Consider the following 64,697-nt stretch of genomic DNA (forward strand, 5'->3'; position numbering starts at 1 on the left):
CTTGACACGTCTTATAGCAATGCGAATTCACACTCAAATATAAGAGGAAACAAACGACACAACAGAAACACAACGTTAAAATGTAACACAAACAGAAACAAACTATAATATAACAATGGCCATATACCCGACTTGGTACAGGACATTTTTTATGGTGGGTTGAACTTGGTTTTGTGGCATGCCAAACCTCCCGCTTAAATGGCAATGTTAAATAATACATTAAAATGACAACATAACATTACAGGACTGCAATACAAATAAATAGGAGAACATATTGGACAAACAAAAACTGCGGGTTTAAACGGTTTATGATACATTTATATATTTGAAGGCCAATTGTATCATGCTTTAAAACAATTTCCAAAAAGTTATTTTCATCGTATTTCATAGTTTTTAACAGCGCAGTATATTGTTGTGACTTCGAAATTTTCAATACATCAATTCAATACACATGTTCTTCCGTTGTTATGTAGTTATTACGTAAGAGATTTATCATCTGTCAATTATGAAGTGATTGTTATTCTCGAAAAGTAATTAAAAGAATATATGTAACACGAACATAAATTTAACAACGTTTGCTTATTTAGCAGAATCTGTTCACTAAGTATCTAAAACTACAGAACCATTTCTCATTTGTTTTCATTAGTATGTATTGAGAACGGAATTGCATAACATCATGCATGTACTATACTATTTCATAAACTGCGTTCTTTACTTCATTCGTTTTTCATCCATCTTGATTTACTACCATGAACTTTTGTTTTTGTCACAATTTATCATGAGGTTTTAAAATGTCTTGTATATATTGAATTGTCTAATCAAAAGCAATATACTTTCGATTCATAAATATTTGTTCATTTTGGTCCGCTTTAAGTCATAGAGTTGTCTCATTGGCACACATACCACATCTATAGACACATCTAGAATTATAATTTATTGTTTCGCTTGAAATTACAAATTTGAATTACAAAGCTGACAGTACTAAATGGAAAATTAAAATGTTGGATTATCAACTGAGGCATCACAGAACGAATAGATTAACATACGATAAAACATATCACATATAAAAAAGAAGATGTGGTATGATTGCCAAAGAGACAACTCTCCACATGAGACTAAAGTGACACATAAATTAACAACTGTAGGTCATGGTACGGCCTTCAACAATGAGAAAAGCCAAAACCGCATAGTCATGTTCAGATTGAATCATATAAGCAGGAAACAATGGGAAATTGCATTCAGAATGAAGAAAATAAAAAAAATTGTCAAAACGATTGTAAACGCAAATAGGGGAAGGAGACATAGAAAATATGTGTAATGTGTAATGTTAACCACTTGTAATCTAATCTGCATCGTCCATTCTTAAAATATAGTTTCTAGAAGTTTTGTAATTTTTGTTCTTTCGTTCCTTTGTCTTCATGATCTCAATAATACAATGTCTGTGTCATGTGAGAAAGGTGGTAGTTTCTGAACGATTACAGCTTCCTGGCCGTTCAATTGTATGATTGTTGTTATCCTATTAATGACCATTATGAAAACAATAACTACTACCTTTTAGTCGGCGTCTCCCTTTTGACATTTTAACCTATAATGTCAGATTGTTGTTTTCACATATCGTTGTCAATACAATTAAAATGTACTATAAAACCCGGTTCAATCCGCAATTTTTCTGCATAAATTGTTTTATATGTTTGCCAAATACAGCTACGGTAATCTATTCATGAGGTAGAAAAGCCTTTAAGTTAGTATTTCAAAAATTCTGATGTTTTTGTAAACAGTTTATTTATAATTATGACTATTTCAATGATAATTCATGTCAACACAGAAGTTCCAAGTGTTATCCAGTCTACGTGACCTGTGAATACTGTGTAAAGATTCAAACCTCATCTTTGAAATTTTGGCTGAGTGTGATCCAGTATACGTGCACTGTACAGATTGTGTAAAGATACAAATCTTATCTTTATAACCGTGTATCATTTTGTGTGTTGAACGTTCGTGATCTTTTTTAACACTTTAAAAACGTCTAATGATCTATTTTCTGGATCTCTTGTTATAACATTAAATATATAATCTAAAACGATGTAAGTAGATTATTCGCTAGACCTAGCAATAAGTCGACACTTACGTAACAGATATTTATTAAGTACATTATTCGCTAGACCTAGCAATACGTTGACACTTACGTAACATATATTTATTAAGGTATTATAGTATCGTTCTTTAGGGAATATATTATTTAATACTGATGAAGTTGTAACTTGTAATTATGAATGGTTGAATAAAGCATTTTACATTCATTTTGTATTAAATAACATTCCCTAGAAATGCTATTCAAGACGTTGATGAATTACCTAATGTTTTAAATAGATACACAGCTAGACTCTTAGCACTGTTTATTCTTTTGTGTATTCCGCGTTATTGTCTCACAATAGGATGTACGGTGACCTATTGTTGATTAATTTCTGTATCATTCGGTCTCTTGGGAATTGTTTTCTCATTGCCAATCATGCCACGTCATCTATTTAATATCAAAATATTTAACGACATAAGGTTAAATACTTGATGATATGTAATGACATAACTATGACCTACCTTTTGAATTCCCCTGTTGGTGTTTGTTTTATGTTTATATATTTTTTCGATTGCGTAATTTTTATCCTCAAACTGACATAAAACGTTTGTTATTATTCGCTTAAGATATGAAGTTTGTAAAAATCAAGCAATAAACAAAGTCATTTGGCAAATATAATTGGTCATGGTGATGTTTCAGTGAAGACTTAATCTGGTCATATATTGTAAACATTTTGTGAATATATAAATTTATTTACCTATTTCAAAGACTTGCATAAGTCAAGTAATAACACAAAAAACAAATTGTTTAGTACCCAAGCAAACTTCTAAGATTTTCGCTGCTTTTTTTTGTTTGCTTCATAGGTGCAATTTTGGTACCGTGACTATAAATACATAAAATGTATAAAGTCAACTGAAGTATACCGGTGTACATAAGTCTTTAATTGATTGAGAGCAAAAACAAAGCCGGTTACACACTTCATTGAATATCACATTCTTTGGTTATAAATAGCTGTTATGACACAATAGTCTATTGCCACGAACAAAAGTGTGACTGCCACTTTCACTTTCCTTCTTTTTAACAGTGTTTGTAATTTATCATGCGTTTAAACCCGCCGCATATGTTTGCACCTGTCCTTAGTCAGGAACCTAGTGATAAATAGTTGTGGTACATGAGTGTGTCTCGTTTCTCATCTTTATATATATCAGACCGTTGGTTTTCCTGTTTTAATCTTTTTACACCAGTCATTTTGTTATCTTTAAAGATTGCTCTTCGGTGTGAGCCAAGAATGAGTTTGAAGGCCGTACTTTTACCTATAATGGTTTACTTTTATTCATATTATGACTTGAATGGAGAGTTCGCTCATTAGCACTAATACCTTGCGAAGATGCAACAAAAGGAAGTACATACAACCTGACAAAATAACACTTATCCAACAACATAATTATGGAGAGTATGATTAGGTCTGCATAGACGAATTCTGATAGTTATGTCGTAAATGTAGGCAGAACTGACTTTAATTGATCTTTAGAAGCCCACATAATTGCTTTTCTTTACAATGAATAGTTTTATTATAGTATCAAAACGTCCTTTGCAAGTCATTTATTTAAGTATATACCGTACATATCTTGCATCAAAATTTCCGTTTGTAGCTGTTTTATTTCATAAATTTCGTACTTTATGAGAAAAATGTAGACATTGGGTAAGCTCGGTGTGCGCTTGATGGTTTGATGTCAATCACCTGATTTAAAGTACACAAAACTGTGTTATTGGGTATCGAACTTATCGACTATGAAAATCTACGAACAATAATGCCTTGTTTATTTCTGTATTGTAATTTCGAACTAATTTTTTTACTTTATTTTTAAATTTTTTATTTCTTAGACAATACGGTCGTACTAAACATTACTCCTGTCATCTATGATGACTTAATCTTTTTTTAATATTTTGTTTTGTGTTTGTTTCCTGATTTTGTATAGTATCCTGCAATGACATTTTTATTTTTAAGCACAACATAATTAAATACTCAATTTGAGTATGTCGTCATTTATTTCTTTATTACATGTACTAGTAGTTTACCAGATAGTCAATCAGCTAGTTTTCAAAAGCGCTCTAGTTAAGGAGTTTGTGTTACACCCCAGGGTACCGCGATTTTTTTTGATAGAATTCAAATTCATTATTTTATTGATAAAATACAAGGTGTTATACCAAAACAAAAGTGTCCAAAAGAGGTTTAAAAACGTCCCTTTCAATGGTCCCCTTATTTAGTAATCACAACTAAATCTTTTTTTATTTAAACATTTTAATATAAAGCGATTAAAAAATATAAGTATAGGTATAAACAACCAAAACAGATATAAAACTATCATATTAGATGCTACACTGAAGATATTTTGTTTATAGTGTGTGATAACATTGTGTGAGGGAATTCGACGTTTGCTGTACCACTGTTCACTCCAGCGCAATTTATGACAATACCACTGTATCAATCAGAATGATTTTTTTTGCAGTGTTTTAAGAAATGATTTTACTTTGTTGTCGCGTATTATTCGTGATACATTCAATGTTTTAAAAAGGCGAATTTTCTGTATAAAGTCAATGATTATGTTGACTTTTGAAGGCCAAACTTTTTACAGCCTTAAATAAGCAAATAAAAGATCCAAAAAACTATACCAATACAGAATGACATGTTTATGAAATTATAGCAAATCTATTGGTTAACAAATTTTTATTCGCTGTTGCAAAATAATGAACTTAAAATATCTGACATTTTCTCCCTACCCAGTTTACCCCTATACATTTTTATGATGTGGACTGGTCATTGTTATTGAATCGTAGGCAATTTGATTGGATTAAGTTGTTATTAGTTTACCTACAAACTTGTTTATGCTTTTCATACATGACTATTGATTAATTAGAACGTGCATGAATGTGTACGGTAACTAATATGACCTTCAAACTGGACACTGGACGAGTCAATATTATGTTTTATCAATGAAAGTTAAGGTATGAAAGGTAAGAATTGCCACTTCTTCTATTTTCACAAAATTTTCTGAATACACAGTTGAAAGATTATTTTTTAAAACCCTATTGTGGAGATAAAAGAGAAAGTTTACAAATAAGACGTTTTGTTGCATTAAACAAGTCATTTCTTAAGAGAAATGCCGAAATATATTTTACGCACGACTACGGCAGGTAAAATTATTATTTATCATAACAAAAAAAAGCATTTTTCAGTCTCTTTGGAACATGTTAATTACAATTAATCACAAACTTAAGAAGTAAGTAAATAAAGTCAAAATATGTCCGATCTGCCTATTTCTGGACATCAAAAGTCAATACGATCGTCTTAAAGTCAATTTCGTCTACCTCACAAAATCTTGTTAGGCACTATAAAAAAAAAGTTTATTTACATTACAAACAATCCGATTGATTTGATAATAAATAAGGCATATTTTCTCATTTCATAAAGGAGTTCTTACTACAATTACCCGTATTTGTGAATTAAACTTCAGAATTGACAAGTATGCAATGTTTAAACTTTTTGCAGTATTTACATATCGTCTAAAATATGAATTATTCAACAGAACATATGTACGTGCAAATACTAATGAAGTACCGGAAATCATCACAATTCCATATTCGATTGGTAACGTTGGTAGTTAAATGCACATGAAAGAGCCTAATATCATCAAAATGTCGAGATTTGACAGAAATGGTTAACCCTGAAACATCGGCACAATAAGAACTTGGGAAAACTCGAATGAAGCGAGATGAAACTGACGTTTTAAAATTGGTTCAGACACTGCAAATTTGGACAGTTCCATGTGAAACATCTGAGCAGTTGTCTGGCTTACATTTTCAACAAAGGAAATAAAAAGTTAGCAGTTAATGGTTGATAAGAACAACAAAAATGAAAGCAGATAGAAATCGTTTTGGTCGCCTGTTTGTCATAGACCAGACAAGACAGCTAGATATGCGAGATGTACTCCAGTTTGAATTAGGTCCTCTCCCATGGTTCTTTCAAACCGGTTGATGGTACACCCATAAAGACAAATAAATCTGTCCTGGGTAGCTTTTTAGAAAAGGACTTTGAACAGATGCAAGCCATTCCTGATGGAAACATGTGGATATTTGATGGCATGGCAGTCATTCAATCCATTAATAGGATTCCAAGTACTTTTTTCTGATTTGGCAAATATTGTTTTAAAAACCATTCTTTTAGTTTCAAAAAGAGCTCCCAGCATAGATTTTGTCACTGATCTGTATCCCATAATATCATTAAAAAATTTACAACGGTATTGCAGGTTCTTGGGAGGGCAAATCATTACGATTATTTCTAGCTTTCGCAATCGTGTCCTTGGCAATGGAAGACATTTTTGTCAGTTGGTAGAAACAAAGATGCTCTTGTTGAATTCTTTGTTTCGGAATTGAGGAAAAAAATCCTATAAATTTACACTTGAAGGTATTGATTTATTTGTATCTCATGGAAGTATGTGCCACAAAATATATGTTAAACATGAAATAGTGACAAGTAAAAAATGCACTGAGCTTCTAAGCAAACAGGAAGAAGCCGACCCAAAAATGTTTCTTCATGCAAAACCCGCAGCTGACAATTGTTACAATTCAATTTCCATAAAATCTTCTGACACTGATGTTGAAGTACTGGCCTGCTATTTCATAATATTTTTATTCTGGCAGGTGCGTCTTCCAAATGCAGATTATTGAATGTGCAATCAATGTGTGCAAAATTGGGGAGGGGGGTTGTAGACCACTGCCAGGATTTCACGCCTTTACTTGTTGTGATTCAGTGCGTGCTTTGTCTGGTAAAGGAAAAGGCAAAACATTCGGCGTTTTGTCAAGTTCTGTTCAGAAGGTATCTCCCGTCTTGGTGAAACCTTTTGTAGTGGTAGGCGAAGAGTTGTCAAAAACACTCGAGAGGTTTTTGTGTGTTATATATGGTTACGAAATTAATAACATCGATGAATTAAGATTCAGATTTTTTGCAATGCGAAAAACATTCATTGTCATCTACTGCCCCCAATCAAAGATGTTAAGAACGATTTGATCAGTATCAATTGGTTAGACCAACCACCAGCGGTATATGCTTTATTAATTCTGATAAGCTGTTCACGTAAAGCTGGTTGTGCCAACAAATGATGTTGATGTGTTCGACAAGGTTACTCCTGTACAGATGGCTGTACATATTCGAATGCTTAGAGCAATAAAGATTATCAAATTGTTGATATTGCTAACGATGACGATGAAGATGATAGAGATGATGATAACGATAGTTCAGTAGATGCAGGTGACGAAAGTGCTGATGATTCTATAGATTGAACTCCTTCGTTACCTCAAAAAGTTGTGATTCTGTTTTTGTTTTTTTTTAATTAATATAGATCTAGAAACCCTTACCTATATCATAAGATAGTGTCAAAAGATAAATAATTTTCATGATTAAATACACAGATAATTGTGAAAATATGTGAAAAGTACCCATTTTTTCCGTTGCCATGGTATAAGAGACCCCACCTCAAAAATCATAAAACTTGTAGTTCACATGTATGTCTTTATAGAAATATTTAAAATATTTAAAAAATCATAGCACTTTAAGAGATTTGATGTCCTTTTGTTGATCTTTTTACCAAGCATCCAAAATATGCCCAAATGCCCTTTTTAGACCGGTCAGTCCCAAAATTTAGCTATACTCAAGCGTTAACATTATGTCAACATTCGAAGAAGTAATGATGCTTGTTATAAAAATCAATTCAAATACCAGTGAAACATAACTTTATCTAGCATATACATAGTAAAAAAGTTGTGATATTTTTGTAGAGATTTTGGGACATTGAACCTTTTCAAGTAGATGGCGCTGTAAAATCTAAAAATTGCGTAAAATAAAATTTGAGAGTTAGATTTTTTTTTCTCTTGACTATCATAACATGTGTGTAAAATTTCATGTCATTTAGTTGACATGTCATGTGAACCCCCTTATAAGCATTTTGCATGGTTCTATCAAAGACTGGATGTTAAAAATACATCACAGACATGCATACTGCACAACTGAAAAATAATTTCCAACAAACAATCACATCAAACTATTGAGTCGCCAACAAAAAATGGTATTTCAGTTGATAGTAGATATAACAAAGCAGCAACAAATATTTTGAAATTAATATTACACACAGCAAAAGGGTACAAATTAAGTAAAATATAAATACATGTGCAATTTTATTTAAAACAATTCTGGAGTACACGAACCAGAAATGGTCCATATAAAACTGGCATTTTCTATCATAATTGCCTTGATAGAAGTTTTGCTGCTTTCAATGACATTGGTAAACCAAAATTCAGTGGTGAAGATAATATCCATTCACAAATGTACGGATGCTATCACCAGTTGTTGTTTAACGATTATAGATTTTCAGCATGGCATATGAAAACGAATATGTTCTAATTCTCGAATGTGACATACCTAATTACTTATTATGATTTAAGCAACTTAACGGGTGCAACTTTTGGAGTGGCACAGTATCTTCTCACCCATCGACAGCACCTTACAGTACCCCCCCCCCCTGTTTTGGTTTGTTAGTGCTAATCAGTCTTCCGTTTTATATGTTATCTACACTTTGGTCGGGTTGTTGTCTCTTTAACATAATCCCCATTTTCATTCTCAATCGTATTACTACATTTACGCTCCTAGCCAAATGTTTGTAAGAAATTATTTTGAATTCACACAATTTTTTTAAAATAATTCCTACAAGAATCGTTCATATTTATTTAAAATTTATATGGCTAACTAAACATTTCACTTGATTAATAGTTGTTTATATTTCCGATGTTTAACTATAAATTAAAACATTTAAAAGTCATTTTTTTCAGCTTTTACAAGTGTTTTCAGTATAGGTATTTCAATCATATTTTAATATTTACAATTATATTAAAATATTGTAGCGTCTTTGAATGTTTCAATTTGTTCAAAATGTAGGTTAACTCCTTATACATGAGCCCCACTTGTATTGAAAATGCTTACGTAATAGATTTATCATTTGTAGGTTGTGTAGTGATTGCTAATCTAGAAAAGTACGATCATAGTGTTTAACAACGTTTGCTTTTTGACAGAGTATTTGCACTTAGAATTAATAAACTATCATAGAATCAATTCTCATTTGATCTGATAAGCATCTTTTCAGGACAAAATTGCATAACAGTATGTATATTCTGTTAATAGCGTATATGTCATCAACTGCGTTTTTTACTTCATCATTTTTTCATCAAACATGATTTACTACCATGAATTTTTGCTTTCGTCTCAATTTATGGATTGAACATTTTCATCAGATGATATCTAGAATTGTCTCATCAAACACAATATACTTTCGAATCAAAACTATTAGTGATTTTTAGTACTGCTTAAAGGCATAGACAAAATCAAAAATGATATTTTATTGTTTCGCTTAAAGGTACAAATTCGACAAACCGCAGTGACTGTACTAACGGGAAATTGAAATGTTTGAAAATCAACTGATAGATCACAGACCAAAACAGATTAACATACTATCACAGGTTTTAGATTGGAGCAAATAGGCAGCACAGTGCACTCAGAATGAAGAATATACCAAACTGACAAAAACGAAGTGTAAACACTCGTGTAATAATCGTATAGATTTTTAATGAATCAAAAAAGATAAAAAGAAAAAAAAATCAGAAAGTATGTGTCCAGTACTGAACACGTCAAAGATGTACAGTTTAAAAGTTTGATTTTTTTCAATTCATATTCATATTAAAAATCTCAAAAATACCGTTTTTGCGTTCGGTGAGATAAGTCGTAGGTTTTCATCTAGATCTTGTCGATCAAAAAACTTTACAACTCCCTGTGGTAAAATATGGCTGATTAATTTTATAATGTCTGATACCCTTTAAAGGTACATATCACCTTGAAAACATTGGTCTCATTACTTTGTGTTTTGAGCAATCCTGAATGTTTTTTAAACATCCAAAACTTCACCGACTTTGTTATGTGTTCTTTTTCTGGATCTCTGGTTATTACATAAGACATAACACATTACAAGGATGAATGGATTACTTGAAAGACTTCTGCTGTTACGTAATAGATATTCATTAAGGCTCAATAGTACCGTCCTCTAGGGAACAATTGGTATTATACTGATGTATTTGTAACTTGTAATTAGAAAACGTTGAATTCAGAATCTTACATTCGTTTTGTATACAATTTTAAAATTCCCTAGAAATGCAATGCAAGGCATTGATCAATTACGTAATGTTTTAAATAGATACATTACCAGATTTTTAAAACTTTTTTTTTTGTCTATACATATAAACTGACACAAAATGTTTGCAATTATTCGAAGAAGATATTTTAGAGTTAAAACATTAGTTTAAAGACCAGAAAAGCTATACTATCTGCACATTGTACAGCTTTTGTACAAATCAAGCAACAAACAACGTCAGGTTGCACATCAATTTTTAATAAAAAATCAACCTTTAAAACTAAAACTAACAGTTATTATTGTACCAATGTGTTAGATTTCTGTGAATTCTGAAACATTATTCAAACTTTTGTTACCGTTATTCAATGCAAAATAAACTCTCTTCAGTTGTCTATGGTGTGTTTAGTTTTTAATTGTGAGATAAAATGTCCATATATTCGTCACTCTTTTATGCATCGTCGTGTCCTATTTAAATGTGTGTTTGCTGAGTTGCAGTACTTTCGTTCATTTTGATTAATTTAAAACACGGGAATAAGTGAGTAATTTAACTGGTAATTTTATTTTTAGTACGCATGGAAACTTTAATTGAAGAGCAGTAAGCAATTGAGCTAGATTGTATTTCTTTAGTTAACTGACATCGAACACAGGGAAATTAATTTGCAAGACAAAACCGGTTACGTTTTGTATACAATTTTGTAGCAATATCAAAATTTTTTTGATGTTGCTACAAAATTTTAAAATTTTGTAGCAACATGCAAAAAAGAGAGGAACGAAATGCAAACGCTTTCAACCAACGTAACAGGTTCAACCCACCACTTTTATTCCCCTTTAAAAGTGTCCTGTACCAAGTCAGGAAGATGGCCATTGTTATATTATTATTCGTTTCTGTGTGTGTTGCATTTTAACGTTGAGTCGTTTGTGTTTTCTCTTATTTTTGAGAAATTGAGATAAGACGTGGCACGGTACTTGTCTATCCCAAATTCATGTATTTGGTTTTCATGTTATATTTGTTATTCTCGTGGTGTTTTGTCTGATGCTTGGTCCGTTTCTGTGTGTGTTACGTTTCGGTGTTATGTCGTTGTTCTCTTATATTTAATGCGTTTCCCTCGGTTTTAGTTTGTTACCCCGATTTTGTTTTTTGTCCATGGATTTATGAGTTTTGAACAGCGGTATACTACTGTTGCCTTTATTTACATATATGAAACAATTTTTAATTTTTTTTTCTTCATAATACCATTATACTATGTATACATTTATTGTCAAATCTCCTTATCTTTGCTATATAATAGTTCTACATTGAACGATACAACATTCAACCTACAACCAGTACGGGTTATTGAATTCAAGACCAACTCACCGAAAGAAAAGCTAAAAACATAGAGTAAGAATCATAATGCCAAATAATGAAACTGCCTAGAATAACCATAATCACTTCAGCTAAAAACAAAATATCTTTAAGCCTAATATCATTAATTTGTCTAAAGGGTCTTAAAATGAGGAGCTATTTGAATTTTTCTTATTGATGTTGCTACAAATTTTTAATATATATGCATTTTTTATCAATCAAAACAATCAATTTTCTAAGCGGCGAAGGAGGGAAATTCATAGATCCGTTGCGGCTTCAACCGTATTTTTTCTTCTTTTTATCAGCTTTATTGAACATGACTGTGTATCATTAAAATAAGTATAGCAAACAAAGGAAATATTGGGGCTAATGCAAAAAAGAAAGGAACGAAATGCAAACGCTTTCAACCAACGTAACAAATAAAAACAACTGCCATATTCCTAAATTTGTAGAGACATTTTTCAGAATAAAAATGTTGTATAAAATCTTGTTTTATAGCTAGCGGAACCTCTAACTTGTCTGACAGTTGTTTGTAGTTCTGTTATTGCATGCATTGCGTCAGCAGCCCACACAGACACAATAGTTGAATTTGAAATTGATCGATAATTAGTGTTTAAGTATTACCATCGGTAAAATCTTAAAAATAAAAAATAAGTATTAGTTGATAACATTAACACTCAAATACGAATGTTTATTTGTTCATACATAAGTCTTTTGTAGATCAAAAGCGTGTCTGGCGCAAACAAAAAAATAAATCCTGGTATCTGTGATGAGTTTATTTAATGAACATAGAGTTGTTAATGTCTGTGTCATTTTGGTCTTTTGTGGATAGTTGTCTCATTGGCAATCATACCACATCTTTTTTTTTTATATATTAATAAAAAATAAGTATTAGTTGATAACATTAACACTCAAATACGAATGTTTATTTGTTCATACATAAGTCTTTTGTAGATCAAAAGCGTGTCTGGCGCAAACAAAAAAATAAATCCTGGTATCTGTGATGAGTTTATTTAATGAACATAGAGTTGTTAATGTCTGTGTCATTTTGGTCTTTTGTGGATAGTTGTCTCATTGGCAATCATACCACATCTTTTTTTATATATATTGGAGTTATGCATTCGGTGAATCCAAGATTTTGACATTTAACGCAAAAGCTGTAAAACTCCAGCGTATTTTACAAACAAATTTTGATGACAAATATACTGAACTCAAAGAATCATTCATTGCCATTATCAATCTATACATTTAACTAAACATTGCACTTGAATGACAGTTGTTTAATATTATAGATATAAGAAGATGTGGAATGAGTGCCAATGAAACAACTCTCCATCACAGTAACTATTTGTAAAAGTAGGCCATTTAAGGTCTAAGTATGGTGTTCAAAACACCGCATTGGAGTACAACAAACAGCGAGTACTAAAGCGTCCCAACATTTACTAGTGTAAAACCTTTCAAACTTTAAAACTAACGGTCTAATCTGAATAGAAAAAGAGAAACGAGAAAGACTTACGAACCACATCATCAAACTGCAACTTCTGAACAACTAATTCCTGACTTAGGAATCGCCAAGCCAGTACTCAGCACTTCGGTGTTGATATACATATCAATTATATGGCCATTTTCATAAATTTCCAGTTATGAAACATTAATTTTTAAGAATTTTCTTTTCCCAGGAATTCTAGATTACCTTAGCCGTATTTGGCACAATTTTGTTGAAATTTTGGGTCCTCAATTCTCTTCAACTTTGTACTTGTTTGGCTTATAACTATTTTGATCTGGGCGTCACTGATAAGTCTTATGTAGACGAAACGCGCGTCTGGCGTATTAAATTATAATTATGTTACCTTTGATAACTATTTTACCCACTGGGTCGATGCCACTGCTGATGGACGTTTCGTCACCAGCACAGTAGTATGCACCTCGGTGTTGACATGAATATCAATTATATGTTCATTTTAATAAATTTCCATTTGACAAAACTTTTTTTTTTGAAAAACTAAGGATTTTCTTTTCCAAGGAATAATAGATTACCTTAGCCGTATCTGTCACAACTTTTTGGGTTTTGAGTCCTCAATGCTCTTTACCTTTGTAATAGTTTGTCTTATAACTATTTTGATCTGAGCGTCACTGATAAGTCTTATGTAGACGAAACGCGCGTCTGGCGTATTAAATTATAATTCTGTTACCTTTGATAACAATTAGGACAAATGCAAACAAATGCAGTGGGTTTAAATGGTTAATTATACATTTGTATATTTGAAGGACAATTGTATCATGCTTTAAACAAAATTCCAAAAAGTTATTTCCATCAGATTCATAGTTATTAGCGGCACAGTATGTTGTTGTGTCTTCGAATTTTTCAAAACATCAATATAATACAAATGTTCTTGTGTTGTAATGCAAATAATTACGTAAAAGATTTATTATCTGTAAATTATGAAGTGGTTGTTATTCTCGAAAAGTAATTAAAAGAATATATGTAACACGAACATAAATTTAACAACAAAAATTGCTTTTTAGAAGAGTATTTTCACTCAGTATCAATAAATAACTACAGAACCATTTCTCATTTGTTTTCATTAGTATTGAGGACAGAATTGCATAACATCACTCATCTACTATTAATAACGTCTATTTCATAAACAGCGTTCTTTACTTCATTTGTTTTTCATCCATCTTGATCTATCACAATTTATCATATTTGCTTTTGTATGAGAGGTTTTAAAATATCTTTTATATCTTTAATTGTCTGATTAAAAGTATTATACTTTCGAATCAAATATATTTGTTCATTTGGTTTGCTTTAATGCATAGATAGTTGTCTCATTGGCACTGATACCTTATCTTCTACATCTATAGACGCAATAAACTCACGAATCTAGTATTATAATTTCTTGTTTCGCTTAAAAGTAAAAATTTGAAACACAAAATTGATAGTACTAAATGGAAAATTGAAATGTTGGATTAACAACTGTAGCATCACAGAACAGGGTACAGATTGAATAATATAAGCAGCAAATCAGAATGACGAAAATTAAGAAAAATTATCAAAACGAACTGAATACACAGAGGGGGTGTGAGAAATAGAAAATATGTGTATAGCACAGAACACTTCTCCGTGTAATGTTAACCACTAGTAATTTAATATTCATAGTTCATACTGAAGATTTTTACTTGTTCAACGATATAGTTTCTAGACGATTTGTATTTTTTGTTCTGTCGTTCCTTTTGTCTTTATGATCTCAAAAATATAATGTCTGTGTCAAGTGAGAAAGGTCGTAGTTTCTTAACGATTACCGCTTCCTGACCGTTAAATTGTATGATTTATGTTATCCTATTAATTGTCATTATGAAAAACTAATTACTACTTCTCTGTCGTCGTCTCCCTTTTGACATTTTTGCCTATTATGTCTAATTGTTGTTTTCACATATCGTTGTCAATACAAGGAAATTGTATGCGACTGTTATACAATCTATGAGTTTGACTGTCCCTCTAAGATCTTTCGCCCCTCTTTCATACTAGTTTTAGCTAGCTATAAAACCCGGTTTAATCCGCCATTTTCTGCATAAATTGTTTTATAATATATATTTGCCAAATACAGCTACGGTAATCTATTCCTGAGGAAGAAAAGCATTAGTATTTCAAAAATTCTGATGTTTTTGTAAATAATTAATTTATAATTATGACTATATAAATGATAATTCATGTCAACACAGAAGTGCCAAGCGTTTTCAAGTATACGTGGCCTGTGAATACTGTGTAAAGATTCAAATCTCAACTTTGAACTTTTGGCTAAGTGTGATCTTGTATACGTGCACTGTACAGATTATGTAAAGATACAAATGTTTTCTTCATAACCTTGTATCATTTTGTGTTTTGAACTTTCGTGATTTTTTTAAACAATTTAAAAACGCCTACTTTGTAAATTTTTATTTTCTGGAGCTCTTGTTATAACATTAGACTTACACTCTGAGACGATGTAAGTAGATTACTCGCTAGACCTAGAAATAAGTCGACACTTACGTAACATATATTTATTAAGGCATGATATTATCGTTCTCTAGGGAGCATATTATTTAATACTGATGAAGTTGGAACTTGTAATTATGAATGGTTGAATAAAGCATTTTACATTCATTTTGTATTCAATATAATTCCATAGAAATGTTTTGCAAGACATTGATAAATTGCTTAATGTTTGAAATAGATACACAGCTAGACTCTAAGCACTGTTTAGTTTTTGTCTATACCGAGTTATTGTCTCCAAATAAGCCGTACGGTTCCTAATGTTGAATAATTTCTGTATCATGCGGTCTCTTGGGATTTGTTTTGTCATTGCCAATCATGCCACGTCTTCTGTTTTATATCAAAATAGTTAACGGCATAAGATTATATACTTGATGATATGTAATGACATAACTGTGTTCTACTTTTTGAATTCCCCTGTTGGTTTTTGTTTTATGTTTATTTTTTTCCGATTGCGTAATTTTTACCCTCAGATTGACACAAAACGTTTGTTATTATCCGCCGGAGACATTAATTTTTTACAACCAAGAAATAAACAAAGTCATGTGTCATACAATTGCTAATCATTTCGGTCAAAACCTTAAAAACAAAAAGTCTGAAAAATTTAACTTCAGAGTCCCCGAGGGTATCACCAGCCCAGTAGTCAACACTTAAGCGTATAAGTGTTGACATGAATATCATCAATGTGGTCATTTTTTCTAAATTTCCTGTTTACAAAATTTAGAATTTTTCGAAAAAATAAGGATTTCCTTATCCCAGGCATAGATTACGTTAGCCGTATTTGGCACAATTTTTTGGAATTTTTGATCCTCAATGCTCTTAAACTTTGTATTTGTTTGGCTTTATAAATATTTTGATATGAACGTCACTAATGAGTCTTATGTAGACGAAACGCGCGTCTGGCGTACTAAGTTATAATCCTGGTAACTTTAATAACGTTTTACACCACTGGGTTGACGCTACTGCTGGTGGACGTTTCGTTCCCGAAGGTATCAACAGCCCAGTAGTCGACACTTAAGCGTATAAGTGTTGACATAAATATCAATAATGTGGTAATTTTCAAAAATTTACTGTTTACAAAAATTTGAATTCTTCGAAAAACTAAGGATTTTTTTATCCCAGGCATAGATTACCTTAGCCGTATTTGGCACACTTTTTTTGAATTTTGGATCCTCAATGCTCTTCAACTTTGTTCTTGTTAGGCTTTATAAATATTTTGATATGAGCGTCATTGATGAGTCGTATGTAGATGAATCGCGCGTCTTGCGTACTAAATTATAATCCTGGTACTTTTGATAACTAATTATAATTATAATTATGTGAATTCCTTCATATTAATCAAATGCAAATTTCCGTTTATCAATGCAAAAAACAAATCAACTTACAGTCTTTTTTTTTCTTTGATGTGTTTTGTTTTATTATCTCTTTGATATTTTTCGCTTTTCTTTTACTCACTAGCATGTCTCAGTTTAATGTGTATCTGCTGAGTTGCAATATTTTTCGTTCTATCTATTTATTTATTTAACAAGAAGGGATTAGTGAGTTATTCTACTGCTAACTTAATTGTTAGTTCGTTTGCCTAGTTCCCTTAACAAGCATATGCATGATATACTTGTTCACACATAGGCGATTGAACATGTACTTATTTAACTAAAATGTCATTTCGTGCACTCTGGTTACATTTGTGAGACAAACTTTCCCTTCGAGGGACACCATTTAACTAATGTATATACTAATTGTCAAAACTACTTATCGTTGTTATATTATAGTTCTACGTTGGACGATAAAACATTCAACCTACAACAATATTGTGACGAGGCATGGTGAAAACTTATTCTGGTTATATATTTTGAATTTTTTGTGAATATATTGATTTATTTACGCATTACAAAAACGTGAATAATTCAAATAATAACATAATAAACTGTTTAGTCCCTAAGCTAACTTTTCAGATTTTTGCTGCTATCTTTGATTCATAGGTGAAATTTGGGTACTGTGACTATATATTTTGTATATACATAAAATGTATAGATAAAAGCTAAAGTAGTATACCGGTGTCATTAGTCGATTCACAAAAACAAATCTGAATTTAAAATCTAATTGTCCATAATTTTTGGGAACTTTTATAGTTTCGGTCTGCGCCAAAGCTGCATGTTGAAGGCCGTACTTTGACCTATAATGGTTTACCTTTTTCCAAATTATGACTTGAATAGAGAGTTGTCTCGTTGGTACTCATAAAATTAAAATTGAGAATGGAAATGGGATATTTGTCAAAGAGACAATAACCCGACCATAGAACAGACAGCAGCAGAAGGTCAACAATGGGTTTTCAATGCAGCGAGAAATTCCCGCACCGAGAGGCTTCCTTCAGCTGGCCCCTAAACAAATATATATACTAGTTCAATGATAATGAACACCATATTAAACTCCAGATTATACACATGAAGCTAAAATTAAAAATAATACAAAACTAACAAAGTCCAGAGGATCCTGACTTGGGACAGGCGCAAACATGAGAGCCCAACCCTCCCACTATATATCTAGCCAATGTAGAAAAGCAAACGAATAACAATACGCACATAAAAATTCAGTTCAAGAGAACTCCGAGTCTGATGTCAGAAGATGTACAAAACAAAATAAATAAAATGACATATAATACCTCTTCTTTTTATATCTTTGAGTATCATTAAAAATATATAATAAAATGCTAAAAAGGAAGTACATACAATCTGACAAAATCAAACCCATCAAACAACGGAACAAAAATAACTGCCATATTTTTACTTGGTACAGGGATTTTCCAAGGAATTGCTGCGTGAATTATTGTTCTGTCGCTAGCTGAACCCCTCCCCCAAGGTGTGTGACAGCTGTTTGTAGTTTCGTTAGATTGTCACAATTGGGGGAGCAAACCAAAACAAACATAATAGTTAAATGAGATACTTATCGATAATATGTGTCTAAGTAATACTGTTGGAAAAATCTGTGTTATCCCCCTCTTTAACTATCATTATTGCATTCGTCTTTTCTCTAATGACACGTTCCTCGACCTGCAGAAATGGGCGGAGTCTCCCTTTGAATAAGTCATTAAATAACCTGTGTAATATCCAAGTGAATTCATATTTTACCTAAAAGGTATACTGACCGGCTTAAGAAACGCAACACTAGATTATCCTTTTTTTAATTCCCATTTTCAAATAAGCATTTTTTTTGTAAACAAACTCATGAACAGAAAGTTTTTTCATTACCTCAATGTTTAAAAAAGAAATGCCAGTACGAAGGATGAATTGATTATATCATTTTCATCGTTCACATATTGTGGTATGCACTGAAACCCTGATTTCCCCTTTCAAATGAATGTGTTACCGTCAAAAGCAATGACTGCCTGTAACAAACGCAAAAATGATTGTCGGAAAGGTCAACAAATTCTGTTCGGCATGTTTTGAGTTCTGTTTTGCACCTTCTGATTTTGCCGTTGTTCCAACCATTACAATGGGTTTTGGCAATTATGCGGTTGACACTTTAAGGCTTTAAATGTTTTTTTGCAGTCAATTCTTTGGCAGTTCAGTAATTGGGAATCATTTATGGCATAAATTTGTGCAAAATGGCATTCAGCAATTTGATTAGCAGTTGACGTTGCGGTCGTAGACCTGTCTCGTAAGTGACGTTCCGTATTCAAATTGTATAGACGTTACATTGTCGATACATGTTGATCTGGTCATTGATGGTCTTCAACGACTTCCGTCAACTGGCATCATTGTCGACAAGACAGTGAGACGAGTTTCTGATGTCAAATTGACTGGTTGCAACACGTTCACGTTTTCCTGTTTGCAGTATTCTAATGGGTTGATTCGGTTTTTTATTCCTCAGTCTTTGCAATATGGAGATGTAACATGTTTTAACTGATTTAAGTGTGGCCAAGGATTGAAAGAACTGTTTCACAAAGACAAAAAATGAAAAAATCTGTTATTGGTTCGAAATTTCGCTTTTTGAAATTTTTCGAAAGACAAAGAAGTATGGTTAGCATGAATAGAAGTTGTATGAGGATCGAACATGATTTGGTAAAATCTACAAAATGAGTGTTGCGTTTTTAAAGTCAGTCAGTATACTAGTACAAGTTGGTTACCCTTAAACACAAATAAAACTTTAATTTTTCAAATTCTTTGGACATTATTTCACACCATTCACTCATTCTATATTGGTTGTCCCCATCTCTATTTACAAGATTTAAATATCCTATAAGTTATTCCTTGAAAATACCTTTTTTCCAAACTGAGGTGTACTTTAAAACAACATTTTTTACAGCCTCATTGTTTTAATCAAGATTTTTACGATTCAGGATGTATTCTTATAACGTTCAGTCTCGTTGAAATCTCGTTCTGGAATTATTTCCAAAACATTCGATGCAAGTGAAAAATATCAATACATTTTTAAAATACTATAATCTAAACGTAACAAATGCAAGAGTCCCTGGGCCCCTTTTGTAGAATAAATACAAAATGTTAAATAATTTTGATTGAAACGCCACTTATAGATATTGCAAGAACAAATAATATTCTAATGTTATAAGATAATTATTCATTTTTAACCTATTGTTGCTCCATCATATATATTCAATTGTTGTCTTATTATGTAATACTTCCTTTGTGTGAATGTGCCATTCCGTATACCTTTGTTCATACATGTTGTGCTAGACTATTTGTTACAATAAAGAAAATTCATTTAAAAAAAAAATATATTCTGAACGTAACTCTGCGAAAATTTTGTGTATTTAAAATAAGCACTTGTTTAGTAATATTTTTATATAATATTATTACCAATCAAGTCAGTCTTTTTTGCCAAAATTTGGACAAAATGTGTGAGTGGTACAAGAAATGATTAAACCATAAACATGTATATCCCATATGTATTTTTCTTTCCAAATTTCTAATGTATTTTGCAATCATGTATCACAAAAAAATTTTAATAATACGCATTTTGTTCTCAAAATAGAGAATAATCACAAATTTACAAAATTGACAGCATGGTAAATTTTACACTTAAAAGCATCAAAATATGATAAAACTTGCTGATATCAACACCTTCCAATAGATTGTTTAAGATAAATTTATTAAGATTGGTCCACTTCATCCTTATTGAAGGTATAAAAAAAAGTTTAATTCTGGAACTATTATTTTTTCACGATAACACCACAAAAATGGGTAAAATTGATGAAAAATGAGAAAATCATCAAAATTGAGTACTTTCAAAGGGCCATAGCAAAACAAACAGTACACCACCATATGCTTTTTCTTCACCACTTATCTATTTACAGTCATATAAACCTAAAATTCAGGCTGGGAAAAAGTTTAATTCTAGAAATGATTGGCTCCTGAGAGGTCTACATCCTTAATGCAGATATTTTTTTAATAAAAAAAAAAACCGTGTAAGGTCATAAAAACTAAAAAACCAAACGACGGGTTATATGAAACTAACATAACTACAAAACGGTCCATATAAACAGTGAGCACTTTTTTTATATATATATTCTTAACGAGATAAAACTGTATATTTGAATATATGTATAAACACCTTGCTAACATCTTTAAACTAAAGATTTGAAAAAGCATTGAAACATTTTGATATGTACATATTGTACATGATCGTACATATTCAGTTGTTAATAGAGATGAATTTGAATATGTATCAGACCGTGTCATTATGATGGAGAGTATGATTATGTCTGCATAGACGATTTCATATAATTATGTCGTACATGTAAGCAGAACTAATTTTTATTAATCTTTGGAAGCCTAAGAAATTGCTTTCATTTACGATGAACAGTTTTATTATAGTATGAAAACGTCCTTTAGAAGTCATTTATTTAAGTATATACCGCACATATCTCGCAGCAAAATTTCCGTTTGTAGCTGATTATTTCATAAATTTCGTACTTTATGAGAAAAATGTAGACATTTGGTAAACTTGGTGCGCGTTTGATGGTTGGGTGTCAATCACCTGATTTAAAGTACACTAAATTGTGCTATTTGGGTATAGAATTTTTTGACTATGAAAATTTGCTTTAAAACAATTAACTTGTTTTATTTCTGTATTGCAATTCCGAAAGTATTTAATCCTTTTAAACATTTTTATTTGAATTTCACTTGAATGGCATTTATAATGAACTTATCTATTTTTGATATTTTGTTTTATGTATGTTTTCTGATTTTTTATTGTATCATGCAATGACATTTTTATTTTAAAGCATCAACATAACTAACTGTTCAATTGGAGAAGGTCTTCATTTTTTCCTTGTTAGCCAGAATACCTCTATGGACTTTTGACATATCCGAATCGGAAGGGGTTGAGTTAAATACCTGGTAAGCTTTGATTACATCTTATAAGCCTGGACGTTTTGAAAAATACAGATTATTTTGTAATAGCTTTTGTTGGCTTTAAACTAGCTGTCAGTAACTGTGAGTACTCTCAGATGTGACTTATTGCATTTTCATGTGGGGATGTATAAGTACCCCGCCACTTCCTTTTGTATGTTTGTTAGATGTTTTTTCTGCTCTTTATCTATCTGACGAGTTTAGCCATTTTCAACTAATTTGTGTTAGTATGTTGTACCATTTCATCACTTTTCTATGTTTGGGAGGGTTGCCGCCTTCAAACTAATTTAATCCCACCACATTTAGCATGTGCCTATCCCAAGTCAGTAGTCTACAATTCAGGGGTTGTCGTTTGCTGCTGTATATCACCTGTGTTTTGTTTTTGTTCTTTTTTGTACATACATCGATATCAGGTCGTTAGGTTTTGTTTTACATTGTCATTGTTGTGCCTTTTTTGTCATACTTTGTTGACATATTTGTTTGTTTTGAAGTGATTAAGATTTTTACACAGTGATGACCTCTGTATCTATTCGGACATTTTTACCCATGATGTCTGTTCGTTTTGTTCACATATCATTGTCAAATTTATGGACTTTTATGCGACTGTCATACAAGTTAGAGGTTAAGCTAGCTATACAACCATGATTAATCAATCATTTGCTATTTCTATTTTACTTTTTATAGCTGACTATGCAGTACGGGTTTAACTCCTTATTCATGGCCGTACAATACCTAGAGTTGTTCATGTTTATGTCATTTGTTGTCTTGTGGAGAGTTGTCTCGTTGGCAATCTTACCACGTCTTCTTATTTTCATATTATTTCAATAATAAATAATTATGAATTATTTTGTGTACTTTAAAACTAAATGAATATATTTGTTATTGAAAACGTGTTTGTAAAACTTTGTAACTGTGATGTATGGCCTACATTGGTTGCTTTAAACGATTACAAATTTCTGATTTATTTGCAAAAATAACCGACAAAAGAGAGGATTTTCCGTACCTTTTGAAAAAAAAATTTTCGGGCGCAGGTGTGTCTTTGGTCCCTTCTAACTGCGTATCTATTTGTCTACTTGCTCTTGTCTGAAGTACTGATTTAGATTTCAACCAATTTTTGTTAAATTATTAAGTCAGACATTTCGTATCACAAACCAATTAAAACCCCGTATAATTCTTCATAGATACGATGATTTCGAGAGGACGTTTGGCTACAAGTTTAAATATATCATTTATATCATTGTAAACAAACTCATGAACAGAAACTTCGGATGCGACCTAAATAAACTGATATTTTCTTTGTTTTTACTTATTATGATAGGTAATCATTTAAAAACACTGCTGGCAATTTATGAATATTGTATGTATCGGTACTAAAATGTTATTCAGGTTTTTGTTTTATGAGGTTGAAACTAGTTATTAGTTTCTAAATATGAACAGTTATGAGCACTCGTTATCCTACATACTGTCGATGATGTATATTTAAATCATTGCACACGGTCATGCGTTCAACAACCAATGTGTACTTATATCTTTTGGATTTGTAATGTTTGATGATTTAGTATGAAAAAAACTTTAATATTTTTTTTATTTGTAATTGTAAATGTGTATAGTCACGTTGTGATGTAAACACGGGTGTCATTCGGTTTAACGAGAGAAATAATCGTGAAAGAATATCTAATGTTGATCAAGTATTGAGAGACTATCGTGAAAGTTCTGGTAACGGATCGTGAAAGACATTTAATGTAAATTCTAGTTCAGAATCTTTGAAAAATCGTTTAATTTTCAAAATGTGGAACAAATCCGAACAAAAATATATGTCTGTCAAAATGGTTTAACTTCCTCAACATAACTGTGAAATAAGATACAGAAAATATGCAGTACTTTATGAAAAAACACAAAAGGCGCAATGCATGTCTAAGAAATTAATTACAAATAACACGCTTTTTATACCTATTATGGTCATATTTCAGTTTATCATGATATATTTGAAATTTTATCTTTGGTGTATCTGATAGTACAGTAAAATTAAAGTATGTTCTTTCCTTATAAGCATTTACTTGTATATGAAAACCTTAAAATTTGTTGAATTTTCATCAAACTTGATCGTGAAAGATCAGGCAACGCATTATTTTTATCGTGAAAGATAATGCGTGACCAGACTTAATACTAGTAATTAGACATCAGTATTTATTTTACCATTTGATAAACCTGCAACTGGTTGAAGCCTGTAACTATTTTGATAAGGATGAACATTAAAGCTATTGTGTTTTTTTTATTCAACACTTTACCTCGAAAGTTTAAAAAAACAACAACTAAAAACGTGTCTAAATAAGTGTGAAAGATTCAGCTCTGATAATTGGTCTAGTGCAGAAAGACCGACACTATTTAGCCAATAATATGGATATGCAACGTTTAAACCAAAATGATATCCATCAAACAAAAAATTACAGCAAAACAGCATCTTTCATGAGTAATTTGAGATTGAACGATAACCAACATTTTGTGCAACAGTACTTTCTTAAGTTCTTTTTACACAACGCAGATGTGGGTTGATTTAACTATATACTACATACTATAGAATACCAGATCACAAATGCTGTAATGTCTCGACTTCTTTTCATATGATAGTATATTTTTTGAACGTCTATAATATCAAGGGTTTTCCTAGAAGTGTCAAATGCACTTAAGAATGTCAATGGTTCATAAAAAAAGAGTTCAAGGTTAGATGAACCATGCCATACAGATCTCTACAAATATCCCGTACACCAAATAAATGTGTTCCGATCTTTACAGTGCCTTAGAAACTGACAAATGTAAAAATTATGCTTGGCCAATTAATTCGGAACATAAGGTCAAAGTATATGAACCCTGACCGACAGCCAGACATAGACATCTTACTATCATTCAATATATCAAATACAATTGACGTCATCATGGTCATATATGAAATATGCAGACAGACATGTACACCATACACGAATTACCTTGGCGCTATAGCATACAGGTATATATCTAAAAGGCTAAACAACATAAAACAAACATTGCCTAATGATGCATTATAATGAGTTCGTTGTTCTTTAAAACCTTGCAGAAGTCGATAATCTACACCTTACAATCATAACAACAGACAGTTATCCTTTTTGAACTTTCCTCGGAGTTCAGTATTTTTGTGATTTTACTTATCCTTAAGCTTAACGAATCCACAATACGGACTTGACCACAACAATGACATCTTCATCCATGAAATTAGGCAAATTCAGGGTCAGCTGAATCCTGTCTGACTTATATGTAGTTTATAGGATCCAATATACAAAATGTGGGTATCCTATAACTCGTGATGAGTGAGTACTTCACATGACAATAAAAAGCTTCATTCTACAATCATCCAACTATTTTTACATTTCATGTTCTGAAAATATTAATACTTTGAAATGCTTAAACCTATTGAGGATGTTGACCTATCTAGCTTTTCTCAATACCAATAACAAATATTAACTAGAATTGCCATTGCAAGCAATAGCGGATGTCATCCTCCCCCATTGCCACTAAGCGACAGCCATTTCAAACCAATTAAACAATGAATACAGATCTATGAATTATATATCTTTACATTTCTGCTGTTTCCATGGGAACGGCAGCCATTTTGAAAATTCCAAAGTCAAAAGTCTCATGTATACATGCCAGTTAACAATAAAATCAAGTTTCATTAAATATGGAGCATTTTGAAAATATTTGACATTTTTGCAGTTTCCATGGCAACGGTGGCCATTTCGGAAATTCCAACTTCAAAAGTCTAATGCAGACTTGACAGTCAACAAACCTATTAAGTTTCATCAATTTTGGAACATTTTGAAATTTTTGAAATTTTTGACATTTTGGCTGCTTTCTATGGTAACAGAAACCATTCCAAAATTTTAATGACAGATTGGTACATGGGAGAGAACATACCATTAAAGTTCCAATGGATTTGACCTACCATTTTAAGAAAGTAAATGCTACTTTTATGTTTTTTGAGTATCTTGACCTGTTTTTCATTGTTTCCATGGTAACGTCAGGCATTTTCGAAATTCCATCGCCAAATTCAACATTTACTCATGTTGCTCATCGTTACTGTGAAGTTTCATAAAATTTGGAGCATTTTGATATTTTTGAATTTTTTGGTGTAGTTTCCATGGCAACATAGTAGTTCCAATGATTGCCAAAATCCTCCAAAACCAGTATATAGTGGGCACCCTCATTTTATCAAAATATAATGATTCTGAGTTTTAGCATATCCAAATAATTCATTAAAACCCAAAACTGAATTTTTTCACATTTGTTCTGTTTCCATGGTAACGGCAGCCATTGTTTAGCTCCAAAGTTGCACTGCAACTCGAAAGTCAGGGTTCCTTGTTATAGTGAACTATCATTTAGATTGGTTTCATTGGTTCCGAGAAATCGGACTGACAAAATTAGGTTGACGAAAAATAATTATAATAGGGAAAAAGAAACAGAGGAAAAGCAATATGTCACCCGACATTGTCGATCGGGTGACATAATTATGATATAATTGAAGAATAATTTGAACGTTTTCGTAGCATCAGATCTTTCACGATCCTATTCACGATCTTCAAAAATGCGGTACGTGATCTTTCACGATCCGAAAAATCAATTGTTGTGTAAATAGTTCTTTATTTACCAAGTTTCAGATTATGTTTATACAAGATAACTATGAGAACTATTTAGTTAATTGAAATAGAATGCCCTTTTTCGGATAAAAGTAGTTTTTCTAGTCGAACTTGTGAAAAAATCATGTTTTTTTACATTTTTTATGTCATTGAAATGTCGAGAAGCAATCTGCCTTTTGTTGCTTTGTAATAACTATGTTCTTTTAAAACTGGATATTCTCACAGACAGTTTTATTTTGTCGTTAATTTGACTGTGTAATTAATTAAATTAGAATATTTATTGACCTTTCATATGTCTTCTCGAATAAATGTCTTTCACGGTCCGTTATCAGAACTTTCACGATCGTCTCTCAAAACTTGACCGCCGTTAGATATTCCTTCACGATCATTTCTCTCGTTAAACCGAATGACACACGTGGTAACAGTCTACTGTCACAGGTTAAGTGATCATGTTATAGCTGACTGTACCGTATAGTTTATCACAACTGGCAAAGGCCATACGATGACCAATCATAACGTAATTATCCACAAAATGTGAACTCTTGTAGATAATTGTCTTCTCTTCAGTCTTTATCCAATCTGATTAACATACGTAATACCGGCTGAACATTAAATCCAATGAATTGACTCAAAGAAACATGATATATTTCCCTTAATTATTGGGAAGTGTAATATGAGGCTACATATGATTTAGAGACACCACTTTCTATCTATACATACTTAATTTCTTGTGATTATGGCTATGTTATATGTTTGACTGGAATTTTTCCTACAGATGAAGGTATTTTTTTCTCCTGAAATTTTATACCAAGGCTGTATATACAATGTAGTAGTTATCAAAAGTACCAGGATTCTAATTTAGTACGCCAGACGCGCGTTTCGTCTACATAAGACTCATCAGCGACGCTCAAATCGAAATATTTATAAAGCCGAACAAGTACAAATTTAAAGAGTATTGAGGATCCGAAATTCCAAACAGTTGTGCCAAATACGGCTAAGGTACATGTAATCTATGCCTGGAATAAGAAAATCCTTAGTTTTTCCAAAATTTAAAATTTTGTAAACAGGAAATTTATAAAAATAACCACCTGATTGATATTCATGTCAACACCGAAATGTTGACTACTGGGCTGGTGATACCCTCGGAGACGAAACGTCCACCAGCAGTGGCATCGACCCAGTGGTTTAAACAGTATTAAAGAGTACCAGGATTATAATTTAGTACGCCAGACGCGCGTTTCGTCTACATAAGACTCATCAGTGACGCTCGAATAGAAATATTAGGCCATCAACTTCCTGTTAAACATGCATTATGAAGTTCATGCAATTCCTTAAGTTTGTGACTTTGATTTATATCTTCTATATCAATAACGAGTTTTGAATATCAGAACATTAATGTTGTTCTAATTGACGGAATACTTTAAGTAGAGGTGGTACTTTCTTCTTCTGTACAATATTTTACACATCATCATTTTCTCATACAAATCAAACATTCTGCAATTTTACTTTAGACTAGTTTAATATGCATGCATTTGAAAATCTATAAATCGTTTTATCTGTCTGAAATTGCTATTTTATGCTACATTATTCATTTTAGAAACTAAACCAATAAGAATAAAAGTGTTTACGTAACCTTTGAAAAAGGACAAACTGGTAAATTAAATTAAAAAAACTAATGGTCATTGAAGGCTATATGATGACCTATACCTGAAAATTTCTATGTTATTTTGTACCTTGTGGAGAGTTGTCTAATTGAAGCTCTTACCACATCCTCATATTGTGTATGAACTTCTTTTCGTGGTTGTTCCTAGATAAAAAGTAATTACTTCTTTACAATTAACAAGATGTAGACAACAAATAACAGGTATATATTTAAGATTAAACAAATGCTGAAGCTTTCGAAAATTCGCAACACTAAAGTTTTAGTTTACAGTTTTTTTGTTTCCTTCACAAGTAGCTAAATGTATTCTTCAACCGTTTGATTGACTAAAACATTATCTGAAAAGTCTAGGCAATACATTGTTCAGTCATGGTCATACTTTCAGTCAATTTCCAGACTAATCTGCTGCTGTATATTCAGTGCAGTTCAAACAATTCAGACCGTTCTGTAGGAGTTAGATATTTCAGTATTAATTTTATTTTTACTGGCAAAAGAACTGATAAACAGTGTTAACTATGTGTTTTATCGCTGACTATGCTGTTCATTTCTGTGGCAAGTGGTCTCTTGTGAAGATTTGTCTTATTTGAAATCATACCACATCTTTTTTTTCATAAAAAGAAACACGGGCGCGGAATTTTCTCGCTGCATTGAAGACCATTGGTGGACTTCATTTTCTATTCTCAATTTTATAGACTGACAGACCTTCATTGACTACAAGTGAATTAACTGCGAACTGTCTGCAAGGTACTGAGTTCATCGCAGAGAATAAGTCTACAAATGGGTTTAAAGCATACACACAACTGCATAATTTATTAGTCAGTATTTTATGAGCTGTTTACATCAATTGAAAATGCTTAAACAAAATTGATCAAATATTGACAATAATAAAACAAGAATAAAAAGGGTAAAAGTAAAACAATAATTGTTCGTAAAGTGGATACGGAGTTACTACACAGGTTCAGTAAAAGTCGAGGGAGTGGGGCTATATACCCTTGAGTATTTGGTTCCAAACAAAAATTCTCACAATACACTGTTTTAAGTTCGTTCTATTTAATTTACAAATAATTTCATAGGTTGATACTGCTGCTGGTAGAATGTTATATAATCCGAAGGACTTATTTATAGTCATCTCTTTTGACAGTGACTACATTTCATTAACTCTTCAAGGAAATGACAAGTGACTACTAGGTCTTCCTTGTCTCAAATAGTCAGGATGTTTCCATGTTTGGAAATATCTTAACTACTATGTCGTTATTATATAGTCTTCAATATCTATCTGTTTACCACATATATTCCAACCTAACTGTTTACTCAAATTCCGTTATTGATTTATTTTGAGATAAGTACAAAGAGAGATAACTTCACAAACTAAGAATAGAATTCTAAATAAGATACGTTTGAAGAATTTCTAAAAGACAACAATGTTTGAGGATCATTTATATTTAATTGTAAATCAGTACTGCTCTAAATCTTATCACACATAATTGTAAATAAGTACTGCGATAAATCTTATCACATATAATTGTAAATCAGTACTGCGATAAATCTTATCACACATAATTGTAAATCAGTACTGCTCTAAATCTTATCACACATAATTGTAAATCAGTACTGCTCTAAATCTTATCACACATAATTGTAAATCAGTACTGCGATATATCTTATCACACATAACTTTACATAACTGTCGTAACGACTTAAATTCAAGGCTGCCTGGTATATTAAACCTCCAAAATATGAATATAATTAAGCAGAGCTATATCAAGGGTGTTAGTCGCGAGTAATTGAATCAAACAGGACTGCAAGAGCACATGACTAATGAGATTAATAAATATTCTATCATAAAAAAACGATACACAACAGTAGTATTTATATCTTATTTAAATTACACGCACCAGTGTAATACACGGGGGTAATAATGAAAATATCAAAGGTTTCTTTCTTATCGGTTTCGTTGATAGTGTAATGTGTTCTGCCAAGTCAGAAATATGACAGGTGTTATCGATTCGTTTGATGTGTTTGGGCTTTTGTTTTTGCCATGTGTTTATGGATTTTTCGTTTTATTTTTTGTCTGAGTGCGCTTTTTTTGTTATTTTCCTTTTTTTATATTATGCATTGCATCAACCACAAAGTTAATACAGTCTGTGTGAAACTTATTTAGTGTGCTCCGTTCTCTAACGCCAATATAATAGTGCGTTTATTTATGAGAACACCAAATATTTGCCCCCACCTAGAGCGCTTTGATCTTAAATAATTGCCGTATTTGTCCTATTGGAATCGAAATAATTCATGGGGGCTTGATTTAAATAGATACACAAAGATGTGGTATAAGTGCCAATGACACATCTCTCCATCCAAGTCACAAGTTGTAAAAGTAAAAATCATTATAGGTCAAAGTAAGGTTTTGAACACGGAGTCTTGTATCACACCGAACTACAACCTATAAAGGACCCCAAAATGATAAGCATAAAACCACTCAAACAGGTTTCCAACTCCGACGGTTTAATCTATATAAAACATGAGACACGCATGAACCACATTAACGAACAACCACTTAACATTATGTTCTTGACAGGTGACAACAAATGAAAACAAGTTCATTTAGGTCAATTCTTCCAATTTTGAACTTCAATTTCGTTTTCTAATTTCACCATCGGAGACCGTTGTACGGGATCTACACAACTGCATATATACGTCACTGTGGTGATTTCAATCATGAGATATTGCAAAACATAAACACCTGTTTTTGTATTGCTATGAGTTACAATGTATGACAAACATAAGCAAAGACCAATCGAAACAACATCTGAAAAACAAATTTAATAATACTTTTAGATATTTGGATGATATTTTGGCTCTCAATAATGACGACTTCAGTATGAATATTAAAGAAATTTATTCTGTTGAACTAACTTTAAATAAAGCTAATACTAACAATGACCACTGCCCTTTCCTCGATCTTGATATCTATATCACTAACGGAAAGCTGAATACTAAAATTTATGATAAAAGAGATGATTTTTCATTTCCTATCGTTAATTATCCATTTTTAGATGGTTACGTTCCCTTGTCACCATCTTACGGTGATTATATATCTCAACTTGTACGATTCGCTCGTGTATGTAACAATGTTTTAGATTTTAACGAGAGAAGTTTATGTATTACTGAAAAATTATTACACCAGGGTTTTCGATATCACAAACTAGTCAAAACATTTACTAAATTTTATCATCGGTATAAGGACATCATTCGCAAATATAGCTCAACATGCAGACTTCTTATATGTTCAGGTATTTCACATCCAATTTTTTTGGAAATATTCTTTATAAATCACAAAGGTGTCAGTATTCACCTCAAAAACTAACAAAACCTTTGAATAGACTTATTAAGAAGGGATATAGTTACGATACTGTTGTCAGGTCATTAAAGATTGCATATTTTGGCGTTAATATTGATTCACTTATAGGGTCTTTGCATCGGAACTAAACACATTTATTCAAAAACCAGTTGTTGGCATGACACGGGTTATGTTCCTCTCATATATGTTATGATGGTATGATACTAAACCCCTAACAGGAAGGATTGTGCCTGATGTTCATATGATGAAATCATAATCTTTCAGTCAGTTTAATTGAAGTCTGGAGCTCGCATGTCAGATAACTGCTAGTAGTCTGTTGTTATTTATGTATCATTGTCATTTTGTTTATTTTTTTTTGGTTACATCTTCTGACATCAGACTCGGACTTCTCTTGAACTGAATTTTAATGTGCGTATTGTTATTCGTTTACTTTTCTACGTTGGCTAGATATATAGGGGAGGGTTGAGATCTCATTTTTGCGCCTGTCCCAAAACAGGAGCCTCTGGCCTTTGTCAGTCTTGTATTATTTTGATTTCAGTTTCTTGTGTACAATTTGGAAATTAGTATGGCGTTCATTATCACTGAACTAGTACAAATTTGTTTATGGACCAGCTGAAGGACGCCTCCGGTGCGGGAATTTCCCGCTACATTGACCTGTTGGTGACCTTCTGCTGTTGTTTTTTTCTATGGTCGGGTTGTTGTTTCTTTCTAGTAATTTTTAAATGGGACACAAGTGGAAGCAAACAATTTGTACCCTGTCAAGCTTTGAATGATATACGCTTCGATATTTAATGCCAAATGACACTTAAAACTGTTTATAACTTTTTGATAGATTTTATTCAACTATCTCATCAAATTCTGTACAATTTGCTAAATAAGCTAGGGCATATCTGTACAGCAGAATCCATTTTCTGGTTTACTAATGTCATCACAACTACACTGGACTTGTCCTTCCATTGTTACTGGACACACCAAAGGTATGTTGCATCCAATTTCTAAAACAAACCAAAAACTATTTCAATTGCTTATAAACTGCTTGGTGTTAGATAAGTTTGCATATGCTAGTAGATATAAACTAAAGTGTATTAGTAAACCAACATTGAATGGGTTACAATCAGATAATGATATGATATGATCACAAAAAGACATGAAAGCCTTCAATCACAACAATTGTTATGGTTATAAAGTCATAATTACCATTCTGTAAATTGTGTATGTCCGAATTGCTTTTCTAGACTTTTTTTCATTAGACAAAAACGGTCATACCGGTCAGTACATTAAAACAATCCTAGATATTATTTGAATATACGTAGGCAAAATCATGGTACTACAATCTGTTAATGTGTTTTTGGTTTGTAAATACATTGGACTTTCGATGTGTACTGATTTTAGTGTCAGATACAAGACGTTGTTATTTGCCTTGAACTAACTTTTGTATTATTAAGATTTGTTTGCTTTGAACAGATCAGAAGAGTTTAATATTACTTTATATAGGTTGTTTTAATGTAGTACTTTTACAACACTGTCTAAGTTAAGGGGGTGGACCGCCAAACATGTTTAACTCAGCCTTAATCTATATCTGTCTGTCTCATATCACGAGCCTGTTGTATACTGGTTGTCAACGGTTTATGTCTGTCATGTTGTTTTTCGTAAAAAGACAAATGTTATACATTTGGCAGTATCAATATTCTGGTTTTAATTGTTTCGTATTTTTCATGCCAGTGTCTTTTTTATCATATACTTAGACTAAATAACATATAAATTTTACCGTATGATAATAGCATTAAATTGACGTAAATTCCATATTTTAAGAATTGGTGCTTAGCGGGCTGATATGAAAAGTTTATCACATGCTTCGATTGTTATCACATGTCTTTCCGTAACGTTATCACATGGCATTCCGGTAATACTCGGCCAATTCCGGAAAATACACCTCAATGCTACGTTTATAGTGAAAAACATTACAAAGTAGTGTACAAAACAATTATTTGAATACTGGAAAGTATATTGTTTAAAATAATAAAAAAATAAAAATAAAAAAAAACAAACAAATTATTTAATAAATGCATTTTTTAAGTTTTTCTGAAACATAATTTAGAAAGTTTCTTTAAAAAGTTGACTTTTCCAAACAATGATCATTAGGTATATTGTTGAATTATTTTTTTGCCGATTCGTCCATATTAAAATAGGTTTTTTCTCTCTCTCTGAAGCATATGATAGAAAGGTTTCATATTTAATGTATCAAATTTTGGGCCCGACGGCCGTGAACTTTTTTACTCTTTAAACTTCGGGAACCACGTAAAAGGATCAATATATGAATCTGTTAATTTTCTCTACTGTTGAAGCATATGATAAAAAGATCATAACATGTCATTTTTCATATCGCATGTATTATCAGCCCTCGGTCAATATCAGCCCTCGAGCCGTGCGGCTCTTGGGCTGATATTGAACCTAGGGCTGATAATACATGCGATATGAAAAATGCCATGTAATAATCTGATAATATGGTATAGATTTTTCTCATTATTTAAAGTCGTACTGTATTCTATGTAAGAAATTTGTTGGATAGTTGTCTCCTTATAAATTGTACTACGTCGCCCCATTTTCTATATACCATTATTTTTTTTTCGACAGTAAATGAACTGCTTGATCTCCTTACTAATGGTATATGAAAAAACTCCCAACTATGATACGACAGACATTATTAGGCTATATTTTTTTCTATTTCTGATACTGATTCCACATTTAGAATTTCAATGGTCAATAATATGTTTTGATGCACGGGATGGCTTTATTAGCCATGATATACTTTATATAGAAAAGACATCTCTTTGGCTTCCTGCCTTATGGCTTGCAAATAATGTCATTACTTGTCTTCATGTTAGGAGAAGTTAATCTAATACTATGTCTACGAACAGTCCAATGTTTTGATGTGTCATTTTATAATTCTGTAGGCAAATATATATCTTGCCGAACATAAGTCTCTGTTAGCGACCTTCCTCTAAAATTTCATTTGACTTTCCATTTTTAAACATCGGCATTATACTGCTAATGTGCATTTTGTTTTTATATTTGGTACTCATATTTACAATTTATTCTAAAACAGTTAAATGTTCCTCTGTGACTGTTCAATTTATTTAACTTACCTGGCTCCATCACTGGAAAAGGACGAAAAATAAAGTTAGAATAATACATGCAGGCCATTGATTTTCTCGTAAAAGTTTAAAACTGTCAATATCCTACTTGCAGCCCTGTTATTCAATGACAAATCTCGTGATAATGTTGACAGATCGGATAGACACTCATTAAAAGAGAACTATGAGTGTATTCCTACTAAACTTTACAAAGGTAAACAGAAATATCTTATTCAATGTAGGTGGTAGTTTTGGCAGAGATTAATATTGATGTTAGTCAATCCAATCATAGAGAATGAAATGATGTTTGGATGTCTGCACGCACACATATATAGGTTGTCATGTTTTCATAGACCCTATGAAAGACATGTTAACGGACCCCCTTTCGTTCCCCCTCTTATAATAATATTGATATGAATTACTCCAATTTAAAATATATCAAATGGATGGCATTCAAATTATAGATGGCTTAAAAGAAAAAATACAAATTAGAGAGGGATTACATTATGAATCTCATGCTCGTCCAATAATGGTTATTTGTTGCAACATTGGAGGATATGAATATCAATTCTAGTTCAGCAAATATTCAGAGTGTTAACAATATTATATCACAGACTTTCAGAGATAGGTTTTGCACTCTGCCTGAAAATTTTGATTTGATGATCTGCCATATAAAGTAAATAAGATACATACCAACTGCACACCCTGAAACGAAAATTTAGTAACTGTAGGATTTTAAATATGCAGAATGGTTCGATTATCACAAGTACTGGCACAAATACAAAATTTCAATCTGGTATCTATTAGTTTACTTACAATCACTGGGGCGATGCTACTGTTAACGCAGTTTTTATTCTTCGAGGGTATCTCGAGCCAAGTAGTCAGCACTGTGTTGACACGAATGAAAATTTGATCATAATTATAAACTAAGTACAAAACTTTGATTTACTGAAAATACTAATGAGATAATATAGTTATGAACAAATTACAAATTGTTAAACGTGAAAATAATTGAACACCTTCGATACTTAAATAACTAAAATATCCTACTTATTTATTGTTTTACATTGTTTTTCTTTGTATGATTAATTGACAAAAGGATAAAAAAAAAATACTCACCAACTTTCAAATCTGCAAAACGAAAACTATATATAAATGAGGCCCTAAATAAGTTATAAAAACCATTTTACATGTAGGACTAGACGTTTTTAAGGGATCACATGTCATTCAAAAACTTTTTCAATTTAAGCATCAGTGGTAATTGTGTTTAAACCGCATAGATTGGTTTAGAAAAAACAAAGCAATGAAGCAAACAAAACCTACAGGCATTGCCTAAAATATAACTGTAGTAATACTGACTGTGTGAACTATGTTATAGTCTGTTGCTTTGCTTGCCTCACCTGCCATGTGATTTCATACCTAGTTAAAATATCTACTATTAGAGCAGAGTATTGAATAGCGGCCTTTTTTATGTATCTAAAGCTCTAACACAACGAAAATATGTCACTTATGATTTTAAATTTTGATTTAACTGATATATAAATAATATGAATTTATATCGTTTTCGTAGGAAAGGATGTCGGTAGGAACACACACAACTTAACTTTAAAAACAAACAAAAAACTTTAGTTTTGGCATTGCCAAAAAAAAAATACCGCCAACTCAAATAACAAAATATGTGTATCTACAACTATTTAGGGAAACTATTTTTTGGAAAAAGAGAGAAAGAAAGATTTAATATATCTTGTATACTGTTCATCAGCAAAATTCTAAATAGTCATGCTATTTTAAAAGGATATAGCATAAATACCTGCAAATGAACGTGTTCCAGTCAGGCCAATACCAGTACATACGTCGCATAGATGTGGATAATCATGAAACACTTCTGTTAAATATAACGTTCAAACATCACACTAGACATTTATAAAAATCTAACGTCTGTGCGCAATTTAAATCATATGTATTCATTGATATTGGAGACAACAACGTATTGATGTGACACAACAGGGCTTTGTATGAGTCCAATTTTATTAAGAAACTACTAAATAGTTGCAAACAGACATTTTATTATGTCACCAAGTAAATCATTTATACCATTGAAGAATTACCTTGATTTTTAGGGTAACAATCTGCTTAACCGCCCTCTTAGCTTTATGTTACAATGTATCTGTTTATTATTTTGTGTTTCGCAGGCGATTTTCGAAAAATTCTATCTAACGGAAGAGTTATCATTGTTGCGCATAATTGTAATTAAAATACTCTAATCATGAAAATGAACATATTATACATACTCCATTGATCATAATGAGTCACTCGTATGTTCTCAGAGTCGTCATAATTGGCATCTTTTCTACAACAGTACTCAGAATGAGTAGTATTTCCGGGAATGTCTCGCCTGAAACAAAGTGAGATAAAGGCAAGTTATTTTAATAACTTATTTTATGCAAAGGACGAAAACCATTAATTCATTCTTTATGATTATTTTCATAATCCTTTGGGGAACCCCTGCATTACGTTCTTTTGACTGGATGCCCATTTGTTATTTCTTCACTATGTATCTTATTACACTTTCTTGCTTATCTACAGATCGATAGTTTTGTAAACAAGATTTTTATTTTGGGATTTTATAAACTTTAGCATAAAACACATCTATTTGAATAAGGGAAACGAAGCATACACCATATCACTATGAATTAAATGGAATTATTTTAATAGTTTAACCTGCAATAATATCAAGATAACCTATAATCATTATCACGTATATCTTAGGAATCGACATGAAAATATTCTGAATTTAACTTAGTACAGTTTACCTCAAAATAATAAATGGACTTGATCTAATGAAACATTCCTCAACTCCTGTAACGATTCCATTGTCAATCACTACTAATTTAGTTGGATCATCCCTGCTGAATGTAATTCTTGTAAGATTTTCTCTGTTCGATATGGCTCGTGTGTACGTTCTATCTTGCATGCTGCATTTAAAAGCACAGGTACCCAGAAAATTTACTGGAGAATCTGAAATAAAATATATATTGAAGAGCACATAAATAAAAAGGCATTCAGTCAATCCATTTCTCTGTTGGTCTATCTTATTAAAACGCTCTTCATCTCTTTTTTTAATTATTATTTTTTAAACAATTTTGACTTGACAACCACATTTATTGTCAATCTCATCAGGTAGAGAAAAAATAGTACCACTAATGTTATCATAGGTATCCGTAATTTGTATGATCAATTATGAATTGTACGTATATCAGTGAGAGGTTAAGTTAACTATAAAACAAGGTTGATCCAATAATTTGCTTCGGAAAACAAAACCTGTATCCTGACTTGGTACAGGACATTTTTTAAAGAAAAAATAGTGGGTTGACATGAATATCAATAATGTGGTAAATTTTTTTTTTTTTTTTTATATATATGAATTTCCTGTTAACAAAAGTTTAAATTTTTCGAAAAACTAAGGATTTTCTTATTCCAGGCATAGATTTCCTTAGCCGTATTTGGCACAATTTTTTGGAATTTTGGATCCTCAATGCTCTTCAACTTTGTAATTGTTTGGCTTTATAAATATTTTGATATGAGCGTCACTGATGAGTCTTATGTAGACTAAACGCGCGTCTGGCGTACTAAATTATAATCCTGGTACCTTTGATAACTATTGAACCTGGTGTTGTGGCATGCAAAACCTCCCGCTTTAATGACCATGTTAAATATATTTTTAAAATGACAACACAACATTACAGGACTACAATACAAATAAATAGGAGAACATATTTGACAAAAGAACACAGAAATAATAGCTAAAAAAAGGGCACCAGGTTTAACATTTAATACGACAGAAGTGCGTTTCGTCCACACAAGACTTACTAGTGACGCCCAGATACAAAACCCAAAACAAGTAGAAAGTTGAACAGCGTCGAGGACCAAAGTTCAAAAAAGATGAGCCACAAACGGCCAGAGTTTTCTGTTTGGGACAAGAACATTCCTATTATATAGAATAATTTATACTTTTGCAAACAGCAAATTTTATAAAATGACTATATAAAAGATATACATCATAAAACTGAAGTATTAACTAATAACAGAAAACAACCGGATACATTACATAAACTGACACAAAAATAGACACATCGGAGTTAGTCAAGAGCTCAACGCAAAGTGACGTCACATATGAATTTGTAAAACAGCACACAAAAAATAACCTCACATTTGAATAAATAAAACTATCTATCAAAAATAAGATAAAATTAGGATCGATTTAAGATTATATTTGTACTAAATACTGATGTTACATTTAATAACAATGAAAATTGTAGCCTTGTCAACTTTTATTTTAATTTCACTATGCTTAAGGAATTTGCATAAAGAGTTTTGTAATTGTAATTGTCGGCGATTCATTTGATTTTTTTTTTTTCCGATTTCAAATGAAATATAACTTATCAACATACAAATTGTTATAAAGGGGAGAAACTAATGAAATACTTCATAGAATTAGGTAAGAGTGATCAAATAGTCAAATCCATGGTGTACGGGAGGCAATTTTCGATCAACATTTCATTATAGACTTAGGATAAACATCGCTGTTAAAGAATAAAACTGTCGCACGAAAATGTTTTAAAAATCGATAAAAGTAATTTGCATATTGTTGTCTTTATTGTTGCTCGAGGCTTAAACATTTGAAAGTCCAAAACATAAAACAAACGTTCAGCAAATGATAAAACCAAAACAATATTATTACCATTATGAATTGGGACACTGTTACACATCAAGTTAGTATGCTTTAAAAAAATAATAAATGACATAAAAATTACACGATGGTATACGCTTTCACATTTTGATTGTCTCGTTGTTTTGAAGACCCATTGGTTGTCCTTCGCTTTCCTCTGCGGTCAGGTTTTTGTTTCTTGGACACATTCCCCGTTTCCATTCTCAATTTTACTTGATATTGATGAATTATATGTTGTAAACTTTTATCCGTCATAATAACTGATTCACAAATTTGAACAGGTTCTAAATTTTTTTGCAAAACCCCAGTAAGTTTTAGACTTTATGCCATTTAAGTAAAAGGATAAAAACAAATATTATCAGTGCTATCAATTTTCGAAATTGCACTGTAATAATCTTCACTTGTGTATTCTTTTAATCGGTGAACTATTGACTCCTAAATATATTTCTAGTGAGTAAAAAATACAAAATATTTAAAGATTTGTTTGCCACAACGAAAATAAAGTTAGATGACGAAACGTTTACAATACAATACAATATCTGGTATTGCATCAACATTTTAAAAAAAACAGTCATAACTTTCCATATAAAAAAGAAGATGTGGTATGATAGCCAGTGAGACAACTGTCCACAAGAGACCAACATGACACAGATGTCAATTTACATTAATGTTACATTCATAAATTGTGTCACAAATATTCTTTCTGTTGACCTGGTTTTAATTACAAATGCAAACTAACTTCAAACGTCTTCATTGAAGGCATGTGCCCCTCGTCAAATTAAGTGTTAAAATCGGTATTTAAATAGGTATTTCCTCAATATTAATGATAATGAATGTATTTATATGAGTCAAACTCTAGCTTAGAGGGTTGAAAATTGTATAAATAATATCGGGTTGGATTTTATCTACTAGTATCTTAATTATTTGTACTCAGTGCATAAATGTTACACTTTGTATTCAGTGCATTAGTGCTGCAATTTGTATTCATTGCATTAAGTTGCATTTTATATTCATTGCATTTATGTTGCATTTTGTATTCAGTGCATTAATGTTGCACTAAGAAAGAGAAATGTTCAACTACATGTAACAGATTGAATTTATTTTTATGAAATGTTTATGAAAAACAATTCTCGCTTATATAATTTTCTCTAAATAAAAATTAATGCTGTCGTTTTTGATTTACTGTTTGTAAAACAAACGATGAGGTATAAAAACAGATTTGCTGGCATTTGTGTTGGGTTTATCTTGTATGCTTGTTTGAGTTTTTAGTCAGTTGTCCATTTACACTATTCTGGCTGCTGGATTTCAATTTTTGACACATTAACCTATTATGGGTTTTTTTACTCACCGATTGTTTTCAATAAAACAAACTTTTAAACAAATGTCTTAGAAATGGAGATATATAAAGCTATAACACACGGTTTAACTTATCATTTTCGTCAAAAAATGATTGCACGAAGTGAAAAATATGACAGTTGTTTTCCATTGGAATCGAATCAAAGAAAATAGAGTTCAAATAACGAATTACATTTTTTCAAGTAAGTTGAACATCTAAACGTTTAATAACACTGTTTTAATTGAAATGATGTAGACCAATGTGCAAATGTTATGTTTACTTTATATGTATTCTGTTCAACGTCATTTTTACACAAACAGTTTTGTCTTTTAGAAATGACACAAAGCATAGCATTGCTGATGACACCTAAGATATACAGATTTGTTTTATATCAGACAGTATAGCCAGGAAACTGTTTTATATCAGACTGTATAGCCAGGAAACTGTTTTATATCAGACTGTATAGCCAGGAAACTGTTTTATATCAGACTGTATAGCCAGGAAATTGTTTTATATCATACTGTATAGCCAGGAAACTGTTTTATATCAGACTGTATAGCCAGGAAACTGTTGTCTAGTTATTATTGTTTGTTGTTGTGGTTCATTATTGTTTCTTGTTTCTTGTTTTTTATATAGATTAGACCGTTGATTTTCCTGTTTGAATCGTTTTACACTATAGTATACTGTTTGAAGTGAGCCCAGGCTCCGTGTTAAAGGCCGCCGTTCTTTGCACACTAATTGTTAACATTTACAAATTGTGACTTGGATGAAGAGTTGTCACATTGGCACGCTTATCCCATCTTCCTATATCTATATAAATGCTATCCCTATATAGCTTATTAATTTTCCATGTTAACTTATACGAAGACATTCCTTATCGACTGTTTTTTATGTTTTACAATTATATATTCAGTCAAAGAATATAATAACATATGGCTACGATTGCGAAATAACCGACTTACTAGTATTAGAAAACCGGTTACAACTCGACCGCGTCAATTACAATTCAGACATGATTACAACAAACAAGCCAGGAAAGACACACACAATAAGAAGAGCCGTACAGACAACACCGTTGATAGAAATTGAAAGCCAACTACAGGGAAGGAAATATTTTTTTCGTGTTGTTATTTTTGTGTATACTATTTCGTAAAACTGAATCATCCAAATGTTGTAAATTATAAAAATTGCAGTTTTTAATAAATTTATCAAAATTAAGTCACCTTTTGTTAGAAAGCTTTAAGTGTTTTGCAAATTCTCCTGTGTGAAAATGAAACATCCAAATCTAGCAAGGAACACCTCTTCTTATCTTTAATAATTTTCTTTCGAGAAATATCTTATTCAGTTAAGAACATACTTTGATAAAATATATAGAGAGTGAAAATACAACATATTGAAACATTTTTTACCTTAAAAAAAATCAAGTTACTTGACGGAACAAATTATAATAACTGACTTTTGAAAGAGTCATATACAATGCTTGGCATTTCAGTGAGGAAAGTATTTTATTGACCGAAAATAGATAAATAATATGTTATTCATATTCAATTCAATGTCTCATTATTTGTTGTCTTGCATTATATCATTATTTAAAATGAACCAGTCATACTTTTCCATGTCAATGTACGGTAATGTTGCCATCAGAAACTGTGTCTCAAATACTCTTCCTGCTGGCCTGATTTATATTACAAATATAAACTGACTTTATACGTCTTCCTTGAAGGCATGTGCTACTCGTCAAATTAAATGTTAAAATCGGTATTTAATAAAGTATTTCCTCTATAATGATGATAATGAATGTATTTATAAGGAATCATACTCTAGCTCAGAAGTTAGAAGGTTGTAGCAATACTATTGGGTTGAGATTTCATCTATTTTAAGTATTTGTACTCAGTGGATTGATGTTGCACTTTGTGTTTAGTACATTAGTGTACACCCACATGTAACAGTTTGCATTTATTTTTAGATACGTTTATGATCATTTTTATCCCTTTAATGATTCTCTTTTTTTTTTAATTTATTTTTACTAACGATGAAGTAAAATAAAACAAAAATTGTTGGCGTATGAGTTGAATTTTTTTAAATGTCTGTTTGGTTTTATATCAGTTGTATTGTGTGTCTCTGTCTATTTACACAGTTCTGACTGGTCGCTGAATTTCAATGTTTGCCTCCCCAACCTTTTATGTCTATTCGGGCTACTTACTGATTATATTTTCAATATAAAACTCTTTAAACAAATGTCTTTGAAAATGAAGATATAGCTAGCTATAATGCTAGGTTTTACTCATTATTTTCATCCGAAAATGCCTGTACAAAGTCAAGAATTGACAGCAATCAATTATGATTTTTTAACCTCTGACAAGGTGTGATCTTAGTTATGAGTTTGCCCCAAGCAGATGTAATACTTTATTTTTCACCACTAATCAGAAAAACAATTTTATTTATTTATTTAATTTTATCCCATTTTGATATAAATTATATATAATATTTTTTATCCTAAATATAATAATAGATATATTTTTAATATAAGGTTAAACAAGTTATAAATTTTGTTGGCTGTTGTTATATATATCAGTTAAAAAGAAATTTATTTTGACAGTTAAACAGTAGAGGTTATTTGGTCTAGTATGGTTCAGACTGGTCGAGTATTGTCCAGACCTTTGGTTAAGTACATGTATGGTTTAGACTGGAAAAGAAGGTCGAGTACAGGTCGAGAATGGGTTAAGACTGTTTCAGACTGGTCGAGTAATAGTTCAGACTATTTTTAACGGCAAAGATTAGGGTCAAGTACGATTCAGTACAGTCGAGTATGGTTCAGACTGGCGTCGAGTAATGTCAAGTAAAAGTCAGACCTATTCAGACTGGTCGAGTAAAAATCAGTCCAGTCGAGTACAGATATAGGCCATTTCAGGCTTTAATGGTTTGTAGTGTATTCGTTCCTTATTCGCTTTTAATACGCGTGGTATACGTTGCACCTTGAAATAAATCGATTTTCAATTGTGTTCATGTCTCTGGTGGTAACAATGTGTTCTTAGAGATAACATAACCCTATTATGTATGTACCGTTCCAGCGCTCGGTTAATAACCTGTTACTTATTCGTTCCTTATTCGCTTTTAGTACGCGGGGTATATGTTGCACCTTGAAATAAATCGATTTTGAATTATGTGCATGACTCTGGTGGTAACTATGTGTTCTTAGAGATGAAAGAACTCTATTAACGAGTATGTACCCGTTCCTGCGCTCGGTTAATACTCTGTTACTTATTCGTTATTTATTCAATTATAATACGTTTGTTATACATTGCACCTTTTAGAAAAGGATTTTCAATTGTGTTCATGTTTCTTGTTGTCATAATGTGTTCTTAAAGATTTAATAACCCTATTACCGCGTATGTACCCGTTCCAGCGATCGGTTAATTCCCTGTTACTTATTCGTTACTTATTCAATTATAATATGTTTGTTATACATTGCACCTCTCAGGAAAGGATTTTCAATTGTGTTCATGTTTTTTGTGGTAATGATGTGTTCTTAGAGATGAAAAAAACCTATTAGCGCGTATGTACCCGTTCCAGCGCTCGGTTAATACTCTGTTACTTATTCGTTCGTTATTCGCTTTAAATACGTGTGGTATACGTTGTACCTTGAAATAAATCGTTTTTCAATTGGTTCATGTCTCTGGTGGTAACAATGTGTTCTTAGAGATGAAATAACCCTATTACCGCGCATGTATCCGTTCCAGCGCTCGGTTAATACCCTGTTACTTATTCGCTTATAAGACGTTAGTTATACGTTGCTTTTACAAATAAATCTTTCCAATTTATGTTCTAATGTGAGCTAATTTACCCGTTCCAACGCTCGGTTAATACCCTGTTACTTATTCGTTACTTATTTGCTTTTAATACTCGGGGTAAACGTTGCACCTTTTAGAAAAGGATTTACAATTGTGTTGATGTGTTTGGTGGTAATAATGTGTTCTTAGAGATGAAATAATCCTATTAGCGCGTATGTACCCGTTCCAGCGCGCGGTTAATACTCTGTTACTTATTCGTTCCTTATTCAATTATAATATGTTTGTTATACATTGCACCTCTCAGAAAAGGATTTTCAATTGTGTTCATGTCTCTGGTGGTATTAATGTATTCTTAAAGATTTAATAACCCTATTACCGCGTATGTACCCGTTCCAGCGATCGGTTAATTCCCTGTTACTTATTCGTTACTTATTCAATTATAATATGTTTGTTATACATTGCACCTCTCAGAAAAGGATTTTCAATTGTGTTCATGTTTTTTGTGGTAATGATGTGTTCTTAGAGATGAAAAAAACCTATTAGCGCGTATGTACCCGTTCCAGCGCTCGGTTAATACTCTGTTACTTATTCGTTCGTTATTCGCTTTAAATACGTGTGGTATACGTTGTACCTTGAAATAAATCGTTTTTCAATTGGTTCATGTCTCTGGTGGTAACAATGTGTTCTTAGAGATGAAATAACCCTATTACCGCGTATGTATCCGTTCCAGCGCTCGGTTAATACCCTGTTACTTATTCGCTTATAAGACGTTAGTTATACGTTGCTTTTGCAAATAAATCTTTCCAATTTATGTCTTGTCTATGGTGGTAATTATGGGTTCTAACAGTTGAAAAAAACATTTATAAGCGTGCATGAACACGTTTCAGCGCTTGGCTGTTACACTGTTACTTATTCGCTTATATTACGTTTGTCTTACATTGCACCTTTTAAAAAGAAATCTTTTCAACTTATTTCTTGTCTGTGATGGTAATCGATTTATTTCAAGGTGCAATGTATACCACGCGTATTAAAAGCGAATAAGGAACGAATAAGTAACAGGGTATCAGTCGAGCGTATGTTATATTGGAGTTATTTCACCTCTAACAACCGACAGTTACCACCAGAGACACAAAAGTATTTCTTTTTTAAAGTGCAACGCATAACACACGTTAAATAAGGAACGAATAAGTAACAGGGTATCAGTGTAGCGGTGAAACGGGTACGTATGAGCTAATAGGTTTTTTTTCAATTCAGAGAACACATAATTACCGCCAGAGACATGAAAGCAATCGATAATCGATTTATTTCAAGGTGCAACGTATACCACGCGTATTAATAGCGAACAAGGAACGAATAAGTAACAGGGTATCAGTCGAGCGCTGAAACGGGTACATATGTTCTATTAGGGTTATTTCACCTCTAAGAACCGACAGTTACCACCAGAGACACAAAATATTTCTTTTTTAAACTGCAACGCATAACACACGTTTTATAAGCGAACAAGGAACGAATAAGTAACAGGGTGTCAGTGTAGCGCTGAAACGGGTACATATGCGCTGATCGCTAATTGGGTTTTCACCTCAGAGAACACATAATTACCGCCAGATACATGAAAGCAATCGATAATCGATTAATTTCAAGGTGCAACGTATACCACGCGTATTAAAATCGAATAAGGAACGAATAAGTAAAAGTGTATCAGTCGAGCACTGAAACGGGTACATATGTTCTATTAGGGTTATTTCACTTCTACGAACCGACAGTTACCACCAGAGACACAAAAATATTTCTTTTTTAAAGTGCAACGCATAACATGCGTTTTATAAGCGAATAAGGAACGAATAAGTAACAGGGTATCAGTGTAGCGCTGAAATGGGTACATATGCGCTAATCGTTAATTGGGTTTTCACCTCAGAGAACACGTTATTACCGCCAGAGATATGAAAGCAATCGATAATCGATTTATTTCAAGGTGCAACGTATACCACGCTTATTAAAAAGCGAATAAGGAACGTTTAAGTAGTAGGGTATCAGTCGAGCGCTGAAACGGGTACATATGTTCTATTAGGGTTATTTCACCTCTAAGAACCGACATTTACCACCAAAGACACAAAAATATTTTTTTTTAAAGTACAACGCATAACACACGTTTTATAAGCGTATAAGGAACGAATACGTAACAGGGTATCAGTGTACCGCTGAATCGGGTACATATACGCTAATAGGTTTTTTTCACCTCAGAGAACACATAATTACCGCCAGGGACATGAAAGCAATCGATAATCGATTTCTTTAAAGGTGCAACGTATACCACGCGTATAAAAAGAGAATAAGGAACGAAAAAGGAACAGTATATCAGTTGAGTGCTGAAACGGGTATATATGTTCTATTAGGGTTATTTCACCTCTAAGAACCGACAGTTACCACCAGAGACACAAAAATATATCTTTTTTAAAGTGCAACACATAACACACGTTTTATAAAAGAAAAGGGAACGAATAAGTAACAGGGTGTCAGTGTAGCGGTGAAACGGGTACGTATGCGCTAATAGGGTTTTTACACCTCAGAGCATACATAATTACCGCCAGAGACATGAAAACAATCGATAATCGATTTATTTCAAGGTGCAACGTACATGTATACCTCGCGTATTAAAGGCGAATAAGGAACGAATAAGTAACAGGGTATCAGTCGAGCGCTGGAACGGGTACATATGTTCTATTAGGGTTATTTCACCTCTAAGAACCAGTAGTAACAACCAGAGACACGAAGATATATATTTTTTAATTGGAACGTATAACACACGTTTTATAAGCGAAAAAGGAACGAATAAGTAACAGGATAACAGTGTAGCGCTGAAACGGGTACATAAGCGCTAATAGGGTTTTCCCCCTCTTTGAACACATAGGTACCAACAGAGACAAGAAAACAATTGAAAATCATTTTCTAAAAGGTGCAACGTATACCAAACGTATGAGACGCGAATAAGAAACGAATAAGTAACAGGTAACAGACGAGCTCTGAAACAGGTACATACGCGCTTATAGGGTTAAATCACCCCTTAGAACCCAAATTTACCACCAGTGACATGAAAACAATTGAAAATTAGTTTTTTTTAATGTGCAACGTATAACACAAGTATTATACGCGAATAAGGAACGAATAAGTAACAGGGTATCATTCGAGCGCTAAAACTGCTACATATGCGCTAATAGGGTTATATCACCTCTAAGAAACGAAATCTACCACTAGAAACAAGAAAACAATTTAAATCCTTCTTTTAAAAGGTGTAACGTATACTACGCGTATTAAACGCGATTAAGGAACGAAAAACTAACAGGGTTTAAACCGAGCGCTGGAACGGGTACATACGCGCTTATAGGGTTATTTCATCTCTAAGAACACATAGTTACCGCCAGAGACAAGAAAACAATTGAAAACCATTTTCTAAAAGGTGCAACGTATAATACGCGTGTTATAAACAAGGTATTAGTCAAGCTCCGAAACGATGTACACCCCGCTAACATGTTTTATAGCTGACCATGCGGTATAGGCTTTGCTTATTGTTGAAGGCCGTATCGTGACCTATAGTTGTTAATTTCTGTGTCATTTTGGTCTATTGTGGGGAGTTGTCTTATTGGCGGTCATACCACATCTTCATTTTCATACAAGCGCTAAAAGGTGATTTCACCTCTTCGAACCAAGAACCAAATCTTCAAACATACGAATATAAAACATTTAAAAGGTAGAACGTATAAAAATCAAATAAGAAACAAATAAGTATCTTACATAAAGCGAAAGGATCGGTTGAACACAAACACATATAAATAGATCATAAAAAGGTCATTTTACCTCAACAAATTTAGAACTATAACCAGAGATAAGAATATAAACAATTAAAAGGGGGGAGGATATCAAAAATCGAAAATAAGTAACGAATAAGGAATAAGTAATAAGTAACGAATAGGTAACGAATAGGTAATAAGGAATAAGTAACGAATAGGTAACGAATAAGGAATAAGTAACGAATAGGGAATAAGGAATAAGTAACGAATAGGGAATAAGATATAAGTAACGAATAGGGAATAAGGAATAAGTAACGAATAGGTAACGAATAGGGAATAGGGAAAAAGTAACGAATAGGGAATAGGGAATAAGTAACGAATAAGAAATAAGGAATAAGTAACCAACTTGACGTCCATCATTGCATTACATTACATATATAAGAAAATAATGAATCACTGTACCTCCACTGGAATTAATTAACAAACACAGAGATAACAAAGTCAGCTCCAGTAATATCATCTTGAATACAAGAAATGAAAAGTTTGTCAGATATTATCTTTCTAGATCACTGAAGACAAGAATCGTCATTCACATGTTACAAATAAACAGATGTTGACATCAAAGATCCTTTTATACTTATATTTATCAACCTTTAATATGCAAGTAAATGATATAAGTACATATTAAAAAAATATAATATGACCCTTTCCTTGCGGCTCTGGAACCTTTACTGAAAATGTAGATTTACATGTACTAGACAACACTAGCCCATCTGCTATTACTTCTTTAAATAGGGTTTCTTATCGAATTTATACGAAAAGTAGTTTTGCAAGGCAAAATAAACTATTACTAAGTACTCCAGTGGGTGTCGTCGATGCTGTCCGCCATCTTATTTTATGGCTTTTTTTTTTACTTTTATAATAAGGTAAAAGTTTTGTTTATTGATAAATACAATAGGATGACTTTTGTTTGTTCACATTTTTGTCACCTGATGTTTTTGTACTACGTATTTTTTGCAATCATAGTTGTCCCATCTTCCTATTTTTTTCAATTTTAGACTTGTGTTTGGTTTTGTGATTTCTTAGGGATGACGCTTCTTAACATTTAATTTACAAAATATACGATAATTTATAAGCCTATCGATATTTCGTGAAACCTATTGAAGTGTTTGGACTATTTGAAGTTGTTATTTGAATGTTTTTTGCACTTCAGTGTTTCTGTTGTTCCGTTGTTTTCTTCTTGCAAAGAGGTATCCTTGTGATTAACCTTATCACTATAGATAATTATCTTTATCAAAAAATATAGCATACTTGTTTTAATTTGCTCTTTATTTTGTACTTGTATTAATTTTTCTCACAGGCTTTGAAAACGGTTTCCATGCATTAACGTCGACTGCAACTTTTCCAACACTTAACGTAGAATCTTGTTTGTTGTTAGAAATATTATTTTCTTTATTCTTGTTGACGGCATTGTCGTTTTTGTTTTTCTTTGGTTGTTTCTTTCGAACGTTAACTGTTTTCTTTTTAACTTTCAAACCTTTTGCTTTTGACAATGTCTTCTTAGATTTGTTCTTTGTTGATAGATCATCGTTTTTATTATTTTTCAATGGTATGTTCTTTCCTTTCTTATTTTTAATTTGTTTGTCCTCTCCTTTGTTATTGTTATTTGAAGCTTTTTTGTCCTTTCCCTTTTTATTTGTAACTTTTTTATCCTTTCCATTTTTACTTTTAGCAGCATTTTCTTTATCACTGGGTTTATGACGTAAATTTGATCTGCAACATCGACAACACCCAGACTGTGTTTCATCACCATCATCGTCGTCCTGAACCCTGTTTCTGAAACAGTTAAATATTAACAAATACATTTTTTCAATAATTGTTATATTCTAATAATGTATAGCGGTAGAATTTTTAAATGGTGATCGGCTATTTAAAACACACTTAATTAACGTCGACAATAAACTAAAAACACCATGGCCCCAAGGGGAAGAACCAGAAAACACAATCCAACAAACCATAACAAACAAAACAAAACTAAAGACTCAGCAACACGAACCCTCTCAAGGGAGATCACAGTTCCGTGTCAGTTATGTATTTGTTTTATTCTTTGCTGTTTGCTCTATATGTTCGTGTGTGCTAACAATTTGAAATGTACAAATAACCGGTAAATACGAACTGGACATTCCAAACTAACAAATCGAGGACGAACTGAAAACTCTAGGACAACAAGTGAAAAACGACGAAAAGATGAACAAAAATAAAGGCAACAGTAGTATACCGCTGTTCAAAACTCGTAAATCCATGGACAAAAAACAAAATCAGAGTAACAAACTAAAACCGAGGGAAACGCATTAAATATGAGAGGAGAACAACGACATAACACTAAAATGTAACACACATAGACAAAATCTCACGAGAATAACAAATATAACATATATATATAACATCAAAACCAAATACATGAATTTGGGATATACAAGTACCGTGACACGCAAGTAAATCCAATGTTTGATCATTAAAAAGTAATAAAAGGTAGTAAGATGTCTGAATAAGTCCTCGTACATTACTTTGGCCAAATGAAATATTATTGTTGCGTTATATAAGCTGTTGCTGCTTTTTATGTTGACAAATGACACTATTTAATAGACTAACCATAACTCTTCGGATGCTTTACAATTCATAATGTTTTGTCGGTGTTTTGTTCAATCTTTTTGCATGCTTAAAATTCTCAACCTAAAGTGTATTTATAGATTATCGTTGATCATCTCAAATTAAAGAGATAGATTTTCTCGCTTGACCCGGTACGGCGAAAGAGAGAAATGCAATCGAGTTGTTTGAGATGACCAATGATAACCTGTTTATCGCTATTTTACCTATGACGACGTTGTCAATTGCATATCAATTTATTGCAACGCCACCTACCTCCTTAGTTTCTAGCGATAATTTTCCATCTCAAGCGAGCAGCATGATATAGAAAATTATCACCAAAAAAATCAAAGGAAAAATGCACAAAATAGTGATATACATCATTATCGTATGGCATAAATTGTCTCCCAAACACCGATATCGTTTGTCTCAAGAATTTGTAGTTTTTATAACCTAATGTTTCTTTTCCGGATATGGTTGACCGTTATTGAATATATAGCTACAATTTCATCTCCCTTTTCTTGAATATGACCTACTGAGTCAAGGGTATTGTACCAACATGTACAAAACAAGGGATGCCACATATAAAGCAGGTTCTGTTGACCCATTCCGTGGCACCTGAAATCATCCCCAATTTTTGGTGTGGTTCATTTTGTCATTTTTTTGTCTTTGTGTCTGTCTATGTGTTTTAAGTGCTGTTGTTTGTCTGTTTGTCTGGGTTTTTTTTCTTTTTTAGCCATGGCGTTGTCAGTTTATTTTTCACTCATAAGTTTGAATGTTCCATTGGATCGTTTGTCTCTCTTTTGTGTTCATCTGTTTGTAACTTTCTCTTTCTTTGTATTTTTTTACATATAATTTACAAATATGTAAGACTCATTCTATTGAATTATACTTTGATTTTTTAAATAGAAATTGCAAACGCGTATCATTTTGATGAGTTATTCTGTATTCATAAAATACTGAATGCACAAAAAATTAATTGTTTTTAAAAAGTGGCTGGGACTAGAAATCACGTTTTTATTGAAAAACGCCCACTTACCTGCGACAGGCATATCTGCAGCAAAACACACAGAGTATTGACAATACCACTATAAACAATATCAAAACAACGGCTCCTATGATGTAAAAGTAAGCTACAATAGATAAAAATATATTATCAAAACAATATCAAAACAATGGTTCGTATAATGTAAAAATAAGCTACAATAAATCGAAACAATATCAAATCAATTGGCTCATATGTTGTACGGGTATATATCTCCCAATTGATACGATATTCCCGTGCTTGCATTTCCTATCATGATTTTCTAAATAAAGGGTTGCTGCTCACAAGGAAGGTATTAAACCAAGAGTTCCAAATGGTGAAGTTGAAATCATCCCTTCGTAAATTTTACGGACGCCATCACGAGTTGGTTGACCGTTATGGAATAACCGTTTCACAAATGATATCGGATATGTTCCTTACGTCGTAACTACAATCCCCTTCACTTTCATGAATGTGACATACCGAATTAGACTATTTACCGGATTTGTTATCACATAAGCAACACGACGGGTGCCACATGTGGAGCAGGATCTGCTTATCCTTCCGGAGCACCTGAGATCACCCCTAGTTTTTGGTGGGCTTCGTGTTGTTTATTCTTTAGTTTTCTATGTTCTGTCATGTGTACTATTGTTTGTTTGTTTGTTTGTTTGTCTTTTTCATTTTTAGCCACGGCGTTGTCAGTTTATTTTAGATTTCTGAGTTTGACTGTCCCTTTTGTATCTTTCGTCAATCTTTTGTAAAAGTAAGATGCAATAGATTAGAACAATATCAAAACAATGGAATCTGGAATATTTGGAATTCAATGCACTTTAACCTCGCAATTTATACTAGAAAATTATATGTGTGCCCTTAAACTTTTGAACTCAGTGTAACCCATTATGTTCAAACCAAAATTCTACTTTTTTTTAACTTAAATCATACTTATATATCGATATTTTTTAATTAATAGATAGGGTCTATCTTACAAATAGTTGGTACTTAAAGTTGATAAATTAAAGATTTTGTAATAATCTGAATAATTTGTTTTCAGCGTTTTTTCGGGCCTTTTGCTTTGTTTTATGTACATTTTTACATTCGCTGAAAAAGCTGACAAGGGCTTTTGTTTGTAAGTTTCATACTATATATGCCGAATCAAAATAAAGTTTTCTATTCTCTTCTAGTATGTTCCAGTATTTTCTGTTATAAGCCTGGTACCTTTGATAACTATATAGTACTGATTTTGTCGGATATGTTAATGGTGTCAACGATCTTGTAAACCACTGCATTACTATAATACTTAAGTTGATAAAATACATTGATACTGATGATAAAATACATTGATACTGATGATAAAATACATTGATACTGATGATAAAATACATTGATACTGATATTTAATTGTGAACGATTCAGTATAACTACATGCACGTCATAAACAGACATGGGGATACATAAATTTGTGCAATGCCAAAATAAAATCTCGACATGATGTAAATCAAACATCCCGTAAAGGTATTCTGTTTTAACAGGATAATATAGAACGTATGAATTTTGAAAATTTACTCGATTTCCTTTCTCAATAAAACAAAGTTTTTGCATAAAAACTGTAAGAATGTATATAAATGAATAAATTAGGAATCAATACTTATGTAGGTGAGTCTACAGTATACTGTTTTTATGTTTATTTAAACACTGTCGAAAATAAAAATAATAAATCTTTAAAAAAAAAACCTTGAGTTGTGGCTAATTAAAAAGCGAGTATCAGCGATCGAATTACGACATTTTTTTTTTCCATTTTGCAATTGGAACAGTACAAATCAAACATTTAAAGGCATAATTGTTCTGCAAATGTAGAATATAGGGTATTGATGTAAATTTATGCTATATAGGTATTAACACTTACAGTTCTACGTCCTGTCGATACTTATATATTGGCATTGTACAACTTCATGTTTTCCTCGTCTGTATATGACATATCTATACTAAATTCATTAGATGCAAGATAGGAGCTTGTAGTTCAGTAGAAGTCGTTTGTTGCTGTATATCATAGTCGTTTTCGTTCATTATTTTGTACATAAATAGGATGGTTAGTTTTCTCATTTGAATTGTTTCACTTTTGTCATTTCGATGCATTTTCTTGTTGTCTATATATGCAGTATTGTTTTAATTCATTGTTTGAGGCTGCATGGTGACCTATAGTTATTTTAAAGTTCTGTTTCATTTGGTGTCTCATGGATTGTTTTTTAATTGACAATCATACCGCATCTTTTTATTTTTATATATATCTTACCATTTGACAAGAATGATAGACTGCAAGACGGATATTCTCCAACCCAGGCACCGGAAGTGCACGTGACCGTGGGGCTTCCCGACATAACATAGTTCTGTGAACAGACGTAGAATACTTGTTCTCCAGCACTATATGATGCTTTTACTGGAACATAATACCCATTAGAAATACTTTCTGGCACAGTTGTACACGCCATTGTGGAAATTACACTACTTTGAAAATTCCATTAATAAAGTCCAGATATTGATATGAATACTGATACACAAGATAGCTAAACAAAGGCAACAGTAGTATACCGCTGTTCAAACTCGTAAATCCATGGACAAAAAACAAAATCGGGGTAGCAAACTAAAACTGAGGGAAGCGCATTAAATATAACAGGAGAACGACACAACACTACAATGTAACACACACAGAAACGGACCAAGCATCAGACAAAATCCCACGAGAATAACAAATATAACATCAAAACCAAATACATGAATTTGGGATAGACAAGTACCGTGACACGTCTTATCGCAATGTCAATTTACACTCAAAATAAGAGAAAACAAACGACGCAACGTTAAATTGTAACACACACAGGTAGCTAAGACCTACCGATTACGTATACTTTTGTTATAAAAGTTAAGATAATTGATTTTTGTAATTATATATAAAATTATTATTAATAATTCAATAAATTCGTATGTGGTATTAAAGTTTAAAAGAATGAAAGAAAATAATATTTTAATGACTTGATAAATACAATATCACAGTATAAGAACAAATATGCCACAAAATTTCTTTTCAAAATGAAAGAACCATAATCAAATTGATCATTGTTTATGTTTACAAAACGAAATTTAAATAAATATATATATTGATATCCATTCATTTAATTTAGTATGCAGAAATAGACTGTGTGTATTTAAACTTATGTCAAACAAGAAACAAAACTAAAACAAGCTGATCATATTTAATTGTTATCGGTCCATATAACATTGGGCTTTTTGTCGTGATCTGTGCATAAAAGCCCATTATGAAACTATAATCCCTTAACGGCTGGTTTGTTACTAAGTTTGTGGTTATGGTATTCGTATAAGTTCGGTGAACACGGAAACCATTGCATATATAGGAGTTTTACAAAAGAGATTTTTTCAAAGGCACTTTGTCCGTTTTTGACAATGCAACATAAGACAAGGATGCAACTGCACCACATTGTACACCCTAGTTTCGTAAAGTAAATATGCAAAACATATAAATCCCACAAAAAAATAGAATACGTTTACTGATAGAACCAAGTGTTGAAATTTCAAGTCAAACAATAGAAAACAATATGGTTTTATTATTCTTATCTATCAACTAAAATACATGTAGATACAATCACACTATATACAATTTTTTTTCAAAACAAGTTTCCAATAGTTTTTTCTTCTGATGACATCTAAAATGAAATGTTAGAGTTAAGTCTAGTTTGACAAATACACAGTAAATTTCAGCAATAAATTAAAACTACATAATATTTACAGTCACAAAATGACTTATTTTGTGATAGTATTGATATTTCTGATTTCATGTGTATGTGGAAGCCATATTCTACGAGGAACTACTTTCTGTCGACGTCGTTCTACAATGAGTAAATCACGAACGGGTAGAGTTGAATCAAACGTCGTTGTTGTTTCCTGTCGTCGATTACATCTTTTCACTTGATGGAAATATTCTTGTACAATTGCCCAACCTCTGGTTTGTGTCTCTACCTTTAAAAAGAGATTTAACAAACAAGTTGTAACAGTTTTAAGCCTTCCTTTTGTTAATTTTAATACATCTGTGCTGATTTACAACACAACTACACGAGAAAATCTTAATACAAGTGAAAACACATATATATTGAAACAATTTGTCAAGTGACATTTTTAAAATTCAACGTTTTGGAGTTTAGTATGACGTCCATTATCACTGAACTATTATACATATTTGTTTAGGGGCTAGCTAAAGCACGCCTCCGGTTGCTGGCCGGGAGTTTTTCGCTGCATTGAAGACCATTTAGTGGCCTTCGACAGTTGTCTGCTTTTTGGTCTGGTTGTTGTCTCTTTGACACATTCCTCATTTCCATTCTCAATTTTATATTTCCTTTTTTTACTTTTCGTGGGGGATTGTGTGGCAAGATACTTACATTTCTGAGATTGTTCCGAGTTTTTGGTAGGATTCGTGTTGCACAGTCTTAACTTTCTATGTATTATACTTTCGACTGCTTGTATTTTGTCAAAGCATTAATATTGTCAGTCCCTCTTCCGCTTATGAGAGATCAAAGTTGATACTTCCGCAATATGTATTCTTCTGTAGATAGGTTTCAATATGACGTAGTTTGAATTTGAAATTCAGTTATTTCTAATGGCCGCTATTTTGGAGGGGTGAATGTGAATTGTCCATTATGAAGAAACAATTTAAAACATGAGGTATACACAATTTATCAGAAGAGATCCTTATTAAATCGATCAAGTTGGTTTCGGTTGACTTGTGGTTGATTTTGTAAAATAAAACATCAAAATGGCCACATAAGGGAAGTAACTGCTGCATAATTGTGCCAATCGATGAGAGACGAGATACTGATGTAGTTTACTTACTTACATGCTGCTTCAGGTTGGAATTATTGTTTTCCTTTACCTCAAACACTTGAGAGATTGCTTGATTCTGTAAACAGGGTAAAATTATAATTCAAGCTATATATATGATATTTATATCTTTCATATATACATGTATGTGTCATTTCACTTTATTGACAGTTAAAACTAGTTATTATACATCATAAGTATTCACAGTATGGTTGATATAGAGCTTTTCTACACTCGGAATTCTAACATAACAGATCTGCATTCAGTATTTATTTATTTTTTGTTCCGTTTGCGGAGTCTCGCTGTGACTATGAGATGAAGCAGTAATTTAAGTGATGCCCCTTTGCTTTTGAGTGAATGTTGCTGATGTATTAATTAAGTGTCATGGATTGATACCCAAAACCTATATGTACCAATTCAGTAAACGATACATAATATAAAAAAAGAAGATGTGGTATGATTGCCAATGAGACAACTCTCCACAAGAGACCAAAATGACACAGAAATTAACAATACAAGATCATTATTGAATTTCATCCACTATTTTTGGAAGTGTCTATTATTTTTTTCTCTGCTCTTCGCAGTTATTTCTTGCACACTCTAATTCTTATAGTCATACGTGTGTAGACTAACATTGTCAAAATTATCAAAACTGTTGAATATGTGTGTATAACAATGGAAACTGCTATTGTGTGTGTTAATGTTTAAATATATGCCAACCTTAGTTGGTGTTTCTTGTACCATATTCATTTTATCAGACATCGGTTTTACACCATTACTCGCTACTTTTTGCTCATTTCTCGGACGCTTCCTTCGACAACATCCAGCATAGCGATAGCAACATGAACAGCCCTTGCCTGCTCCTCCACCGGTGTGGTCAATCATCAAATTAGGGTCTACTTTAGTACTGCTGAAATAAAATGAGAAAAATCTGGTAGTTCATTCCAACATTGAGTGGACACATTGTATGTCATAACAATATTATAATATTAGAAAGTTAAACATTTTTGGTAAAAACCCTGCCATTCCCCTGCTAACATGTATGTGAAAGATTATTTATGACTGAATAAAGGCTTATTAATGCAAGGATAGATAGATAATTCTTCCTTCCTCTATATTCGCCACTCAAATCAATTGAGAACTGACCACATATGTTTTAATCACGACAAGTCCACTGATACTGACATTCTCATCGAGTACACCTTACAAAAAAATGAACAAATTACCGATAACAAAAATATAACATTATTATAAATACCCAAACAACTTCCATAGAACTGCTGCCAAACAAGCCAGGAGTAAAATCACCGCTAGGACTGCTGCCAAGCCAACCAATGCAATCAACCAAACAGGTACTACAACAAATTCAAAACACGGATAACAGCTAATGTATGATGCATGTGGATAATATAGTTGAACATTCTCTAAATATTATATGGCGTCACATTATAAGTAATATTCGTCTTTTCATGTTTACACGAATGGATGTTATTGTCAAGGACATTTATATATGACTCCAACTTCAAAAATGACATCGTTAGCACCTATCAAAAGTCTTAAAATATTTCTGACATCATTTAGAAGAATCGTGTAGTTAGGCTTCTGAAAAGAAAGCAACAACACCCTATCTACTCCAAAGTATTTTTTCTGTTTAAGGTTGTGCGTCTAGTGAATACGGAGCACAATTCAGTTAATAAAGTCTCCATGACCTTACGTACTCACATTACAGTTCTCAAGGACGTTCTGTTACGATGATTCAAGTGAAGAGAATGTGATAAAGACTATTTTTCGCGTATTATCTGCCATTTTTAATTTCTGATCGCATGTTGTAAATATGGTTCTGTTGGTTTATTAAATGACAGGAAGTTACAAACCTTCATCACATAGAGCATTTGTGTCAAAGACTCATTAAACTCTGTTTACAAAAGAACAGCTTTATGTTCGGTTAAAGAAATTCATGACAAGAAAATGTTTATGACCCCATAACCTTGTTAATAATTTGTAAATAAAATACAATAAATGTCTGTACTTTCATCTTGGTTATTGGTTATATCTAACCAATACTGGTTGGCTGAGTTTATTAACGAACATTCGGGAAGTGGACTTGACCATTGTCCATTGTAACAGCCGATCTGTGGACTGCCATTGATTTTGTATCCAGTATTACAGGTATAAGTAGCCACATCATTAACCACCTCGCTGGTGCCACCTGATATAGCTGGCGGGTGAGGACAACTCATCGTGATTAGTCAGCTGATCTGTGCTTTCTGTAAATGACACACATAGAGATGTTTCATTATATATCATACGTGTTGCTTAATGAAAAGGCATTTTCATGTTTTCCATATTATATTCTTACTTACTTTAATTCTGGATATTCAAATGTACCTTTAAGTTAAAATTCCAAATTTTACCTAAGTGTTTACGTGAAGACCGTGAATATATCTATGGAATTAAAGAACCCCTTTTATATATTAGTAGTATTAGGTTAGCTACCACCCCATATGGAATTTACCCACCCAATGTATCGTAATAGATCACTAGCACACTTTGAAACTAACAATATATTTCGTACGTCGCTTAAAAGCTTATTGATATGAAAACACAGTATGTTACCTAAAGATGCATTTGAAAAAGTTGAGGGTTGAAGTATGCGTCGAGTGCAAACAGACAATATAACAGTTAGCAATGAATGGACTTTATATGCAGGTTGTTTACTTTTGTAAATCCAGGATGTGCTTACAAACTTGATGATTGATTAGTTTATTTGTTTCGTTTAAAAGAGGAACGAAAGATACTAGAGGGACAGTCAAACTCATAGATTGAAATGACAAAATCAAAAGCTCAAACACATCAAACGAGCGGATAACAACTATCATATTCCTGACTTGGACAGGCAATAGAACAGTGACAGGTAGTTTTTGGTTGGTTTCGCGTTGCTTATTCTTTAGTTGTCTATGTTGTGTCGTGTGTGCTCTTGTTTGTTTGTCTTTTTCATTTTTAGCCATGGCGTTGTCAGTTTGTTTTAGATTTATGAGTTTGACTGTCCCTTTGGTATCTTTCGTCCCTCTTTTGAAAATAAACTGACAACGCCATGGCTAAAAATGATAAAGACAAAAAGACAAACAATAGTACACATGACACAACATGGAAAACTAAAGAATAAGCAACGCGAAACCAACCAAAAACTACCTGTCACTGTTCTATTGCCTGTCCAAGTCAGGAATATGATAGTTGTTATCCGCTCGTTTGATGTGTTTGAGCTTTTGATTTTGTCATTTGATTAGGGTCTTCTTTTTTTTTAATTTTCCTCGAAGTTCAGTATTTTTGTGATTTTACTTTTTTTCCATAGCTTTGTTAATTTATTTTCGACTAATGAGTTTGAGTGTCCTGGTATCTTTCGCTTTTTTTTACTATAAGAATTATCTAAATCTTTTAAATTACAATATTTTAAAAATGTATAATGATATGAAGGGTATATCAATTTCAAAATAAATAAATACTTACAACTTTTAGAATATGTAGACTTTTCGTTATAGTTTTATGATAAGCAATATATATATAGCTATCACAGTGCGTATATATGAAAGAACGTTTTCTATAATTTGTACATCCAGCTGTTCAATCTACTCCTTGTAAGGTTTTGAAATTTAAAAAAAATAAGTCAGGTTTTAAATAATATTTTCGTTTTTAAATTAATTTCATATTATATTTGACATTTGGACTCTGATTGAGTTTTTAATATCCAGTTGAATTAACCGTAAAAATTTAACTGACTATCTCCCATTTCGGTTTTAAATGAGAATCTGCAAATTTCTACAACACAGTTAAAATTAAAGATTTTACGTAAAATGTCTTAGTGTCTTTTTCTTTAATACTATAATAATTTCTCTGTATTTGTACGTATACAATTATATGTCCAACTTAGATACGCCTTTAGCTCGTTATGGCCATGAAATTGTCATTTTGTTATTTTTGTGAGTGGTATTTTTAAATTTTACGATATATTGAATTGAAATACGTCTATGTTTTTTTAAATGTTCAAAGACATGGAAATTGTATCTCTATAATCTTTTGCTAATTTGAAGCTACGTATTTGCTTAATAACTACTGCATGAAATTGTTTTTCACGGTTAATGTTTTCCGTTTGATCCCATAGAATTTAATCTAGTCATATATTGCACGGTCATGTTGTCTGGTGTATACACATTATTTTGCCTATTATTTAAAGGACAATCGAAGTTAAAGATGATTCAGTAAAAACGGCAAAGTTCCTTTTGTTGTGCTCAATTGGAACTATTTATATTCAGATATTATAACAATAGCATTTAAAATATACATTATTTTTGTTGTCCCGCTAAACTTTGACACTCTTGCTTCAAGGGCTAATTGGAAAATTATTTAATGTAAAATTAAACACAATAACAGATATCTACAAATAATACTTTTTTTTTTAAAGTTTCCCACATTTCAAAAGTTGTAGTTGAAAGAACCATGACATGCAAATTGTGGTGTGTTCTTGTACCAGTTATTATATGAGAAAAAGAAAGGATGTGGCGTCTCCATTCATTACACGCATTCAGTACATGCACAACAAAAACACACAAAAAAAAAACAGATTATTTTGAAAGGATATTTGAATAATGAACATATTTATTTCATATAATTATATCTTAAACTGAGGTATAGATATGTCATATTTGATATTCAGTCAGGGATGGTGCGTTTATTAGTACGTAAAACACCAAGTGGTTGTTTTCTGTTATTAAACATGTTGTATCATCATGAATCATCCATGCATATATATACTTTTAATTCTTCTTTAAAATTTATACCTACTATAAGTTATCCGTATGTTGAATCTCTTTTAGATCTAAAATAGTTTCTAGTGAACTTCTTTTTTACTTTTGCTTTGGATCCAATTTTGTAGATTGGTGACCAACTGTGTGTATTCGTTTCCAATCTGTATACACTTTACTGTTCTTCTGAAACGTCAAAATGCCGAGCAGGTGCTTGTACCAAGAAGCCTTTCTCACAGTGACAACGTAATCTAATACACTAATACAGCAAATACAAAATCAACAATGGAAAGCTTTAATTATCTACCGAACCATCAACTACTTTAAAATGTTAAACATGTCCTCTTAATAATAAAAAGGCTACGCTCAATGTAATTTATAAAGCTTAAGCCAAATATCAACATGAACTACGTATACTTAAGCAGAGAACAGATGAAACGCCGATATAAACTACTTCAGCACATCACAGATGAAAGGTCAACGCCAACTAGTTCAGCACAGAACAGATGCTAGGTCAACGCCAACTACCTCAGAACAGAACAGATGATAGGTCAACGCCAACTACTTCAGCACAGAATAGATGATATGTCAACGCCAATTACTTCAGCACAAAACAGGTAATGGGCCAACGTCAACTACCTCTGCAGTGCACAGGTGAAACGTAAACATGAACTACTTCAGCACAGAACAGGTAATGGGCCAACGTTAGCTACCTCAGCAGTGCACAGGTGAGACGTAAACATGAACTACTTCAGCACAGAACAGGTAATGGACCAACGTCAACTACCTCAGCAGTGCACAGGTGAAACGTAAACATGAACTACTTCAGCACAGAATAGGTAATGGGCTAACGTTAACTACCTCAGCAGTGCACAGGTGAAACGTACACATGAACTACTTCAGCACAGAACAGGTGATGGGCCAACGTTAACTACCTCAGCATTGCACAGGTGAAACGTAAACATGAACTACTTCAGTACAAAACAGATTATGGGCCAACGTTAACTACCTCAGCAGTGCACAGGTGAAACGTAAACTTCAGCACAGAACAGTGTTTAGCTCACTTCAACTTTTTCATCTCAGTACAGGTGTTGGGTCAATTTCAGCACATAACAGGTGTTCGGCCAACTTTAATTTCTTCAGCGCAGTACATGTGTTTGGCCAACGCTAAATTCTTCAGCACAGTACAGCAGGTGATGGGCCAACATCAACTACGTCTGCACGTTACACGTGATGGGCCAATGTCAATTATTTCAGTACGGTACAGTCGATGGACCAACGTCAAATATATCAGCATGGTATAGGTTATAGGCCAACGTCAACATACTTTAGCACGGTACATGTAATGGGATAACATGAACTTCTTCAGCACAGTACAGGTTATAGCCCAACGTTTCAAAACGAAAGGTTCTATAGATTAACCTGAACATTGCTTGCATTAATGGTAAATACAACAAATGACGAAATGTAAAAAATGATGAGAGTATTATAACGTTTAAAGGCAAGGCGTATTTTCAAACAACAAAACTGGCCTTGAAAGCCAAAAACAAACGGAGATCAGATATGGGTGCTAGCAAATCACATGTTAACTACATTAGGTATAAAGATGTATATCCAGACAGATACCTTCCCAATAATGATATAAAAAGGTACCACCGAAAGAGAAGAACTAAACGATAAAGAATACCATGTATAAACAAACAATTCCTTTACTTAAGCAGATAAAAGCTCACATTAACGTTTACATAACGAGTATACGTCCCGAACGTAATCATTAAATCTAAAAACACAAAAATGATCGTGTATCTGCAACATGATAGACAAAAAATGCACTAAATGTCCTGCCAACAATAGCTGAATATAGTACAGTTTAAGCGCTGAAACTGGCCATATATGCGTCAGTTCCCAAGGCTACAGCTGATTGTACTATAGGTATGTGGTGTATGCATCGCGCTGACCATTACACTCAGACACACTGTTACAACCACCAATATTTCATTAGAGTTTCATTTTAAATGGAACATTGACACTGGGCTACATTAATAGCTTATCTATTTATTTTGCTTTGTTATTAATTTATCTGACCTGGTAGCCAAATCATTAGTTAATGTCCCTGTGATGATATACTTTTTACTGCTATATTTTGTCTGGTATTGCTTGAATACTTTTTTTAGTTCATTGCGTCTGTACAAGGATTCAGTTGGTTACTTATTCGAATTCTTATAAAGAAGAGGTATTTTTATTGTTCCTGCGTGAGTGTGTTGGAGTTGTCTCTCTTCGTTAACTTTAAATTATAAATACGGTGAAACATTTTGGTAAATGACTCGTCTCGATCACCCGGACGCATTAGGAATATAGCTTTGATTTATAAAATTCAAGCGTCTGAGTAACCGAGACTAGTATATGACAGGCAACCTTCATCCTATATAACCCCGATACAGATGAATCCGGACGTTGACGCGTTCGAATCGAACACACCCTGTACCACTGAGTTCAGACAGTAAAGAATTGATACTTTTTAAGAAAATCCAATATCTTTTCTTCGGATATTTTGCTCCAATATATTCTTTCCCATAATACTCATTACATACTAAAAGGTTTTTCAAATACGTGACATTTTTATACACAAACATAAAAAAAACGCACGACGATATCAATGATAAAACGTGCAGCCATATGAGCTTTTCGTTTAGGCGAATTTAAACCAACATCGGCATTTAGAAGAGCCTCTAATTGTGAAAAGTAAGTGTCAATAAAGTTGTATTGGCTGTACTATACTTTTAGAAACTTTAATTCCTCTGAAACATATTAGTTAACAGTATATGTCATCTGGAAT

General features: G+C 32.2%; 2 protein-coding genes and 1 long non-coding RNA gene across 3 annotated transcripts; all 3 read right to left on the reverse strand.

Moving 5' to 3' along the window:
- Positions 1-35,908: 35,908 nt before the first annotated feature.
- LOC139519032 (uncharacterized) lies at positions 35,909-37,260 on the reverse strand. Its single transcript, XR_011663505.1, has 3 exons — positions 37,159-37,260; positions 36,678-36,752; positions 35,909-35,998 (listed from the first exon to the last, which is right to left on the reverse strand). It is a non-coding gene; the product is annotated as an uncharacterized lncRNA (long non-coding RNA).
- Positions 37,261-49,836: 12,576 nt separating this feature from the next.
- LOC139499199 (uncharacterized G-patch domain protein DDB_G0278987-like) lies at positions 49,837-55,038 on the reverse strand. Its single transcript, XM_071287878.1, has 3 exons — positions 54,469-55,038; positions 52,194-52,287; positions 49,837-50,344 (listed from the first exon to the last, which is right to left on the reverse strand). The coding sequence occupies exons 1-3, from the start codon at positions 54,662-54,664 to the stop codon at positions 49,837-49,839; spliced, it is 798 nt and encodes a 265-aa protein (XP_071143979.1). The 5' UTR covers positions 54,665-55,038.
- A 982-nt stretch (positions 55,039-56,020) lies between these two features.
- Positions 56,021-60,693, reverse strand: LOC139519033 (uncharacterized). The gene is made up of 6 exons (XM_071310785.1): positions 60,570-60,693; positions 59,092-59,329; positions 58,321-58,417; positions 57,783-57,972; positions 57,075-57,141; positions 56,021-56,207 (listed from the first exon to the last, which is right to left on the reverse strand). The coding sequence occupies exons 2-6, from the start codon at positions 59,300-59,302 to the stop codon at positions 56,143-56,145; spliced, it is 630 nt and encodes a 209-aa protein (XP_071166886.1). The 5' UTR covers positions 59,303-59,329; positions 60,570-60,693; the 3' UTR covers positions 56,021-56,142.
- Between the last annotated feature and the right edge of the window lie 4,004 nt (positions 60,694-64,697).

Source organism: Mytilus edulis, chromosome 1 (assembly GCF_963676685.1).
Source record: "Mytilus edulis chromosome 1, xbMytEdul2.2, whole genome shotgun sequence".
Taxonomy (NCBI): Eukaryota; Metazoa; Mollusca; class Bivalvia; order Mytilida; family Mytilidae; genus Mytilus; species Mytilus edulis.

Coding starts and splice junctions, on each gene's coding strand:
- LOC139499199 (XM_071287878.1), bottom strand. CDS start 54,664: ATGGCGTGTACAACTGTGCCAGAAAGTATTTCTAATGGGTATTATGTT. Junction 52,288..54,468: donor TCTATCATTCTTGTCAAATG/GTAAGATATATA, acceptor TATCTATTGTAG/CTTACTTTTACATCATAGGA. Junction 50,345..52,193: donor TGCAGATATGCCTGTCGCAG/GTAAGTGGGCGT, acceptor TAACTGTTTCAG/AAACAGGGTTCAGGACGACG.
- LOC139519033 (XM_071310785.1), bottom strand. CDS start 59,302: ATGAGTTGTCCTCACCCGCCAGCTATATCAGGTGGCACCAGCGAGGTG. Junction 57,973..58,320: donor GTTCTATGGAAGTTGTTTGG/GTATTTATAATA, acceptor ATTTTATTTCAG/CAGTACTAAAGTAGACCCTA. Junction 57,142..57,782: donor TACAAGAAACACCAACTAAG/GTTGGCATATAT, acceptor CCCTGTTTACAG/AATCAAGCAATCTCTCAAGT.